The 72,089-nt window shown below is 33.2% G+C and overlaps 4 protein-coding genes and 1 long non-coding RNA gene across 5 annotated transcripts; 2 read left to right on the forward strand and 3 right to left on the reverse strand.

The window, feature by feature from the left end:
• Positions 1 to 4,340: 4,340 nt before the first annotated feature.
• Positions 4,341 to 6,196, forward strand: LOC141695653 (glycosyl hydrolase 5 family protein-like). The gene is made up of 3 exons (XM_074499882.1): positions 4,341 to 4,948; positions 5,029 to 5,626; positions 5,778 to 6,196. Exons 1-3 carry the CDS (start codon positions 4,370 to 4,372, stop codon positions 6,194 to 6,196), a joined length of 1,596 nt encoding a protein of 531 aa, XP_074355983.1. The 5' UTR covers positions 4,341 to 4,369.
• Positions 6,197 to 6,544: 348 nt separating this feature from the next.
• On the reverse strand, positions 6,545 to 7,219 carry LOC141695654 (late embryogenesis abundant protein At1g64065-like). Its single transcript, XM_074499883.1, has one exon. The coding sequence runs from the start codon at positions 7,217 to 7,219 to the stop codon at positions 6,545 to 6,547; it is 675 nt and encodes a 224-aa protein (XP_074355984.1).
• A 503-nt stretch (positions 7,220 to 7,722) lies between these two features.
• Positions 7,723 to 8,397, reverse strand: LOC141695655 (late embryogenesis abundant protein At1g64065-like). The gene has a single exon (XM_074499884.1). It carries the CDS (start codon positions 8,395 to 8,397, stop codon positions 7,723 to 7,725), a length of 675 nt encoding a protein of 224 aa, XP_074355985.1.
• Positions 8,398 to 9,255: 858 nt separating this feature from the next.
• On the reverse strand, positions 9,256 to 14,746 carry LOC141697641 (uncharacterized). The gene is made up of 6 exons (XM_074502129.1): positions 14,416 to 14,746; positions 13,677 to 13,940; positions 13,237 to 13,389; positions 11,609 to 11,946; positions 10,672 to 11,179; positions 9,256 to 10,066 (listed from the first exon to the last, which is right to left on the reverse strand). Exons 1-6 carry the CDS (start codon positions 14,525 to 14,527, stop codon positions 9,549 to 9,551), a joined length of 1,893 nt encoding a protein of 630 aa, XP_074358230.1. The 5' UTR covers positions 14,528 to 14,746; the 3' UTR covers positions 9,256 to 9,548.
• A 2,714-nt stretch (positions 14,747 to 17,460) lies between these two features.
• Positions 17,461 to 19,422, forward strand: LOC141696874 (uncharacterized). Its single transcript, XR_012564522.1, has 3 exons — positions 17,461 to 17,619; positions 17,713 to 17,814; positions 19,185 to 19,422. It is a non-coding gene; the product is annotated as an uncharacterized LOC141696874 (long non-coding RNA).
• The last annotated feature ends 52,667 nt before the right edge of the window (positions 19,423 to 72,089 follow it).

A 72,089-nucleotide genomic window follows, 5' to 3' on the forward strand; every position in this document is an offset into this window, starting at 1 on the left:
AAGAAAAGATAAATTAATTATTTAAATTTTAACAAAAAAAGTTGGACTGGGTTGTTTATTTTTATTAGAACTTGGGCCAACAGATAAAATGGGGGGCGGGAACTGGAAATTGGGAGCGGGTGGTTGAAATTTTACCTAAAAAAAATAGGGAGGCACATTAGGGTTTATTGAAGCGTAACTTTGAGGTTGCCTCTCTCCCTCCTCCTTCTTCCTCTCCCTCGGTGTCTCTCTGTCTCTCGGTATTGAGAATTTCATTTTTCTCTCTTCTTGTTAATATGGTTCCGTGACTTGCTTTCTCACTTTTAACATAATATGTTTAGAGATGGATATTTTCAAGAGGGCTTTTTTGTTCAAGATGTATTTTTGTGGTCTTAGAAGATACAAAATAGGTGTTTTTCTATCTTTGCTGCTTCTAATCAGTTGTACTTGTATTTACTCTCCGCTCTTCGAGACGATTGCAAGTGGGTAGTGTTCTTGATCTCTCATAAACGGTTTTGTTGAGTTCTTCCTATAGATATATATGTTTGTATAAATTGATTCTTGGCTAATGGGGTTTTGATTTTAGTTGTTTTAGTGAAAAATTTTATGTTTTTGTGTTGTTTTATGTTTTGAATTAAATTAAGTCATGCATAGTTATTGTTGATGTTGATTCTGATGGTAATGTGACTGTTTTCAATGGCAGCAGTGGTGCCCCACCAGAGTCATTTCCGGAGCCAATTATCGTGTAAACATTCACTTGGACTCACCAGTCACCACCTATCCCTTCCCGGAAGAAGGGGAATAAGCTATTGTACCTGACCTGAGAGGTGATGCTACAATTGAGGTGGGGGACGATGCATTACAGTAAGTCTCCCTTGTAATGTCTTTCTAGTCTGTATGTTCCCTTAAAAGGCATGTATAAGTATAACTGTACAAGTAGATTCTGTTCATCTTAGATTTTATGTTATTTGATAATTAATAGAATATTGTAAGTTATAGTACTTTCTAATTGAAAATTTTCAGTTTTGTTTGAATGATGATCAATTGTCATTAGGATTTTCTCTTCTTAGCTCCTCGATAGAAACTGGATAGCTTAAATGTTAAATGCGGCTGATTGTAATCCACCAGTTTGGATTTAGGATTGTTATCATGAGCCCTGAATCCCTGATCAAGTCATGCTCATAAATTAGCTTCTCCGCTGAACATGTATAAAGTTAAATATTACTTTGCCAATATATTTAAACTGATCAAGTACTTATGCATATCTATAATTAATGTGGATATGACTGTTTTTATGTAAAATTTGTTGTCAATATATTTAGTAGTAAAAATGGTATGTGTTGTTTAGAAAAAAAAAAGAATGGTGTATGTTTTTGCTGGTAGCTTGGCTGCATCTTTTCGTATACTAGTATATGACAAAACTTCAAAATCTGTCAGGCAGCAGAATTGGAGATTGAAGCTTATCATACTAATATAATTTTATTGTATTTACTTTTCCAACTACTCTGAATAAATATCAGGTGCTAGTTGATACCATACTAATATTATGGGCTCCTTTTTTGTGAAACCTGGTACAGGTATTGCAGGAAAGAGGAGTGAGCACATCACGTCATGGATGAGCTACATTCTTTGTGTTACTTTTCCAGGTAATTGTATGCTCTTTAATAAAAAGCAGTTTCAATGTTAATATAGTTTTTGGAGTCCCGTATGTCTTTCTGCTTGATCTAGATATATATGCTTCGATGTGCTTTACACTTTGAACTTGTAATATTCTTAATGAACCCTCTCCCTGCGGCCGCCTACATGTAGATCCATAGTAAGATGATTAATAGACATTCCATATTGTTGTACGTTCATGTTTCATAAAAATTTATGGCTTCTTCTACACTTTCTGTAACTGTTGTAATTATATATTTTGGTGTTTGAGTCATAGTTTTTAAATTCTGTGATAAATGTGTTGTTTAATGATTTTACTTTTAGGATTTGGCGGTCGTGGTTCTGCTGATACTTATACCTCTTATATCACCAAACTCTTCCAAATGAGGGGTAACAGATTTTATATTGCTTTGTCCATCTCCTTCCCTGATATTCTGGCTGTGTTCATATTGATCACCTTTATTTTCTTTTCCTTGTCCTATACTTTAATTTGTTTAAGCAATTAACGCTAATAAGTATAAATTAAAGTGTTAAGTAAAAAGTAATCATATATTACACATCCAGTACTCTCTAGATTGCACATACTAATTTTAACTGTCGGTGCCATTAATGCCTTATGTTACAGCAGATGTTTTTGATATAATGCATAATCTTCTCCAACCTCTCTAGATTGGTTTCCAAGCAATTGCTGAAGCCCTTGGATTGGCAGGTCTTAAAGCTATTGTTGCTATTGTTATTATGCTTTAGATTAGGTTCTAAATGTTATATGTACATGTGCTTACAAACGACACTAAAAATAGTATAATAAAGCTCCTAGCTCAAATGAGGTGTGTGTCTACCACACTGCCTTATAATTTGTTGGCTTGCTCATGAAATGCGTGAATGGAACACATATACACATTTACAGACATGAGATTAAGAGAACAAGAGGGTTTCTTTGTTTCTCTGTAACAACCATGAGATTATGCTATCATATGCCTATTTCAAATGCAGTCTTAACACTCTGTTGTGTCCACTATGTCTCTTTCTAGATCTGCATGTTTATGTGTGAATTTTGAATAACTTTTTTCACAGAAGCTGTTGCTACAAACATTTTAGAGACCATGAACGTACCCGGACTAACGATAGGACAAGTTGGCAGCCATCTCCAGGTTTCTGAGTGATGTTGTATTGTTATGTGATAGTGTGTGTACTTGGTGTCTCAAGTCTAGTACATTTCTTTACCTAACACAACTTTATAAATATGATTCCATTTCCATGCATTTATAAGATTTGATACTTCTTGAAGATAATTAAATGTTATATCAGTTCTAACAAAAATTAGGATCATCATGCTTTTAAGTAGTTACTATATACATATATATGTATTGTTTCCGATTTGTTAATACTAATTATGTAATTGTAGAAATATAAAAAATTCTTGCAATTTGCTACCATCTTGCATTAAATCTATCTTCTTACTAAGCACGAGAAAAAAATCCAGAGTGGAGAAGCAACCATGTCCAAAACTTGGGTGATCTAACTGGAGAAGGAAACATTGAGAGTATGCTTTCAGTCGAGATGGGATTAAAGGAGCTATTGCCTTGAAGTTCTTCTTATGAAGAGATTGCCTTAAACTATCTCATATCCATTAATTGCAGACTAGACCTACGTGACTACAGTCTACAGTTCGGCTATAAAGTTGAAGTATTATCGTTCTACTTTGTTTTTCTCAGTACTACGATGTTTATATTTTGAAGTGTGTAACTTTAACTTGTTAAAACTTTCGCTTTTATTTTATGGTTGGTAGACAATTGGTGGTATAAGAATGGTAGTATGTTGATGGTGAAGGTAGTGATGTTTATTTGGGATAACTGATCTTATGGTTGGTAGATTGGTTGATTGTGTTGGTTTTAAGACTATGGTCTTATTTATGTGAATGCCAATTTACAAACAGTTCCTTGCATTTTTTTTGTAAAAGCGTTGTAATAGGTCTTTTTAGTGTTGCTAATAATCAGTGTAAAATGTTGCAAAAGACACTAAAAATATTGCAAAAAACATTAAAAAACGTTGCAAAAGGGTTGCATCAATACCCCACATGTGGGGCCCACAATATTATACTGATAGCCCAAACCCTACTGTAACACTTTTCAAGACCTAGCAACTCCATTGGTGTTGCAATAGCATATTTCTGTAACGGATAACCAAGGGTTACAATAGGGTATCACCGGGGTTGCAAAAAACTCTATGACAACGCCTAAAATTGCAACCCCGAAAAAAGAGTCGCTATAGCCTTTTTTTGGCCTTTAGCAACACTTTTTTGGCCTTTAGCAACACTTTTTTGGCCTTTAGTTACGGTTTCTTAGGGTTGCGGAATCCAATCTATGGCATAGTGATATTTAATTAAAAATATATTTATTTTGTATACCTTGTATAGTGTCGTGTACTCCAAAAATAAATATCAAAGTGGCACACTATCTTAGTCATGTATCTCGTGTCGTGTACTCAAAATGTAAATATAAACACTAAATTTTAGTATTGTGTTCGTGTTGTATTTTCGTGTTATGTTAAAAATTACCCAATCTACTTATTACTCCATTACATACCTAAAGATTATGACATATCTAATCTTGTTGATAACATTTACACCCAAAGATAATGACATAGCTAACCTTTTTGAGTTTCTTATAAATATGCCATCTACTACTATTTTACTACTTGGTATTCAGTATTCTATTTACCTAGTTACAAAACCATGCAACCTTGTGTTGTAATTGTTTATTTGGTTGCACTCTTTTTAATTTCCTTTTCAACTCCTACCTATTCACTTCCCCTGTCCACAAGATCAAGATGGATCGTTGATGATATTACCGGGAAGAGAGTGAAACTGGCCGGCCTCAACTGGGCCGGTCATGTGGGCCCCATGTTGCCGGAGGGACTTGATAAAAGACCCTTGAGTGAAATAGCAAGACACATAGCATCGACAGGATTTAACAACGTACGACTCACATATGCTACATACATGTACACTCGTTATGCCAATCTTACGGTACTAGAATCTTTCCAAAATCTAGGCCTCGAATCTTCCATTAGAGGAATTCGGATGAACAATCCAAACCTGTTGGACCTAACTCTTGTCCAAGCTCACAAGACTGTGATTGATGAACTTGCAATGAATGGAGTGATGGTTCTGTTAGACTGTCAAGTTAGTGAACCTATTTGGTGCTGTCATGATGATGATGGCAATGGCTTTTGGGGAGACAAGAATCTTAAACCTCAAGAGTGGCTACAGGCTTTGACTATTGTTGCTACGCTCTACAAACACACTCCAATGGTATGCTAATACAAGTTTGTATTTGGTACTTTTAATTGTGCTAGATTGTTATAGTACAGAACTGATCATTGCAAATGTAGGTAATTGCTATGAGCTTACGAAATGAGTTACGAGGACGACGTGAAAACACTGAAGATTGGTACAACTACGTTCGCAAGGGTGCAAGAACAATTCACAAAATAAACCCTCATATTCTAGTGGTTGTTTCGGGTTTAAGCTATGATTTAGATTTGAGCTTTTTGAAAACCAGGCCTCTTAGAGTAAGACTTGGTAACAAGTTGGTTTATGAGGCACATAGATATGCATTTAGCAGAGGAGGGTCGGATACATGGGTGCACCAACCACTGAACCAAGTCTGTGACAGTATTACACGAGATATCAATAACAAATCCACATTTCTGATTGAGGGTCCGAACCCGGCTCCATTATTTATCACCGAGTTTGGCATAAACATGGAGGGTACTAATCAAGCAGACAACAACTTTTTTACTTGTTTTCTGTTATATTTGGCAAAGAATGATCTGGACTGGAATTTGTGGGGAGTGCAAGGAAGCTATTACATTAGACTGGGAAGAAAAGATGATGAAGAGGAATATGCGCTGTTTAATCACAACATGACCACCATTAGGAATCCTCAATTTCATCAGATGTTGGTATCTATACAAGGCAAGATTCAAGGTAAAAATTATCAACCTAAAAACAAGAAATGGAATGAATTAATTAACAAACAAAAAATGCAAGAAATCAAAAATATGGGTGTGTGTTCAAATACAAACCAACCCAATTGTAATCGTAGTGATTTCTAAAATTTTGTTTTCTTTTAGTGCAGATCCAGCATACTCAGCAGCCGCAAGGCAAGAAATAATGTATCATCCGAAGAGCGGAACTTGTATCAACGTCAACGAGAAATTTGAACTTGAGTCAAGTGGTTGCCATAGCTTTGGTAGATACTGGCGATACGAAAAAAATGTGATTCGATTACTGGGAACTAAATATTGCCTGACATCCACAGGAGAGGGAAGGCCAGTAATCCTCACAAAGGAGTGTTCTAATAAGAGAAGTAGGTGGAAGTCAGTCTCCAGCTATCAGTTGGCTAATTATAGAGATAATTTGTGCCTTCACTATGATCCTGATTACTCGGAGGAGATATTGACCAGCGAGTGCATTTGTTCCGATGACCATGATAAACACTGTTTACAAAATCCCTCAGGTCAGTGGTTTAAACTCATCACATCAAATGCAGAGTAGAAAACTGGTCTAAGACTGTGCCACTAATCTTCCTAATAACTTATACAAGTCGAATTTCTTTCATTGCTATGCGACGAGTCTTAATTATCAGTTGAAATATCAAGTGGACGGATAGATTTGTTTTAGGCAAAGGTGCACTTTACTCAAATGTGATCAACTCATCGCCTGTACTCTTACGTTCATGTAACTATATATTGCGTATGACTGATGTACCATGCGGAACAAAGAAATTGTAACCACAGCACAAGTTTCTTAAAGAGCTTCGGAATACGTACCCTAAAGGCACCCATAGGGATCGCCTATCATCTCAGCTCCAATCTCATACAATGCTTACGCTTTTACAAACTACTATATCTGCAACTTAACAGTGCTATTGCATTTGTAATTTTGAATAGTCTGATTTGCTATCAGAAATTTAAAGTTGCAATCCAATTTCACCGCAATTGTCTTCTTAATTATGCCTATAATATCCACATTCCCTTTGATTCTGGTTTTTGTATTCAACGGTATTGACCCGGCTGTTAAATCTTCCACCAATCCAGAAACACTCAATATTTTTTGCAGCATAAATTCCATTGTCACATTGATGTCAGTTGTTTTCTTGGCCTTGGCATTCCAACGAGGTATTTGACTGTCAGCAACTTGTACTCCTTCATAATATATTCCTGTTGTACCATTCTTGATCTTGAAGGATGCTATATTCGGATTCTTCACTGATACATCCGCTATGGCTGTCAAATTTGTAATTGGTGCAAGATTAAAAGGGTTTGCACCTTGCAGTCCTTTAATTTTCATACTTGTCAAATTTATTTTCGGTTTCTTAACCTTAAAAACCGTAAGAAAGAGTATCACAAGTATGAATCCTATGATGAATATGGCCAAGAAGGTGCAAGCGCAGCACAGCTTGTATCTCTTCTCAAGTCGCTCTTTCTTAATAATTGATCGTGGTGAAACAATTTCGTTGGGAATCACAATACGGTGAGATTCTCGGGGTAGTGAATTTTCTTGAACCTCCTCTGTCATGGCTCAAGAAATTGATGAGAGAATAGTTGAGGAGAATCGAGTAATTCCTGTGCAACCTAAGTATGAACATGTAATATTTATGGTCTGTTTGGACTTTGGGGGTTATATAGTAATGCTTGTAGCACTTAAACATGTGAATACTTTTGTAAACAAGCATGTATGCATACCAGGATTGCAACTTGCAACTATCTAATTTTAGAACAGTGGCGTAGAAATTTCCACAAGACTTGGCTAAAGACTCTGGACACTGTTGTATGTAGTATTTTTCTTAATCTTTGAATATGTTGACGGAGTCTATGCTTAATTTGTGTTATTTTTGGTTTTGTCTAAATTGTGCCTAGACTTATCTAATAACAAGATAATTAAAAACAAAAGTTAATATAATCAGAAATGGAGAAGTTGCAGTAACTGATTACAACATTATACCAAAATCAACTCAAACTAAATGGAATCAGCAACTTGGTAAACAATACCAGTGGTGTCCAATGTACTCCCCTGCATTCCTAAACCTTAACATATTTAGTGCACTTCTGATTTTGAACACTCTGATCTGCTATAATGACTGTAGAACTGCAATCCATTTTAACCCCTACTGTCTTCTTCACTATATCTACAATCTCCACTCTCCCTCTGATGCTGGTCTTCGTAGTTAACGATAATGATCCAGTCGTCAAATCTTCCACCAATCGAGGAACACCCACTAATTTTTCGAGCATAAAATCAATGTTAATTTTCATTTGAAATGTTTTCTTGGCTTTGGCATTCCCCTCGGGTATCTGAGCTTCACCAATTAGTACATTCTCATAGTATATATCTGTCGTAGCATTCTTAAACTTGAAAGATGCTATGTTGGGATTTTTCACAGATACATCTGCTATGATTGTCAAATTTGTGTTTGGCACAAGATTCAAAGGGTTAACGCCTTGTAATCCTCTGATGGTCACATAATTCAAATTAATCTTCGGATCCTTAACCTTAAAAACTGTTAAAAAGAGGACCAATAATATAACTCCTACGATCGCTATCACCGCAGAGGTGCAGCCACAACACTTGGTACATCTCCTCCGAAGACGTCTTTTCTCAATATCATCCGGTGATTGTAGCGTGGCGGTATCGTTAGCAATTGTAATTCGGTGAGAATGTGGGGCTAAGGGACTTTCTTGCTCCTTCTCTACCATTTTCAAAGAAATTGTTTCAAGAGGGGGGTTGATCACAGAAAAGTAGTTTAGAAGAATAGAGTACTGGGAGTGCAAAGTTAAGTAATGAAGAGGAATGCTTTTGCTACAAGAATATATACTACTCATGTAACATTAGAACGTGTTTACTTTTATATTCATAAACGCGTTGCTGTGCATTGACTATGAAATGTTGACCAGGTCGATGTTCAATGTGTGATCATAATTAATTTTGAAGGAGAATTTAGGATATTATGGTAGATGAACCATATATATGTGCACATTAGCATCAAGGTTAGGCATGATAGTTTAGTTCATTTACAAAAGATCTTACTTCAACCAAAAACTATAAAAAAAAATGCACAACAGAAGACTATCACAATCACAAATCACCAAAATTTTACAATAATATACTGTATGAAAATTTGGTGATTTGCGGGGATTTAATTATTCATTCTTGTCCCAATTTAAGTCTGTTTCTTATCTAAGCCAATGAGATTATTATATTGAGACAATGTGATGAGTATTGATTTATACCGATCTCATATAACATGTGGGAAATGTTAATTCCATGCTACCTTCTTTATTTCTCGAATTATTGTTAAAATTTTGTATAAGAATATGATTCAGAAAATTGCCATAGCAGAGGGGAATGTGTAAATGAAAAAACTGCTCGGGATATAATATATACCGTTAATATTAAAAAAACTGATTAGATCTTATGCAAAATATATCTATGGATTAAACTACTGTCGTTGCTTGAACCTTATATCGCTTAATGAAGCATATGACCCCCATACACCAGACATTAGGAACCCTAATTTAGGGTCTGCATTTCACTTTTACAAACAATTTGACAAATTGGTAAAAATGAGATTCAATTGACGAACTGGTAAAATAATCTTCACTAGGCAAAGGTATTCCTCCTGTGTAATTTCATGGCCATGCACTACATAATGTTACAAATGTAAAACCAATATTCTCTATACCCTGATAGAGAAATCCTTTTCCACTTTTCCACTAATTCTGTCCTAGATTCAGCCCATTATATACAATAAAAGCTACCACCCATCAAATAACCCAACAGGAGTTACATTATGTAAATACAACATTTGCAGAGAACAAGGTCTGTTACCCGTTTATATAGATATTTATCAATTCATCTTTCCGCCCTCCCTATTCCATCCAATCCTCATCAACTTCCGTTGTTTTGGCTGACTACTACTAGCTGGTTCCATTGTTCTTGCAACTGGCGGTAACATAAATGGTTTCTTTACAACATTATATGGCTTGATTTCTGAAACAGAGCCCCTGAGAGATTTGTTGGGAGATGATCTATTTGATCGTGGCATAGACCAACTAGGAAGTTGCCCTCTTGCGATGATATTATTATGGACAGTTTCAGTACTTCTATCCTTAATAGACGGTCTTGGCCTCTTAAAGGGAAACTCAACCTCGGGAGTGCTTTCCGGGCAGTCAAATCTTGATTTTGATATAGGTGTTGCATAAATGTTTTCAAATTTTTCACTAGGTTTGCTGTAGGGAGCTCTTGTGGACTTCTGGGAGGGTCTTTTCAGTGATTTTATTACCCCACGGCCATTTTTCTTTGAGGAATGAGCAGCAATATTACATAGTAACTGAGCAGCAGCCAATGCTCTAGGAGAACGCGCAACTGGAAAAAAATATTACAGAAATGAATTTAGCGATCACATAAAAACATAAAGTTTGCAACTAAAAATGAAAATGTGAAAGTCTAACAAATGATACATAGGCCATGCAGATAACTACTTATAAACTAACCAAAGCTGTACGTCTGTAACTAAGCTTACTAAATGATAAACCTAGCGGAAGAAGATGAAGCCAGACTTTTTAGTCATATAAGTTTAACAATTATGGAGGCTCCATACTAAGTCGACTAAACAAGTACAAACATGTTTCACATCCTTGTGACCTTACAGTTCTTTTAACTTTAGTTTTTTTACTTTAGACGGTATTGAGTGTAGAGAATCAGTATTCCTGTCATATAAGATGTCCCGCCAATCCTAGTTTTTCGACTTACAGATAGATAGTAATTGAAGCCAGTAAAAAAAGGTATATAGACTGCAAAGAGGAAAACATATGTGCACAATATGACATTTGAGAAGCACAAAGTGACAGGAGACTGGTATTATTATAAACATAAATAGCCTGCATATCTTGACAAACAAGTCAGGTGTTCATAGTCTGCTATAAAGAAAGAATAATTATACTGAACTTAGCGTCTTACAAAAAGTTTACCTTGAGAAGCCTGAGGATCTGCTGGGCGTGTAACTAAACCCTGTCCAGTAAAGCTAACAGATCCAGGACGATCTTTCTCCTTTGCCGCAGGCAACAAACTTTGACATTCTACGGGCACTATACTATCATCATATTCAAGTGATTCCAGCTCTGACAAGAAACCTGAGGTGGTACCTGGAAAATTGAAAGTGGTTTCTATTTTCGCCCATCTACCTTGGCATGTACTTCTGCTCGTAGATAGTTTCACCGCATCTATGTTAGGTTTACAGTGACCAGAATAGGCATTTGACCAAGAAAATGGTGGCAAACAACCTCGCTGATTTGCAGGCTTGCATGACCGGGTATCAGCACAATTTCTTGGGGTACCCGACTTAGCAGCATCTAGGAGTAAAAACTCTAAATCCTTAGGTGGAGGAAGAGCGAGGCGCTCAAGAATTTTTTCCGGCTCGTACAACGGGAAGTCAAGTATATTAGTAGACGCTTTAAACTGAATTCCAGAATCCTGAACCTATCAAATCAAGTTAGACCAACATTGTTAGTAGTATTTCGAAGTACAATAGTTGAAATACAGACACTGAAATCTAAGTCAAAATTCAATGATATGGTGATATATGCAACACAGCAACAAAACTTACTGAACCCAAGTGAGGTAGGTAGTTTTTCAAAACATTAAAAAGACTAATTATATCTTGTAAAACATGTATATCACCATATTTTTCCAGACCAGTTCTAATCAAACATATCAAAAGAGGAGATTCATTTGTACTTCACATAACTGACAATGCAGAGAACTAACAGTAAAAGATTATAAATATTCACAAAATTGCTGATAGATGTACTAATAAATATAACGATTATGGAAGTATTAATGGTTATCATTAATAGTTTGTTTAGTAGTCTGTTAATGAATCGGTAATTAGAGCCTACTCAAACCAACCTTGTGAGCTGGAGATGCATCTATAATATTCGTGTCTTTATTAGCTCCCTCATTTCTACTTGCTACAAGAGAATCCAATGCCAAATAGGATGGTGCAAGAACTTCTTGATGGTAACTACCATCAACCTCCATAACCTGTGGTTTAATCTTTCGCGTTTGAAGAATTGACCAAGCATCTTTGACAGACTGCATTATTTTTTGAGTTGGATCTTGTGATCTCTCTCCCTTGTCCACTGCCAAATTAGGACAAATATAACTTCCTTCAAGGAGTTCATTTAATGACAGTTCATCGACATTCTTTGTGACATCCTCCATATCTGCTCTCAAGCCATATCCTCCTGAAAGAAGTTTTCATATAAAAATTTTAAAGCGCCATTTCAGTCTGAAAAATATTAGTAATATTTCATAAAATCGTAACAAAAGCTATCTAAGTGAATGAAAAATGTGAAAACCTATTTGTCATCTCCCCAACCGTTTGAAGGCAATGGATAATATGAGTGTATGATAATCATTTTAAGAGACAGTTATTACATGTTTTTACATGTTCAATGCAACATAAGAGGCAGATGCAATAAGTGACTCATTGAGGAAATTCAGCCTTTCACGATTCATTAGTGTAAAGCTTAAGTTATGCTTTCAAGGTGTGCAGAAATTAATTATACAAATCAGCAATCTCACACTCAGCGGTAGTTTGAAAATTCCTTATTCAGCAACTACCAAGAGTGAAACCTGGGAATGGGAATATCCGACACATAATGGAGCCGAAAATGTCAATTAGGGCCAAGAATTTAGAGGTCATTTTCAAATATAAAAAAATACACGCTGTAGCCTAAACAGCACTAAATGTCGCCAGAACAAAATCACAAATTTACGGGCTGTCCATTACTAGTTATTAAGTGTAAGGCCTGGCCCATTGACTAATATAAAGATCACAGACTTATCTATAAACCTAATTGCCACACCATATCAATTACATTCATCATTCTAGAGTTCCCGACACATACACACTCCTTCCCCCTGCCCCTTCAATCTCTCATTTCAATCTGTCACGAAATCTGGTCTCTCCCTACCCATTCCAAACTATCAATTTCATCCTCCATCTAACCATTTTTGCAACTCGTATCCTTTCAGTTTAGCTCTGCCTTTTTAAATTCATGTTCTCTTCTGAATAGGCTTGTTTTATTGGAATTGAAGCACATATATTGACTCATTATGTTCTGTGTGTACATCTACACAGATAAGGTATGTTGTGTATTTGATATATAAACAGATGAGAATAATCTGATTGGTGTGTCTATGCATAGTTTGTAAAAAATTAAATTATTACTTCCCTATGATAGCCAGATCTATAACTTCAAATGTTAATTTCTATCTTTTGTATTCCTATATTGATGTTGATATGGGTGGATTTGTAGATTCCGAATTCGAGTCGGATCACACAAGACTTTGTCAGGTCATGTTCGGAGTGCACATATTTTACCTATTTAATTAATGTTAGGGTTCTGCTGAACCCAATATTGCAAACCGAGTTAGCTGAAATGAACCCGACTTAATACCCAAAATTTTCACCCCTAGTGAAACAACAAAAGAACGAATTTGATGAACTGCCCAAGATATAGGTGTCATACCTAGAATGTTATTCCCTACAGCAGCAGAACTGAAGCTCGCCAATCCACTCTTGACCGAGAAGGAATCATTTCTATTCTTAGGAGCTTTTCCATTTTTCTTATCACCTCGCTTTCCATTTATGTTAGTCTTCTGCCTAGACGTCTGAGTTTTCTCTACAATAGAAAGAAAAATAGAAACATGAGAATGAGATACATTAAAATATTACCATGTTGTAAGAATAACTCAAACCTAATTCCCAGCTACCGATCATCAAACCAAAACAACACCACTAGCTATAATTAGTATCAAGTATTAACTATTAACCAGTGACGACTAGTAAAACATCCCTATGAAACCATAAATATCTCCAAATGATCTGAATCTAAACCTCTTTATATCATGAATGATAGGTCATGATGTAAAATTACTTTTCAGGTATATAAAACAGAAATATTATTACCTAAACCAATGCCCTTGCCATAAAAAAAGCCAACTTCCTTAGCTTTACCCTCTATATCGTTGATCTCCGTTTCATTCATACAAGTTTCCAGTTGCAACAACCTTGATCTCCTTGCCGCTTTCCCGCATGTTCTCCGTAGTTTTTTAGCATCCAGATCCAAATAAGTAAGAGGATTACTTGTACTCATAAAATTAAGTTCCTTGCCAGCTTTGTCAACCGAGTTCTTACAAACGTCACCATTAGGCAATTTATTCCAGGCTGCGTCTGACATTTGAACAATACACATTACATTTTACACACTAAAAATTTTCGATAAAAGTCTAAAGCCCAAAGACATCTCTTGTTCTTTCAAGCTAATAAACAAATCTGACTGTACATACCGCAAACAGAGTAAAGAATAATCAGTAAGTATAATTTTTACAAACAAAACCACACATCATCCACAAAATTTTCAGTCTTCATTTATATGCGAGGCGCGTAGTGAAATTCAAAATAAAAACATACAGAGTCATGTTGTAAACCAATTAAGCCTAAAATCCTTCCCAAATTCACTAAATAGAGAATTAAAATTCACCGTACAATTAGAATATAAAAATCGACTAACTATACAATTTTAAGGCGATATATACAAACACAAACTCAAATTCAATTTTGTCATAAACAATTATACGAATCAATAGGAACAAAATTAAATTAAATCCACAGACCATAAATACACGCATAAAAAATAAATTGGTACCATTTTGACGAGAAAACGAAGCAGAAGAGTCAACTTGAGAGCTTAAATTAACTGAAACGGCACCGGATCGATAGTCCTTAACACCAACTCCCCCACAGCTTTCGGATCCCATTAAAAAGAAACAAGGAATTAAGTCCTCAGAAAATTAAGAGAGAGGTAAATCGAAGCATATAAGGAGTAGAAAAAAGTGATGTGGAGAGAGAAAAGAGAAGAGAATTAAAGGGAGAGAGATGGGAGAGATTGGGCATTTTGCGGCTGAGGGAGAGAGAATAGGGTAGAGGGGGGTGGGCAGTGGAAGATTAGGGGTCAAAATAAAGGAAGTATTTATACTTTTGGGGGAAGAGGCCTAAATTATACTCTCCGGTGGAGTTGCCGTCTATATTTTAGTTTTTTGGGGACTCGCCCTCTACCCCACTTCTTTTTTACTTATCCAAATCTCCTTTATTTTACGTTAATATTTTCCTAATTACAATTTACATTTCTTCTAATTTTATACTATAGAGTATTCATTCGACACTTCTTATTTGTCGAATATTAGGTATTCATTGTTTAAATTTTACTAGTTTAAAACTTCTGCCATGCACGGATTTTGTTAAATATATATTTTCATCTATAAAAATGAATCTTTAAAGAAATTTAATCTTAATAATGTCATATTGTTAATAACAATTATAATTTTCATTTAATTATTTATATATTTTATTAGAATTAAGAAAAAATATAAAATTCTACATTTTAATATTATTATTGTGAGGATTCGAAACTTGGATTATGAATAAAATAGATTTAGTAGAAATTTGAACTTATTAGTGTGTTTATAAATCAGAATATAAATGAATATTGTTGGCCAACAACATGGGTAGTGAAATTCGAACATTAAAATTTTAGTATATTATAAATAATATAAATATTTGTTGTTTCAGGGATTCGAATCTATAAAATTGAGTTGTATATATTCTAAATAATAAAAAAAATATTTAATATTGACGAGATTCGAGAACTGTATATTGTATATAGTTTTAACAATCTTGATTATTTGAAGATTCAACAATCATGAATAACCAAATCAACCAAGAAAAGATAAATCAAATTATACCATGTATTGGTTATTATAATTTAATATAGAGTTATGTGTATGAATTTTATCTATATTATGTTTTGATAATTAATATTCTTTAGCTAAGAAAAAGGTGTCAAATAATTATCTAAAATTTACGTGAAATATTGTGTGAATTTAGAGTCGAATGAATTGTGTGTTAGTCGTTCTAACACTAAATATTTGTAAAATGATTTTAGTAATGAATCTAACAAGAAGGGTATAAATGTTTAAATTGGGGATCAGCTCCTACTTGTCAAAGATATTTCAGCTATTTGAGTTCAATTACAGAGATAATGTAATATAAATATCAATGTTATTATATGAGATTAGGATAGTTAACGTGGAGTATATATAGGAAGACTTCATTAAAATTATATAGGATAGCAGTTAGATTAATTTTGTTGTATGAGTCGGAGTGTCGATATTAAAAGTTAAACTAATATAAACTAATATTATAATTTAGTTAAAAATTAGTTTGAGCCGCTCTCATGTCAAACACAATACTAATAAAAATTTAATATAACTTAAATAAAATTAATTTGAGCCCCCTTCCGTCAAACACAATGATAATGAAAAAATTTAGTTTGTACGGTCTTCTCGTCAAACACAATACTAATTTAAAAATTATTATAATTTAAATAAAATTTATTATAAAATTAATTATCTATACTATATTATAATAGACGAAACATTAAAAGTTTGGTAGTTGGTCGGTTTTAGCCTTACTTAATTATTCTATTTTTAATTATTGGGTCAATCAATTCTAATTCTAATTGATATTAAAGTCAACTTCCTCTATTATTTTACCAAATTTCAATTCTATTTTATATCAAACTCTATATCATTATAATTTATATTAAATTCAACTTATTCTACCAATTTAAATTTTAATTCATATCGAATTATATATTATTCTAATTTGCTACTTCGGGCTAAATTAAATTTAAGAAAACTAAATATAAATATTAAGATTTAGTTGATATAATGTGACTCGGGCTAAGATAAAATAATTATACTATTAATCCTTCTAAAAAATTATATTAATGAACTTGGATAAACAAAATAATATATTTTATTTATTCAGGATAAAAAATACATTATACAATTGATTCAGATTAACACAAAACTAAAATAAAAATACAATTCGACCAACAAAAACAAAATCATATTTTCTAATTATTCAGTCTAAATTAAAATTATCTTATTGATCCATATTTAAAAAAAAATAAACTAAAAATAATTAATTTTATTTGGTCAGTGTATTAAGCATCGAGTAAAAATAAAATAATGTAAATCACTTATCCGAGATAAATCAAATTAATATTAAACTAAGTATAATTCGTATCCTATTGATGTGAACTAAAAAATCAAATTTTAATTAAAACATAAAAATTATTTTTCAAAATACATATATAATTACCAATAAAACTATATCGTTCAATCGGTATTGTCTTTTTCAAATATCTTTTATAGAGTTATAGTTAATCGATTAAGTAATCACCATGCTAAAATAATATTTTTTTAAGGTCCCAACATAATCGAGACATTATATTTTTACCCTCAATAAAATAATAATTTTATTATAATAATATTTACTCCCCTACCAATATAATGCTATCACTTTAAATAAGTTTAAATGTTCTAAAAAGTTATGAACGTATACATTTACTAATATAATTATCATGAAATCATAATATTTAAAGTTTTAAATGAATAAAATTTTGAATGAATTCAAAATATTTTTTAATAAAATTATATAATATTAAAAAAAATCTGGGCGATCTGTGCATAATTACGAAACTTGATGTAAGATTGGCGAGGTGCACTGAAAAACTAATCAATTCGACTGAAAGGCGTCCGCGGTAGTCGGTCACTGCATCACTTCTATATCTATATATATCTATATAAAGGAGGATCATATGCGTCTGACGTGGCACTTCCGCATGTATCTAAATTTTTTTCTTGGCTTTCTGAAACTCCATACATTTCTCTTTTATCTCTTTGTAACTGCAAGCCAATTATTATCAAGAAAATCAACAGCCGATTTTTTTATTCAAGCTCAGACTCTCTGCCTTCTTAATTGGGAGCATGTGTATATAAGGAAGGTCGAGTATTGTTTAATCGAGTTTTTTGCTTATGTTTTGTGTCTTTTTATAATAATTAATATTATTAGGGCTCATTATATTTGATTTTTGCAGGCAATTGATCAATTCTTTTCGATGGCACATCTTGATTCACATTCAGACCGTATTATGGAGAGAAGAACAGAACAGTTGTATCAATAAAAACTTCATGGCTGGGTAAACATTTTTTTTTGAAACACAGACACACATATGTTTATATTGTAAGTTTATATATTTACTATGTACGCTGTGTATGTATAAATTGTAATGGATGTACTAAAGATCAGATTGTTATGATATTAACTTGGTTGTACATGTCTGAATTACAATATTGAGTTATTTGATTGAATGTTTAAGCCCTTTTTGATGTTTATTACTTGAACTGGTTACTTTGTTTGGCTCTTGATTGATTTTGAGTGTTTAGTATTAATAATCATCAGAATATCTTCCATTGCGCTTTAAAAACCTAGGATTTTATGAGGCCATTTTATCATGTTGTCATTATTTGTGTCTCGACAATGAAATCTCGTGATTGTAGATGATTTGTTGTATTTTGAAATATGGGTTTTGATATTGGGGATTATTATGGGTTTTGATTATTAAGTGTTATTAAAAGTTATTGGATTATTATCTGCAAATTTATGAAATTTAGAAACTTAACAATACTGACTCAAAGCATAATCCTATTATGAGCATTATTTGCCCTGAGATCTGTGGAATTTTATTGCTTGAAAAAATCAGTTAAATTATTTTGATTTTTTTATGATTCTTGGTCATTAATTTGGCTCGACTAGAGAAAATTTGTTCGGTCTACTTTTGAAATGGCCTCCCACATTCACCTTTGAATCATCCGACTCTCGTGCATTGAAAAAATCAGTCAAATTATTTTGATTTTTTATGATTCTTGGTCATTAATTTGGCTCGGCTAGAGAAAATTTGTTCGGTCTACTTTTAAAATGGTCTCCCACCTTTACCTTTGAATCATCTGTCTCTCGTGCATTATTGTCATTGACAATTGTATCATCATTTGTTTTGGTTAACTTGACGTGCCTTTTCTGCACTTCAAACCATTTTTGTGTAAATTTCGACTTTTTTCAGCTAATGTTCTTTCTTCCATTGCCACAGAAACTCGCGGATATGCAACTGAGGTCTGATTATGTGTTTTTTTTCTTAGTGCATATTTTTCAATCATCAGCTTTTAAGTTCAAGCTGCTTTCTTTTGAGTCAGTACTAAATTCCCCGCATTCCTAACTAATGATTTTCTATTTTACAAGTAAATAGTCAACATCAATTCTTGACCTTGCAAATTCATTTGAGCTGTATATATGTAAACTCCATGCACTTCTTTCTATATTCTAGGAGCGTCCGTGTTTCTAAGGGGAATTTATCAGTTTTCAATCACTAGAGGTTAACCTTTAAAATGATGAATTTCTTATAGTGCAATGAATAATAGGATAGGAAAATGATATGTTATATATGACTCTATAGTCTATGCAGGAAATATTGTATTCTGTTTCTGACCTTACTTTTAAAATTGTTGGTTTCAGTCTATCCTCTCGTTTTTCCTGATGTAAAAAAGTTATAAAAGAATGTGGAATTACGAGAAGTAATCGAACAACTTGTTGCAAGGCAATGAAAAGTTATATGTCCGAGAGTCAAGAGCAGAGCTTCATAACCAATTTGCAGGCTACAAATCATGCTAAACTGCTTGGAAAAAATGGCAGATAGCTAATCTCTCTCAAAATATATATGCACTTTGTCGGATAAAACTTAAGGACTTCTCCCTCCAAGGTAAGTGCTACATTCGTGCATACTTCTCAACGAGACAAATGTCTACATAACACATATTATGGTCTTAGTCATGACAAAACTGATGATGTTCTTGTTGTTTTCTTATCGTGGTGGTTTGTCATTATCATGTACCAGTTGGATCACAAGGTAATTTACAAAATTCTCTCATGTTCTGACTTGAGCTCTATCATATTTGTATTTTACAACAATTTCTTATGCAAATCCTCAATATCAGACTGTGGTTGCCTCTTCCCAAGCGTATCGTCAGATGTACAGTATGATCAAAATACAGGAAGAAGTTTCATATGTGATCTCAATGACAATGTGGAAGCCTCTTGGCCTACTACTTTGTCCTTACCTGCGTCTTTGTACAACAAAAGTAAGCTTCAGTATAACTCACTACATGGACATTGCCGTAATTCAGGCATTTTACTTTCCAGATACAATATGTCGAAAATGATAATTTTATGAATTAAATGTGATTGCAGCAGCTACACAAATACCAGTTATTCCTAAAGCAACATATGCACAAAGTGGTAGGTGCTTTTTCTTTTCAATAGTCCGAAAGATATTCCTGCGAAGTAACCGGTCTCACTCTAAAATCTCAAGTGCTAGAGGAAGATCGAACTAAATCTTTATATTATATTCTAGTAATTACGTCAAAAAGTTCAAGATTTTTAATTTAAAAAGCTAAGGTTTCACTATAAACATGAGCATAGGTAAATTTTGCGTAAATCTCACCTTCCTTGTATTTAGTTGCGAGCGAGACATACGGAAAATAATGCATCTGATTTGAAAAGGCAATAGACATCAACTGCACATTCACACGCACACACACAAACACAGATTATCCCATTTCGCTTTCAGTTAGAAGCCTACATCTTTTCACATATGCAGGTATCGGCATAAAAGGCATGAAGTACCCGTTTTTTGTGACGTTTTGTTCGTTGCTGCTCCTCAATATAATATCTTGATCATACGGACAACTCATAATGCACATTTTTAAAGAGAGTACAACAGACTGACTTGAATCTTATAATGCACATAAAGAGTTTCACAAAATCTCGTCTATGGCAAAACTTAATGGTTGGTAGTGGCTGAGGTTGATGTACATGTACTACATATATTTTTCTTAATTCTTTGTGTATACACTTTTAGTTTTTTTTTGTGTGAAATATGATAAGAATTTAAGTGTGCCCCGGTGTAGGGGCATCTATTCTACCAGATAGTGATATTACCTCTTGATTTTCAATTTAAAAGTATAATAAATGACTTGGGATTATACCCTTTTTAGTGATATTACCTCTTAATTTTCATTAGGAAGCTTCCTCTAAAAGTATAATGAATGACGAGAATTATATCCTTTTCCTTTCTTTCGGAGTGCGTACTAGATTTCTCAAAAATATTTCCTAATTTTTTTATTAATGCATGCGAAATTTTATATTATTTTTTGGAAAGTTGGTATCTAATGTATGGCACATAAGAAAAGTTTTCGTGAGAAAATATTTGGAAAACTTAGCATTTTTCTTCTTTTTGAGTCATCATTATTAGAACTAAATAAGAAGCTCTTTTCATTTTTTCTCAATATTGTTTCATATAAATTAGGCTCATATAAATTAGGCTCACTCTCCGCTCTTTATGCAGTTTTCTGGGGATGATAAAATAATCCAATCCGACGGATATCCAATCTGATTCGAAACCCGGAATTTTGAATATACCGAATTCAAATTTTAGATTTGAATTTCAACGATACCTAATTTAAATAGTAAACCAGAAATTTTGATCATTATAAAATGAAGTTTACATGTCATGTTTGGTTATATGTGAAGATTATCTTCATTTTTTTAAAATGTACTGTACACATAATACAATACATGTGAGAAATCACTGCTATAGTTAGATTCTAAATTTACTTACCATTGTCAATAAGCCAAGCAAGAAAATTACAGTTATAACTTTAGTCTTGCGGGGCAGAAGAAAAGGACAAGAAAGTACAATTGACAATAATCCGCAAGTCTACAATGCAAGAAAGTACGGCTGTCCTCCTAAATTATACTTAATTAAACACAAATCTGCAAGTCTGCAATGCAAGAAAGCACGGTTGTCCTCCTGAATTATACTTAATTAAACACGCATCCTGGGTGTAGTGGCACAATTTATGCATTATTCTATAAAGCAGCTTATAAATGTTGTAATAGTGAGAAAGTTGTCTTTTGTACTTTGATGAAATGAAAGCATCAAAGTAACCATCCTTATGTTATTGTTAATTGAACCATGTGTTTGGTTAAAGTTGATTTTAAAAAAATAAGCCTAAATTAAAAGTTGTCTTTTTGTTTTAACAAAAAAATTCCGCCTGAAGTACCCTGTGATAATACTAACATTTTTAAAGTTATTATATTTTCGCATAAAGATCTTTGACCGAATATTGGGGAATAAAAGAAATTATGTAATCATATTGGCGCAGGAGGATAAGGGTGGCAGATTAGTTTGGACTTTCGTAGTTTGCATGTGTAGTTTGTAATTTAGTGCACTTTTTTGTAGCTGGTGCTACAATGTCGCATTTAAAGCCATATGACTAGTTACATGATATGGTAGATGGTTTGTGTGATGTTTTAGTTTTTTTGGACAGGTTTGGGGTACTTCAAATATTTAGTTTGGAGAGTGATCTCTAAGGAAAATATGGCGTTTGAGGCATCAAAAGGAGTGCAGTAGGAGAAATAGAAGGGGCTTACGACAATGAACCAATGAACGAAGCTTTTTACAGTATGTCCCATGTGAAGAAGGCCATGGGCTGAGGTATTGTATCATTGTTTATCGCTGCCTCGCTTACCGTACTTATGTTTATGGATCATTGCTTACCTAGGACACACATATTTGTGTACACACACAAGCCGGGGTCTTTTGAGAAAATAGCCTCTTCATTCTTTGGAATGAGGGTAAGGCTGCGTACGATATACCCTCCCCAGACACTGCCCTAGGCGGTATTATTGGGTACGATTGATTGATTGATTTATATATGTGGTATATATTAGTAGGCGTATAAAATAAATTTTAATTATTATAAATTTGCAAAACATAAACCTCTCTTTGTGATAATATTTCTCTGTCCCTCTTTCACGTTCCAAAGTAATAATTTTGTGGTGTCAAAAATATTACTATAGATATTTTTTAATCAAATTTTTTGCTTTAAATTTAAATTATTATTTAACATATATTTTTAGACCGCGCGAATTGTTGAAACATCTATATCAGGCGATGATACTTCCAATATAATTATTTTTAACCAATACCCAACTCAATACAGACTAAACCAGAGGTAAGAAGCTTATTTCTATAGCAGTATGGGTAATTCAATAAAATGAGCTAAAGTAGAGCCAATGCAACAATTTATTGAAAATAAAATGAGCTAAAGTAGAGCCAATGCAACAATTTATTGAAAGTTTCCACATCTCTGTATTTTAACACAATTAAAATCTAAGTTATTATCAACTACAACCTGCAAACGTCAAAAAGTAATAAAGCATAATAAATTAAGATCAATATATAAAATATGTACCACATATAGTTGACACCATATATTTGTTGACTATAGCACATCAGAGGATGATTCTGATAGAAACTCATTAGCATTAATCTCCACAAACAAAAAAGAAAACGATTGCATGTTAAAATAAGTTTTAATTATTATAAGTTTTTTTCATTTCGAATATGTTAGTAGCAATTTTTTTATTTTCCAATTTTGAATAAGTTGAAATAAGTTTTAATTATTATAATTTTTGAATAGAATTTTTATAAAATTCTACTTCTATATAAGTTTGAATATTATTTCTACTTCTACATTAACTTTGATTTTATTTTCTAAAATATATAACCTAAATAAGTAAATTTCATACTCTATATAAACTTGAATTTTATTTCTACTTCTACATGAATTTGGATTTTATTTTATAAAACATAGGTCCTAAATAATAAAGTTCTAATTTTTTAGTGAACTTCAAATTTAAATATAAAATTACGATTTAAGTTATTTGAGAAAAAGTTAAAAATTTGTTTAAATAAATTCTAAATAGGATTGACTTCTAAATATTTATCATCTTTCCTATTAATTCGAAATAATTCGAATGAACAAATTCTAAATTGAATTGATTTCTAAATATTTATTATCTTCCCTATTAATTCGAATAAACAAATTTCAAATAGGATTGACGATTAAAGTTATTTGTGTAAAACTAAAAAATTATTTAAATAAATTCTAAATAGGATTAACTTCTAAATATTTTTAATTTTCCTATTAATTCGAAATGATTCAAATGAACAAATTGTAAATAGGATTGATTTCTAAATATTTATTATCTTCCCTATTAATTCAAAATAATTCAGATAAATATTTTATAAATAAGATTGACTTCTAAATATTTATTATCTTTCATATTAATTCGAATGTATAAAAGAAAATTTAATTTTATTGAATTAAAATTGAGGAGTTCTAGAAAAATAAATAAATAATTTTCAAACAAATAAATTCTAAATAGGACTGACTTCTAAATATTTATTATATTTCCTATTAATTCGAAATCATTCGAATGAACAAATTCTAAATAGGATAATATTTATTATCTTTCCTATTAATTTGAAATTATTCCAATGAACAAATTCTAAATATGATTGATTTCTAAATATTTATTTTCTTCCCTATTAATTCGAAAAAATTTGAATAAACAAATTATAAATAGGATTGACTTCTAAATATTTATTATCTTCCCTATTAATTCGAATGTATAAAAGGAAATTTAATTTTATTGAATTAAAATTGAGGAACTCTAGAAAAATAGATAAATAATTTTCAGATAATTCTGGAGCTTCCGGGGGTTTTCCTTTATATTATTATTATTATTATTATTATTATTATTATTATTATTATTATTATTATTATTATTAAGATTTATAAAATAAACTTAAGGTGATTTTTGAAGAATAATATATTAAAGTAAAAAATATAATACGCCAAATTTGTTGATATTACATCTGAAGTTTATATTTAAATATAGACACCTTCAATTTACTTTTTCTATCTCAAAATAATTTTAACCTTTTCACCGTTAAATTAGTCAAATCTTTACCAAAATTTTAAGTAAATCTCTTCTATATATAATAGGATAACAAGGGAATAAAATTCATGAGATTAAAAAGTCTCATTGAAAAGATTAAACTACCCATGTTTTTAATATTTATATAAAACATGTGGTTTGTGGGAATCGAACTTGAGATATTTCAACCACTACACCATATTGTCACATGTGATTTTTATCATACACGTAATATGTAAGTGTGCTAAATAAATATTTTATTTAACTTTAAAGATAGTTACTTGAATTTCATAAAAAAAATCGATAGTTACTTGAATATTTGTACAATAAATTTTAAAGAAATGATTTCTAGATATAAAGTTAGGCATAGTACATAAATAGATTATTATTTTATTTATTAATCATCTTTTAGTTTGAAAATATATCTCATATATTTTTAACATATTTTTTATTATAAAAAATAACTAAATTTACATATATATTTTTTAAAGAAAATATTGAAAATAAAATCTCTTATATATAAATAATGTATGTTGGTATTACATATTTATATAAGTTCGAATTATAATGAGTCAATTCATTTTAGTTTATTTCGAATTTGAAACCAAAACTTGGCCCATTATTCAAAAAATACTCGAAAAATATCGTCACATTCTACGTTTAGTAAATTTAAATTAAAAACTCTGCGAGAATATCTTACCAATAATTTGAAATTTTTTAATATCTTATGTTAATATAAATTAATGTGTTTGAGGTCTTTATTAGATCAAGTCAACTGATTATTTGTATTCATATTATTAACTTCACTACTAACATTATTGTTTTTGGGATTTGTCCCGATTTTAAAAATATTCAAAATTTGATATGAGATCTCACGAGATTTGTTAAAACTACGATGATATATTAAATCGATTTATTTTTTATTTTTCATTTTTTATTTTTTTAAAATAGTTTTTTTTCAAAAGAATTCTTTTAGATAAGTAATATTCATTGATCAAGATAATATTTTACAAACATTTTGTTTTTTAATATTTTGAATTATTCAAATAAAAGTTATATCTATACTATATTGTAGCATTTGATTCAATGCATTTTATACAATTTAAAGAAAATATATATTGTTCAATAATTTGAAGGAATTATCCAGTTCAACTGATATTTATAAAACTTTATCTAATTGAAAAATATTTAATTTTAGGAGAATAGTATACAATGTTATCAAATTATTATATGAAGAAATATTAGATTCGTAATGAAAGAAATATAAAAGCGGTTTAAAAAACGATATTTTATAATTTTTCTTCGAATTCTTGAAAAAATCATGAATATCAATAATAAGTCTTTACAGTATATAATTTATTTTTATGTTACAACCATGATTGATACTCGGTTGCGTTAAAAATAGATATGGATTAATTGTTAGTGATAATTTGAATATCATATATAAATTATCATAATTTATTTATTACGTAATTTTAATTTTTGAATAATTATAGATGCATGTTATTTAAATAATCAATTGTCTTACTAGATGTTAATAATGATTATACATGTACATAAATCAGATATTTAACATATAAATAATTGAAACCATCGTAATTTACTAAGAAATGTAACATCGATAATTTACATGTTGACACATATACAACTTAATCTTACTTTGATAACAGTAGTGTAAATAAAAAACTAATATTTTTCCATACATACATAAGTTGAATTTCAAAAACTAACATTTTTCATAAAATCAACGTTTCTATTAGTAGTAGTGTAAATTTTACATTATTGTATATTATAATTGCAAGTCATTCTGACTTCAGTTATGCATTTTTTCTTTTTATATTGAGTAAGTTAATTGTAAGTTAGTAGTGAACTCAATAATAATTAGACCAGTACATATAGTTTATTTAAATAAAATTTAAAATTTTTTATATACTCTGTATTCAACATATATGTTAATATTTAGCTTTTTCCTTGTAAACATACTAACGGCATTCTACAGATTAAGTTTAATTATTTAATTTTAAATGTACACTGACTACCGTGTTTATATTGATTTATTAATTACAAATTATACAACACAAATAAGAATATATATTTTTTGCATAATGAGCTATATTAGAAACGTTGTGTAATTTTGTAATGTCTTGTATGAAAATAATACACGTTCATAAACAATCAACTTGTATTTGATATACATTAGATATTGTACAACATTTAAAAATAAGAAAACTACTAAAATTTTATAACTGCATGATGTATAAAAAAATTCTAGAAAATGATTCGTGCCTCGCACGGGTTATTATGCTAATTTTATTTTTGAAGAACAACAGAATAATATTAATATGAGGAAATCCAACCAATACAACTTGGGCCAAGCCCACAAACCCTAACTGCATAACAGCCAACATATCAAGCATAACTAAGGCTCTGTTTGGGAGTGTTATTGAAAACTGCTGTGCTGTGAGAAAAAGTGCGGGTAGAAAAAGTGTTGTCAGAAAAATTAGATGACTGTTTGATAATTTTTTTAATTTATGCATATTTTGAGATGTAATATATCAAAATTATATTTTTGAGAAGGTTTGATGGTGAAACTGATAGCTACTTTTTGCAAAAGCTGAAAACAGCTTTTTTCCAAAAGCATGGGGGACATGCTTTTGCTAACAGTAACTTTTAGACCAAAAGTGCTTTTCCAGAAAGCAGCTTTTAGAATTTACCAAATACCTTTCTGACAGATTTTCAGCAAAAAGCTGTTGTAGATGTCTGCAACAACAATACCAAACGGGGCCTAAATAGGTGATTGAGTCTCAAATTGAAAATTGAGAAACAATATTCTCAGCATAATTAAAAATTAAATAACAATCGAATAAGACTCCTTGATAAACCAATCATCTTCCAGAATAATAACTAAACCAAGTTACTGCTCCATTTCTTCCTCTGCAAACTGGACTACCACACCATTACATGCATTAATCGTTGGTAAACCAACTACCACAAACTGCTGCGCATTAGCTTGGATCTCATTCTGAATTTCCTGGCCTGCATGAGCTACATCATCTTTCAACATACCCTGCACACCAACCAATTGAACTTCATCGTCAAACTCAACAATGATACCAACACCAGCTTCCCTAGGATCAAGAACTTCATCCCTCAACACTGCTGGATTAACTCCTCCTTACCTAACTGCCCTAAAACGAGGCTCAATGCTAACCAGCCCCATATCCAAATGCAAGAGTTCTTGCACTCTACCAAAATCTTCCTTTATAATAACCATTTGCTTCCAATTACGAGCATCATATTCAGCTAGATAGGCAGCCAGATCATTCGCAACCCTATCAACCAACTTAATATCCGCCAATAAATTCTTATAAGCACGACGTTGATTAATCTGCCACAAAACAGAGGCATTTCAGGACGGCTTCCAATAATAGAGGAGTTATACCATTCCCCGTAAGCATCCACATGAGAAGTTTCCAACACGATTTTTTGTAGTCTTTATAAAAAGCTTCCTTCAAACCCATCAAAAGATCATATAATTAATTTTATCTACCATCTTCCAACCCCAAAAAGCCTGCAACCATGTGTAAAATATATTCTTTTCTATTTATGAAACTATACCAATTCCTGAACGGTTCCCATTACGAAGGGGAACCTCCGAAAAGAAAGTAAAAATATTGCACTTGACATAACCCTTCTTAGGCATTAACCACCTACGGTTAACATTTACATTGTCTTCATCCATAATATTGTTGAAAAAACCACCCTCTCAATCTCTTTATATACTAATATCTTAACAAAGTAAAAGCTCCTCGCACTCTAATTTATGCCCGGCTAAATGAATCCCTAGAAGAAGAAAAGTTAACCTAATAACTGATCTTACTCTCCCAATTCTTAGATTTTCAAGAAAATGTATTATTAATAACGCCAACCAAGCAACCCCAAATTAATAATATACCTTGTAACTCACACCCATTATCAAAAGTGTCTCTTCTAATACCCCAGAAAACTAACAACAATTGAATATTATCAGAAGAAAACAATGATATACCCTGTTTAACAATTGAATATTGTTAGAAGAACCAGAAATTTTAACTTGATTTCTAAAAAATATCATCTCTGATTCCAAAGTCTGATCCTTTAACCACCATTCAAAATCTCTGAAAGGAATTAGACCCCAATTTTTAGTATCCCTGCTCAAAAGAATAGGTTTATGATCTGAAAGTTTCCTACACATTGTTTCATAATGCCAATCTCCCATCTCAGACCACTTACTATTAATTAAAAATCTATCTAACTTACTGCACTTGTCATTCCCACCAAATCATGTAAATTTCTCATTAGATAATTCCACATCAAATAAATTAGTATCTTTAATGAAGGCAGCAAAGCCTTTCATATCCTTCCTTCTATAAACACAATTAACTCTTTCACTCTCATCTTTGGTGCTATTAAAGTCTCCTAAAACACATAGTGGCTCATCTCCTGAAATTTGAATTATCTGAACCAGATCATTCCAAAGTGATGTCTTTGCTTGTTGTTAGGAATATGTTGTAGGCTTGATGATAATTTACCCTAAACACCTTAGTAGATTTAATCAAGTGATTTTTGTAGCTCTCAACGAATAATTTTATTAGTCATCCATTGAGAGAGTAGCTTATGTTTAAATTAGTTTTGGTAGCATATTCCTGCATACATTAGAGAACTAGAAGTTGTAGGATATTCTAAGTTATGTTTAGATTAATATGCAAAATAGGTTGCCTAATTTTAAATATTAGATGCCTTGTAATATTGCATAAGTGAAGTAGAGTTAACTTATATGAAGATAATCTCAACGGATGTTCCACAAGGTTTCAACGGATGATCAACTAAACTCTCAACGGATGATCAACCAGACTCACAACGGATGATCCAACAAAGTCTCAACGGATGATCCAACATAGTTCCAACCGATAATCAAATTCAAAAAGCAGTTAATAGTGACTTAATAGTCACATGGGTTGATTTTATGCAAATCGAATGTGGCAGTCTATTAACATGTTTTAGAGAACAAAAAAGCATTTCTATTTCCATGCTAACTTGAAGAAATTCAAAGATGCTGGATGGAGAAATGGAGCAGCATAAAATTAGACCAAGACACTTTTGTCTTATTAGTTTGTTTTTTTATCATGTAACTTGGTGATATATTAAACCAAGTGTAACAAGTTAAAAATTAAGTGAGAACTGAGAAATAGAAAATGCTGTATCTGTTAAGAATTTCTCTGTTCTAAATATTTCATACTTGTAAGTAGCTCTGTGCATTTTGCATCACATAGTTCTCATCAATATATATCTCTGGTGGATAAGTTCAATCCACCAGAAAGTTTGTAATCCTTGTGTTTAATTACTTTGTGTTTGAATACTTTGTTATTTTCATTCTGCACTTTTGCATATTCAACACTAATATATTTGTGAGAAGTTCTTAAAATAAAAAAAAAAACAAGAATTACATTCAACCCCCCTTCTGTAATTCTAGTTGTTAGATTGTTTGGGATTAACAATTGGTATCAGAGGAAGCTCTTGACATATTAAGAGTTTAAAGATAAAAGTAACTAACAACATGAGAAGGAAGGATGTTGGAGTAAAATTTTCATTCTTGGATAAAGACAGTTATCACCATTGGAAGGTGAAAATGTACCTACATCTTCTCACTCAAGATGAAAGTTATGTTGTTTGCATTTGAAAAGGCCCTCATGTTCCTCGAAGAGCTGCTACATATACTGATGGTGCTGTAGAAAATGAGCAAACTGTTCCAAAGCCTTGAGCAGAATGGACAGATGAAGACATTGAGCAAGTACATAAAGATAAAAAGGCTATGTATATTTTGTTCAATGGTCTAGATGGAGATATGTTTGACATGTCATCAATTGCAAAGCTGCTAAGGAAATTTGGGATACAATTCAAATCATATGTGATGGAACAGAACAAGTGAGGGAAAACAAGATGCAACTTTTAATCCAGTAGTATGAGCACTTTCATTGTGAAGACAACGAATCTCTAAGTGACATCTTTAGTAGATTTCAAAAACTACTGAATGCACTGAAGCTGCATGGAAGGGTTTATCAGACAAAAGATTCAAACCTGAAGTTCCTTAGATCTTTACCAAAGGAATGGAAGCCTATGACTGTCTCTCTCAGAAACTCACAAGATTACAAGGAGTTCACCTTGGATAGACTGTATGGGATTATAAAAACTTATAAACTTGAGTTAGAACAAGATGAGAAAATAGAGAAAGGAAGGAAGAAGGGAGGATTTATAGCACTGGTAGCTGAGCAAGAGAGATGGAAAGAGATGAAGGTTGAAGCTGTGGAATCTGTACCAAACTCAGGGTTTGTGAAGACAAAAAAAGGGGCTAGTAGTTGAGCATGAAGATCATCTTAGTCAAGATGAAATGGAAGATATAGATGAATATCTAGCTTTCCTGTCAAGAAGGTTTGCCAAGATCAAATTCAAAAAGAATTTTGGAGCAACCAAGCCAAATAGAAACATGGTGGATAAATCCAAATTTAAGTATTTCAAATATGGCTTGAGTGGTCATTTTACAAGTGAATGCAGAAAGCCTAATTTTGAGAAAAAGAAGTTTGAGCCTATGGATTATAAAAAGAAGTACTTTGAACTACTCAAACAGAAGGAAAGGGCTTTCTTGACTCGGGAAAATGACCGGGCTGCTGATGGGATGGATGAAGATGAAGAAACCAGCTATGTCAACCTAGCCTTGATGGCTAAATTAGAGGAAGCGGAAGTTAGTTCTTCAAGCAATCAGGGAAACAAAAAGAATCTTTGGTATCTGGATAGTGATTACTCAAGGCACATGACTGGAGAAATCACCATGCTCACTGAGTTTAAGGAGAGAGCTGGCCCAATTATTACTTTTGGAAATGACAACAAAGGGTATAATGTGGGATATGGCTTAATTTCAAAAGATAATGTCATCATTGAAGAAGTTTCTTTAGTGGATGGACTCAAACATAATCTTTTGAGTGTCAGCCAACTATGCGACAAGGGCAACTCAGTAACATTCAATACTGAAGCTTGTGTCGTTACAAGAAAGAAGGACAATAAAGTAGTTCTCATTGGAGTGAGAAAAGGAAATCTGTATTTAGCTGATTTTAAGTCATCAAGTTCAAATTCTATTACTTGTCTTTTCAGCAAAGCAAGTCAAGATAAAAATTGGCTATGCACAAAAACCTTCCCACCTGAACTTTAAAACTATAAATGAATTAGTCAAGAAAGATATTGTAAGAGGCATTCCTCAAGTTGAGTTGTCAAAGGATGGTCTGTGTGATGCCTTTCAGAAAGGAAAACAAATCAAGGCATCATTCAAAATGAAGCTTGAATCTATAATTAAAGAACCTCTACAACTGTTGTATATGGATTTATTTGGACCAGTCAATGTGTTGTCAATCTCAAAAGAAAAGATACTGCCTAGTGATTGTTGATGATTTCTCAAAATTCACTTGGACATATTTTCTCAAATCTAAAGATAAGACTAGTGAAATCATTATCAATCATATAAGACAAGTCAACAATCATCCTGATCTCAAAGTTAGAAGAATCAGGAGTGACAATGGAACTGAGTTCAAGAATTCTGTAATGAGGTTGTTTTGTAAAGAAAATGGGATCATGCATGAATTCTTAACAGCAAGAACTCCACAACAAAATGAAGTTGTGCAAAGGAAGAACATGTCCCTTATTAAATGTAACGCCCTAAAATCCGGGGTCAGGAATCTGGGTCGTCATGCCATCCTTCACTCATGTGTAACCTGTATTGATTCAAGAATCCCACAGACCCCAATCTCATGCACACATACACACACTAGTTATAGCCTTAGAAATGATGTACAAAATGTAATCTTCTTTTATTTTACTCAAATATACTTTACAGGATCTCAAATGATTATTCATAACCTCTACATGAAGTTATAATAAATACGACTGATATCTTATACCTATCTGATACTCTTGCCCACCTGAGATAAAGCTGCCAGAGATTCTCCCCATGATTGCAAGCGACTAAGTCCCACGCCGGCATACAGGTTATCTGTTGTGTTGTGTCATTTAAAAGAAAGCAATAGAGAGCTATAATGCCCAGCATAATAATGTACAGTATGAAATGACTGTATGATTAACTCAAGTAAAACGTCATATATGATAGATATGTTTTATTCAAAAATAGTTTTCCTTGGTGATACACACCTTCTTTTGAAAATAATTCTTTAATGAATTATTATCTCGTGAATATCTTAATGGTAAACCCAAGGCTTGGGTTACGGTATTGCATCACAATTCCAATTGGAAGAATAGGACATTCGTTGGAGCCACTGAATACGATGATCAGTCATACTACGGAAATAGTAACCTTTTTTACTAGTAGAAGGACGACACCTTCGTATCCCGGTTATCACCCTAGCCGCATTCGGGCTTTATATGCTTCCCCATTTATCCCGGGTATATTTTGCATACTTCATATGTCCTTCAGTACACATGGTACCTTCTCATACGGAAAGTAAATATGGTAGTCTCCCCAGTCCATGAAGTACTGGATCTCTACCCCTCCCTTGTCCTTTTAAGAATCCTATCATCTACTTGGAATCATCGAACCATATCGAAGTTCCCCCAAGCATTTTGCTTGTTGATAGGCACAACTTTACCTCATATATATATATATATATATATATATATATATATATATATATATATACTTCCGAAAGTTTTCGGAGGAAGTACTAAGGATGTGAGTTGACCGTTGTCAATAGATAAGTAAATAAGGGGGAGTTTCTTTCGAAACTATGTTCAAAATATTTAAAATAAGTCGAGATAATATTCTCCGATGATTTGAAATTATTCGAATGATTTCCCGAAAATCAGAATGTATTTTAGATCAGGTTTTATGATTTTTAAATCATAAATAAATCCTTTAATAAATAATTAATAATTAAATATTAATCGGTAAATAATTAAACCTCGAATAGTTATATTTTAAAAGAGTATTGAAATAATATTCCTCAACTTATTTATGTTTAAATAATTTAAAGTAATGTTTAATAATTGGTCGAGTTTGAAATGAATAATCGTTGGAGAATACTTCTCCTATATTAAATTAATAACCGAAATAATATTCGTTGTTCAAGTAAAATAGGGTTGAGGGAATACGATCTTTGAGAATCGTTTTAATAAAAGTTTGAGGTATTTAATGTTTCGCAAATGGATATCGAGTCCTTGGAATAAAATAAGTACGGACTTTTAATGGTCCAAAACATCTCCGGGATGATTCCCGAGTTTATACTTTATAGAAACTGACCGACTCTCGGTTTTATAGCTTATCTCTACTATAGCGTTTATATTCTTAAATAAAATACCTCCGGAATACTTCCGAGTTTTCATAAAATTATACTGACCGATCCTCAGTCTAAAATATACTTCTCATATATACAACGCTACTCTCTGGCGTTATCGATTGAAATTCGGTAATATTCATATACCAAAATCATTATCATATCGTATGATATTATATAACATAATTCGTAAAATATCGTAAATGTAGCATCATGTATATATCGACATTATTTGAAAACAAACACAACACAACAGTTTCAAAAAGGTAGGGTTTGAAAACTTGTCTGGAGTCCAAGACACGTTTCCCGACTTCCTCTCGTTCCGGGTTTTCTAATCAACAAACATCATAATCTTAATCAGTATTCCTACTCTCATCACCAACTTATATTTCTAATAAGTTCAATACTTCATAACTTTCATCATTCGACCGACTCAAAATAAGTATCACTCCTTGGTCGAAACGGACGGTCAAAGTGGTTTTCTAGATTTGACTTTACTGAGTATTACTATTACGCGACTCACACTCTATCATTTTTAATAAATCGTAAGATTAATATTTTAATACAAAACCACCTCGAGGAGCTTCTTGAGTGCTTGTAATATTTATCCTAAAAGTTCCATTTTGTTAAAATGAATTTAATTAGGTGAAAAGAATTTCAAATGTTCGGTCAACTACGGAGTTTTACTATTCAAACCGTTTTCACTAAAACGTTGATATCTCTCAAACCGTTAACTCAATTGACGCACTATTTTCACGTGCGTGATCTAGAAAAAATTTAGAACACATTATTTGAAAGTAGTTTTCTGTAACAGGGGTGAAAATCCCGAAGTGACAGTTTCCTAACGGGGGGTTGTTTTTGACATTCGTACTCCATGCGACCTCGACTCTGACATTTTTATAAAATTGAAAAATCAACATTTTCACTTGAAATTTTTATGGCAGATAATAAACTCTATTTTTTACTCTCTGTAAAAATTTCATGATTTTTAAATATTTTAAGTCGATCATTTATATTTACAAAGTTCGTAATTTGTAGTAGTTTTGTCGCGTAAATCCCTTTTACTAAAATAGTCATAACTTTTGATCCGTAAATCGGAATCAAGCGATTCAAGCGCCTAAATGATCCTCATAATATTGTATATCATAATTAAGTCTCATTTTTCAGGAAACTACAGTTTATACATTCAGGAACTTCAGCAGAAACTTAAGTTGAGTTTTGTTCATTTTAACGAGGTTATGATTACGATCCGAGTTTCGTTTACGTCTGAAATTATTATACCACCATCAACAACCATAAAGTCATCATCTCAACACTAACTCCTCTCAATAAAATCATGTTCTTGAGGCAACAATCATCAACCTTAAAACTAATTAACTAAACATCAAGATAATATGAAATTAATCATCAAAACCATACTTATATCCAAGATCCTTACTTTTCTTGAAACTTAAAACTTAAACAAAGTTTGGATGAATTTTATACTTTCCTTGAAGATTTTTAATACTTAATAAAGTCCTAATATCCTTGATGAAGCCTTGGTCTAGCTTTAGGAGCCTTAAACTTTCATGAAAAATCAAGAAAACAAGTTAGTGATTTTCGGAGTTACTAATCACCCTCAACTTCAAACATTTTTATAAAATTGAGAACTTCATGGATGGGAATGAAATTAGGTGCGTGACTTACCTATGATATGAGAGAGGTTTGGTAAAAATTTGGTGATTTTTAAATGATTATAACATGAGATATGAATTTTTCTCTCCATAGTGTTCTTGAAAATCAGCATGGTGTTTTGTGTGTGTGAGAGAGAGTTTGTTGCTTCTTGAATGCTTCTCTTGGAATATTGCTTGTATTTGATTGTTTATTCTCTATTATATGTCCTAGGATAGATTTATGTTGGAAAATCTTTGGACAATTCTAGCTAGCATTCCTAGGTTACAAGCTAACCTAGTTGGCCTTTTAGGTTTTAACTCACTATTCTTAGCCTTGGATGATCATTCCTACATCTCTAGCTTACTATTTGAAAAAGTAACCATGGTTACTTTTCTACCATGTTTAGTTAGTGAGATACGTTTGTTCAATCGTTTACGCGTTTGTTCAATCGTTTAAACATTTTCGTAATAATTTTTCGTAAACGGTTCGTGTCGTAAATCCTTCCATATTTATTCTTTATATTTTGAAGTATCATCCGTGGATATAAATCCGTAGGGTTTTAAATTAGTAATTATGTTGTAATTATGGTTCGTAGATACGGTCATTTTTCAAAGTTCGTTTTCTTCGAAAACTAATAGCGTTTACATTTAGTCATTTGGTACGTATAATCAAAATATCAACTCAGAATCTTAAATTAAAAACTCGTATATGGTGTGGTCGCAAATTTTTTTATTAAACCGTAAGGTTACTATTCATAAGGTCTTTTACCGATGTCAAAAATTTGGGTTTTTACAGTCTTCCCCCTTAAAAGGATTCCGTCCTGGAATCAGTTTAGAAACAGCCAGGGATATGCTTCTCACATGACAACCTCGAGTTCTCACATTGGCTTTGCAGTATTTGATCTCTTCATAAAATTTTTACTCCTCCGTTAAATATATTTCAGAGTACTTGTTATTGTAGATCTATGATCTCTACACGTTGTTCCACATACGCTAAGTCTGGCTGCAAGTTTATTAGCTCCTTTTCAATCGTATGTCTGGCTTTGACGGTTAAATTTCCTAACCTCGATTCGTGGTATTCGTTATAAACTTGGAGATCTTTCGACGATGGTGCTAATTTATAAGTCAACTTTCTTAGTCCTTTAATTCTTCAACCGGTTCAATAAATCTTGGGTTAAACATTTCTTTCCCTTTAGAATCTCATCACTCCCTCATCGGGAGGTACTTTCAACAATACTTGGTCTGTTACTACATACTTTCTGTCTTTATAGTTCTAGTCCGCATATCTCTATTGTTCATCCTGGGCTGCCACTAGACGGTTTCTGATAAGTTCTAGGAATTCCTTTGGTCTATTGACTCAACTATGGTCCAGTATCCTCCGCTTACCAATTTCTTCCTAACCTAAGAGAGAATGATTCTTTCTTCCGTACAAAGCTTTGTAGTCGTTCCAATACACGCATGATAACTCGTTATTGTCGATAATTCGATTAACGTCAACTGGTCGCTTCATTTCCCTTAAAAATCTATAATATGGACGATTAACGCATCTTCTAGTGTTTAGAATCATCCTTCAACTTTTTCGTTTCCCCTCCATCGCTCCTACTAGTGCTGGTGTTTCGTTCCTTAACGTTTTCCCATTTTGGTGCATCATCTCTGTCAATTATTTTATGTAAGAAGTCCTTTTTGTATTTCTAAACGTTCGTCACCTGTTATACGTTTAACGTTAGATTTAACATTTCTTCCCGTAGTAACGTAAGGCACGTCGGGTCCTGTTGCCATCTTAAAGGAAGCACCATTTCATACGCAATTGATTGATATGCTTATAGAGTCGTGGAATGCTCAGCTTCCGCTATCGATCATACTTCTTTAATCACTCCTCGTATAATATTTTTAGTACTGCGATACCTTCCGGGTCATATTCATTATTCTCGTTAGCACATTAGATGTATTCGCGTTGATTGGAAACTGCTACTAGTGGCCTTTTTAGGGCATGTACGATCTTTCTTGCCTTCAGTCAGTTCTAACCATAACATTCTTCATTCTTCCACATTGTCCTTCGTGAGGGATATCAACGTCTATTTTTTGTATGCTCGCGTGGTAAGTATATGTATACGAATTTTCTGTCAATGATAGGCGATTCTCCTAACCATTCCAAATAAAAGGCAAGCTGATAGACGTATCTTCAATGGTTCAGATAGTCCTCCCATTCTACTTGTCGATTTGAGAACTCTAAATCATGCCTCTGTTCGTCCCTTCTCATGAAATATCTTGGGTCCTTGCGTGGCGCGATATCACGGGGTCTCACTATCACCAATTATCTCTTCCGCGTTCATAACAATTTCATAGAGCGAAGATCTATTATTTGCATAGTAAAATAAATGGTTTTTTTAACCTATTACTAAAAATCCTAAAATAGCACGATGGCTTACTTGGTTCTTGATAATCCTCCTCCAAAATTTATAATAAACTTTTACTCCCATTTGGGTCATTTACAAGCCGCAATCGTCAAAATTTTAATCCTCACCTTTCCGTTTTCACTTTCAACCATGTCGAGTACTTACTTGCCTAATCAATGACATCCCTTTCATATTTGGTCATGAGCAATATCCTTTTACGTTTTTAGGCATCTTTAAGTCTTATTGTTAAGTAATAAAGGGTTCTCTTCATGCGATCCTTCTCATCAGTTGTTCTGAGAGTTGACATCCTCAATATATCTTTTCCAACTTAAAGTGTCGGCCACCGCATTGGCCTTTTCTTAATGATAATAGATTTCTCAATCACGGTCCTTGATCAATTTGACCAAAACTTCTACGCCGTGTCCAGCGTAAAAAAAATCCTAATTTTCCTCATATGTTAAACTCCTTGTCCCTTTTAGTGCGAACCTTATCGCAATTATTCTAGATCATTATTAGGACGCCTTATGTCACGATCCTTAAGCTGCGTAGATGTATCATTATATTTCATACAAAATCCCGTTTTTATCGCCGAGTATTTCTAACAAGAGGTTATTACTAATCTTACCTTCACTTTTTGAAAATCTTATTCCTCAAATTTATACGTGATTGGCCTTTCCCGAATTCATTAGTTCTTATCCCGATAGTGTTTCACATAAGCGTACCTCACTAATCACGTTGTATCTCTATTATCGTTCTTCTATAACCATGTTAAAGATCCTTATGATAATAACTAAACATGGTATTCCCTTTTTAAAACAACTTACTCATCACGATGCTCCGATTGCACCATCATAGCACTGAGCTTTCACTCTCATATTACAACAATCGGTTCTCAACTATATCTCTCTTTGTTCAGAAGGCAATTAGCCTTGGAAGAATGATTTTCACAATATCGATGTAATTTAGAAAATCTTAACAAGATTTCAAAATCTAACATCTGAACAAATAATGAGCTCTGAATAAAAGAGTCGCAACACTCAAAGAGTTTATAACTTGGAAGGAAGAATACAACAAAGATTATCCTTCCATGTCCTTAGAATTTTATATTGTGATATTTTAGAGAATATCCATTGAAAGCAATGATTGCTGAATAATAACATCATACGAATGATACTTGTAAGATTTTCTCATTGAAAGAATACCTTTATTTTCGAATAATGAAGGAAATTTGAAATAACATTCTCAACCAAAGGTTAACCATTGAGGTTTCAAAATGATGTTATTTTGAAGGAAGGAATTTTACTCAATGATTAACAAATAAGGAAGTATATCGTTCTTCAATCACTTTATGATTTTAATTGGATATTCTTTATATAGACAAAAGAATAGAATATTTTATGAACTAAATATTTCATAAAACTGAATATGAATTTCTGTTTGAGTGGGCGACCTAGTTAGGTCTCAATTAAATCATTCTTTGAAAATTTTATCAACAATTAAATTTTGCATATATAATGCACTATGGAATAATAAAAATTTGATTGGAAGTGGAACTAGCAAAATAATAACTAGTCCATATCAAGAAATATTATCAATCGGCTAAGAAAATGGCCAGCTCAATTGGTTTGGCCCATAGCAACTAGCTAGGACGATTAGCTAGGCTTTCGTCGTATTAATTAAACTTTCGACTAGTTAGGATAATTAACTAGTCATTCATGAGAACATATGCAACTAGGCATGTTTCAGTTTGTTTCAAAAAAATCTCAATGTCGTAACCACTGGAGAAATTTTTGGCTACCCGGATGACGATTTTGAAATAAAGAGTTTTCAAATTTGGGCCGAGAAAGACAATTATAACTCTGAATCGAGTGGTCTTGGCATCGGAACAATCGATAGCCTCTTATCAAATATTTCTTGCCAAATAAATGGGTACACTCAAAGGTGTCCTCGTTCACATACTTTATTAGATTCTCAAATAGAATTGAATTCGGAATACCAATATCAAATTGATACCCTTACTATGATTTCAAAGTTCAATATACAATTTCATCCCGATTAGAAGAGAAGGATTCCCGAGGAATATATGAATATTAGATCATCCATGTTTTTAACAGTTTGTTAGATATTTACAATCTTGACTGAGAAGAGTAAGTAAGAAAGAAGAATCAAGTGAAGATACTCATTATGAATATTCATCGATGAATTGAGGGAAAATTTATATATATATATAAAAAATCTCTTGGATAATTGAAATGAAGTATAAATAGCTCTGAGTTGAACAAGAAGATCATAATCTATGAATGAAAGTTCATGGATTAACTAAAAGAATTGAACAAGTCCTGCTACGGAGAAAGACTATTCAAGATGGTCACATCGGAAGTTCAAAGTAGGGAACGAAAAGGATTGCCTGATATGACTTATCAAGGCAATACGAATGATCAACAGTTTGGAGGGAGTAGCATGACAATGAGTAGGTGCCAAAATATTTCACTTATTATCCTAACTCTCATTATTATCCATCTGAGCATGATACTACCTCTTCGTCTTTGTAATTCCTTATTTCAGCTAATGTCTTTTTCAAATCATTTTTAAAATCGCTTACTAACTTGACTTTCACGTATATCTGTCATTCAGGTGTTTTACCTCAAAGACCTTACTCAGAAATATTCCAAAAGCATCTATAGGGGCCGATATGGGCCTGCTACACTAATCCGTTACTAATTATAAGTGGCCAGTTTCTCCCTGAGAACAGATCAAAGAGATCTCTTAGGGATCTCAATGCAGTCCATAAGTTCGGTGGCATGTGTGTGTAAGTGAACATACATTACCGAATATATTAGAGGTCTATGAGTATATATACGTAGTCTATGACATCATTTCTACCAAAGAATTCCAGTCTAGACTCACCGGTCTATCCTTTTAAAAGGTTCTAAGATCAAACCATCACTCATTGTAATCTTACGCCATTCAACTGTACACATGCCATCAATTTTCGATGCTCAAGATCTCTGAGCTAAACCATCATAACCTTACAAGTTAAGTGCACTAATAATATCACGTAGTGTACTCGCCTTATAATAATATTCTTATATTACATTCAAATATTCCTTAATAGAATTAAAATCCTTAAGGGTATATTGGACTCTATCTCTGGTGAATTCGTGATTAATATGACATTCACATCCTCATTGGTAAAACGACACCTTCAACTAGTTTGGGTTAATAACCTCAACTGTATATTAATAATTAGACTTTATGGTTCTCACATGTGATGCCCCTTCATGGGCAACCTATAAAGAACCACGAGTAACAAGGCTCGTGTTATCAAAATTTACATATGGTGTTGGTAATATCGTCTTTACCCCAAATGCCCCGGAGACTTAGCTCCGAGTTCTACATCCACAACCTTGCAAAATCATATATGATTATAATTTTTCTTCTCATCATTCTGATAATCTCTAATGGTTCAATTAGTCACACTTTAATACCTCAAATATACATTTAACCTAACCTACACATTGAGGCTACATCCGGTAGTCCAATGATAAACTCTATATGAGCTCTTACAAAATCTCACATCTAGACAGATTCCTAACACTCTCGTCTCTAAGTACTATAACTTATTGCTCTGAAACTATTTATGTAACGCCCCCAAATCCGGGGTCAGGAATCTGGGTCGTCACGCCATCTTTCATACATGTATAACCTGTATTGATTCAATAATCTAACAGACCCCAATCTCATGCACACACACACAAGTTATAGCCTTAGAAACGATGTACAAAATGTAATATTCTTTTATTACACTCAAATGTACTTTACAGGATCTCAAACGATTATTCATAACCTCTACATGAAGTTACAATAATTACGACTGATATCTTATACCTATCTGATACTCTTGCCCACCTGAGACAAAGCTGCCAGGGATTCTCCCCATGACTGCAAGCGACTAAGTCCCACACCGGCATATTGGTTATTTGTTGTGTTGTGTCATTTAAAAGAAAGTAAGAGTGAGCTATAATGCCCAGCATAATAATGTACAGTATGAAATGACTGTATGATTAACTCAAGTAAAACATCATATATGATAAATATATTTTATTCAAAAATAGTTTTCCTTGGTGATACACACCTTCTTTTGAAAACAATTCTTTAATGGATTATTATCCTGCGAATACCTTAATGGTAAACCCAGCACCTAGGCTTGGGGTACGATATTGTATCACAATTCCACTAGGAAGAATAGGACATTCGTTGGAGCCACCGCATACGATGATCTGTCGTACTACGGAAATAATAACCTTTTCTACTAGTAGAAGGACGACACCTTCGTATCCCGGTTATCACCCTAGCCGCATTCAGGCTTTATATGCTTCCCCATTCAGCCCGAGTATATTTTGCATACTTCGTATGTCCTTCAGTACACATGGTACCTTCTCATACAAAAAAAATATGGTAGTCTCCCCAGTCCACAAAGTACTGGATCTCTACCCCTCCCTTGTCCTTTTAAGAATCCTATCATCTACTTGGAATCATCGAACCATATCGAAGTTCCCCCAAGCGTTTTGCTTGTTGATAGGCACAACTTTACCTCATATACATATATGTACTTCCGAAAGTTTTCGGAGGAAGTACTAAGGATGTGAGTTGACCGTTGTCAACAAATAAGTAAATAAGGGGGAGTTTCTTTCGAAACTATGTTCCAAATATTTAAAATAAGTCGAGATAATATTCTCCGACGATTTGAAATTATTCGGATGATTTCCCGAAAATCAAAAAGTATTTTAGATCAGGTTTTATGATTTTTAAATCATAAATAAATCCTTTAATAAATAATTAATAATTAAATATTAATCGGTAAATAATTAAACCTCGAATAGTTATATTTTAAAAGAGTATTGAAATAATATTCCTCAACTTATTTATGTTTAAATAATTTAAAGTAATCTTTAATAATTGGTCGAGTTTGAAATGAATAATCGTTGGAGAATACTTCTCCAATAATAAATTAATAACCAAAATAATATTCATTGTTCAAGTAAAACAGGGTTGAGGGAATACGATCTTTGGGAATCTTTTTAATAAAAGTTTGAGGTATTTAACATTTCGCAAATGGACATCGAGTCCCTTGGAATGAAATAAGTACAGACTTTTAATGGTCCAAAACATCTCCGGGATGATTCCTGAGTTTATACTTTATAGAAACTGACCGAGTCTTGGTCTTATAGCTTATATATCACGCTCTACTATAGCGTTTGTATTCTTAAATAAAAAACCCCCGGAATACTTCAGAGTTTTCATAAAATTATATTGACCGATCCTCGGTCTAAAATATACTCCTCATATATACAACGCTACTCTCTAGTGCTATCGATTGAAATTCAGTAATATTCATATACCAAAATCATTATCATATCGTATGATATTATATAACATAATTCGTAAAACATCGTAAATATAACATTATGTATATATCGACATTATTTGAAAACAAACACAATACAACAGTTTCAAAAAGGTAGGGTTTGAAAACTTGCCTGGAGTCCAAGACACGTTTCCCGACTTCCTCTCGTTTCGGGTTTTCTAATCAACAAACATCATAATCTTAATCAGTATTCCTACTCTCATCACCAACTTATATTTCTAATAAGTCCAATACTTCATAACTTTCATAATTCGACCGACTCGAAATAAGTATTACTCCTTGGTCGAAACGGACGGTCAAAGTGGTTTTCTAGATTCGACTATACTGAGTATTACTATTACGCGACTCGCACTCTATCATTTGTAATAAATCGTAAGATTAATATTTTAATACAAAACCACCTCAAAGAGCTTCTTGAGTGCTTTTAATATTTATCCTAAAATTTTAATTTTGATAAAATGAATTTAATTAGGTGAAAAGAATTTCAAAAGTTCAGTCAACTACGGAGTTTTACAATTCAAATTGCTTTCACTAAAACGTTGATATCTCTCAAACCGTTAACTCAATTGACGTACCGTTTTCGCGTGCGTGATCTAGAAAAAATTTAGAACATATTATTTAAAAATAGTTTTCTAGTAACAGGGGTGAAAATCCCGAAGTGACAGTTTCCTAACAGGGGGTTATTTTTGACATTCGTACTCCACGCAATCTCGGCTCCGACATTTTTATAAAATTGAAAAATCAATATTTTTACTTGAAATTTTTATGGAAGCTAATAAACTCTATTTCTTACTCTCTGTAAACATTTAATGATTTTAAATTATTTTTAAGTCGATTATTTATATTTACAAAGTTCGTAATTTGTAGCAGTTTTGTCGCGTAAATCCCTTTTACTAAAATAGTCATAACGTTTGATCCGTAAATCGGAATCAAGCGATTCAAGGGCCTAAAAGATCCTCATAACATTGTATATCATAATTAAGTCTCACTTTTTAGGAAACTACAGTTTATACATTCGGGAACTTCTGCAGAAACTTAAGTTGAGTTTTGTTCATTTTAACGAGGTTACGATTACGATCCGAGTTTCGTTTACGTCTTAAATCATTATAACACCATCAACAACCATAAAATAATCATCTCAACACTAACTCCTATCAAGAACATCATGTTATTGAGACAACAATCATGAACCTTAAAACTAATTAACTAAACATCAAGATAATATGAAATTAATCATCAAAACCATACTTATATCCAAGATCCTTACTTTTCTTAAAACTTAAAACTTAAACAAAGTTTGGATGAATTTTTATACCTTCCTTGAAGCTTGTTAATACTTAATAAAGTCCTAAGATCCTTGATGAAGCCTTGGTCTAGCTTTAGGAGCCTTAAACTTTCATGAAAAATCAAGAAAACAAGTTAGTGATTTTCGGAGTGACTGTTCACCCTCAACTTCAAACATTTTTATAAAATTAAGAACTTCATAGATGGGCATGAAATTTGGTGCGTGACTTACCCATGATATGAGAGAGTTTTGGTAAAAATTTGGTGATTTTTGAATGAGTATAACATGAGATATGAATTTTCTCTCCATGGTGTTCTTGAAAATCAGCATGGTGTTTTGTCTGAGAGAGAGAGAGTTTGTTGCTTCTTCAATGCTTCTCTTGGAGATTGCTTGTGTTTGATTTTTTATTCTCTAGTATATGTCCTAGGATATATTTATGTTGGAAAATCTTTGGACAATTCTAGCTAGCATTCCTAGGTTACAAGCTAACCTTGTTGGCCTTTTAGGTTTTAGCTCACAATTCTTAGCCTTGGATGTTCAATCCTACATCTCTAGCTTACTATTTGATAAAGTAACCATGGTTACTTTTCTACCATGGTTAGTTAGTGCGATACGTTTATTTATTCATTTACGCGTTTGTTAATCGTTTAAACATTTTCGTATTAATTTCTCGTAAACGGTTCGCGGCGTAAATCCTTTCGTATTTATTCTTTATGTTTTGAAGTATCGTCCTTGGATATAAATCCGTAGGGTTTTAAACTAGTAATTATGTTATGATTCCCGTAATCCTTGATGGTTCGTAGATATAGTCATTTTTCAAAGTTCGTTTTCTTCGAAAACTAATAGCATTTACATACACTCATTTGGTACGTATAATCACAATATCAACTCGGAATCTTAAATTAAAAACTCGTATATGGTGTGGTCGCAAAAGTTTTTATTAAACCGCAAGGTTACTATTCATAAGGTCTTTTACCGATGTCAAAAAATTGGGTTTTTACATTGAAGCTGCAAGGACAATGCTAGAAAAATCAAAGTTACCAACTTACTTTTGGGCTGAAGCTGTAAATACTGCATGCTACACTCAGAATATTTATTTGGTCAATCAAGCAAAATGCATGACTCCCTATCAATTATTCAAGAACAGGAAGCCAACACTAAACTTTCTTCATGTCTTTGGCTGTAAATGCTATATTATAAGGAATCAAACTGAGCAACATGGAAAGTTTGATGGCAACGCAGATGAAGGTATTTTTGTTGGGTATGCAGCTGGAAAAGTTTACAGAGTCTACAATCTCAGAACCAACATTGTTATGGAATCTGTACATGTTGTGTTTGATGATAAAAAGATTGAAGGACTGCAAGATGAAGGTTTCCATGAAAGCCTCAAATTTGACAATGTTGAGATGATTTGTAATGATAGTGAAGATGAAAGTGATCAAGAAATAATCTCTAAGGATAATGAAGAAAATTCAGCAACAAATGAAGCACATAATTCAACATCCATTGAAAGACTAAGTGCATAACCAGTTAAGAGGCAAACTGCATCATCCGTCAAAAGGCAAAGATCAACATCCGTTGAGCCATCAATAGAAGTTGAAAGTCAATACAGATCACACTCGGAAAGGACCCCAACTTCAAGTCAAAGATCCACAAACTCGGGGGGAGTTTCTTCTAATCAAAACTCAATCACACATCAAGACAACTATGAGGCCTCTTCATCTAGAACTAATCTACCACAACATATAAAATGGACTAGAGATCACCCATTTGATCTAATTATTGGTGATGCATCTTCTAGAGTGTAAACAAGGAAAGCAACTCAAGAAGAATGTCTATACAACAGCTTTCTATCTCAGAAAGAACCTAAAAAGGTAGAAGAAGTTTTGTTGGATCTTGATTGGGTTTTAGCTATGCAGGAGGAGCTAAACCAATTTGAAAGGAATAAAGTTTGGAAGCTGGTACCCAAACCTAAAGGCAAAAATCCTATTGACACCAAGTGGGTATTCAGAAATAAGATGGATGAAAATGGCATAGTGGTCAGGAATAAAGCTAGATTGGTTGCTAAGGGCTATTGTTAACAAGAATGAGTAAATTTTGATGAGACATTTGCTCCTGTTGCAAGACTTGAAGCCATCAGAATCTTTCTAGCCTATGGAGCCCATGCCAATTTCAAGGTCTATCGAATGGATGTTAAAAATACATTTTTGAATGGAGATTTGGAGGAAGTCTATGTTAGCCAGCCTCCTGGTTTTGAAGACCCCAATTTTCCTGATTATGTATACTATCTTTTGAAAGCACTGTATGGTTTGAAGGAAGCACCTAGAGCCTGGTATGATACTTTGTCCAAGTTCCTTTTAGAAAATCACTTCACAAGAGGTACTGTTGATAAAACTCTTTTTTTAGAAATGTTAATGGCTCTAGCATACTTGCTCAGATTTATGTAGATGATATTATATTTGGCTCTACAGATGAGAAACTTTGTAAAAGGTTTTCTAAATTGATGCAAAGTAAATATGAAATGAGCATGATGGGAGAAGTAACTTACTTTATTGGTTTACAAGTTAAGCAAGTTAGTGATGGAATATTCATTAGTCAAACCAAATACATTTATGATCTTTTAAATAATTTTAACTTAATGGATTGCACATATGCAAAAACTCCCATGGCCACTGCCACCAAACTTAAATTGAACAATATTGAAAAGTTTGTGGACATTTCAAGCTATAAAGGCATGGTTGGCTCACTTTTATATTTAACAGTTAGTAGGCCAGATATAATGTTTTCTACTTGTCTTTGTGCTAGATTTCAAGCTGATCCTAGAGAATCTCATTTAGTAGCTATAGAGAGAACTTTCAGATATCTCAAGGGAACACCAAATCTTGGCAATTGGTATCCTAGAGATTCTGGTTTTGATCTATTTGGTTATTCAGATACAGATTCTGCAGGTTGTAAAATTGATAGAAAATGTATAACATTTATCTGTCAATTTCTAGGAAACAAGCTAGTGTCCTGGTTTAGTAAGAAACAAAATTCAGTCTCTACTTCTACAGATGAGACTGAATATATTGCTGCTAGTAGTTGTTGTGCACATATTTTATGGATGAAAAATCAGTTATTGGATACTGGTCTACAAGTGGACAAGCTTCCAATTTTCCGTGACAACACAAATGCCATTGCCATAACTGAAAATCCTGTGCCGCATTCAAGGACAAAGCACACTGACATCAAGTACCATTTCATTAGTGAACATGCCATGAATGGTACTGTAGAACTTTATTTTATTCTAAGTGAGAAGCAACTTGCAGACATCTTTATCAAGCCACTTGATGAATCCACCTTTACTAGGTTGGTAAGTGAGTTAGGTATGCTTAATTATTCCTAAATTATTTTGATGTCTAAGTAATTTGAAATGCAGCTAGAATCAAATTCAATTTTTCCCTAAGGATGAAATTTCGGCTAAGTCAAAATTGACATCTCGACGGATGTTCATTAACCGTCGAAAATGAATATCTGTTGAATTTTGTCATCTGTTGTAAAATCAAATATTATTGTGGGTACTTTTTATCTCGACGGACATTTGTTTAATCTTCATCTGTCGAATTGCTTTCATCACATCCATTAATTTTATTCCTTATCCGTCGAATTTACTTACAGCCTGTAAGTATATTTCGATGGATAACTTTTAGAATTTCTATAGTTTATTATCTTTAAACGACTACTTTGGGCAAATTTCATCGGGTACTTTATTGTACTTTTTAATCTTTATTTGTTTTATTTTTTAGAAATTATAAAACCTTCTTTCATTTTCTATTTCACTTTTTATCTTTCTCAAAGCAATTTCTACTCTCCCTCTTCGTCTCCAAACCAAAACCCCTCTATTCTGTAACTGTTTTCATTCACGACAATGGCACCTGTAGTCAAGATAATGTCTCAATCCGGGTTCGTGTATGAAAAGAATAACTTTGTAGCACTGGTGAACATGGGTATTGCTACTTCTGAGGCCTATCACAAAATGATGGACTTCATTCAAGGCTGCAAACTGAGCAATATAATATTGGCATCACCAGTAATCTACTGTGAGGTTGTGGAGGAGATATGGACTACAGCAATGTACAAATCCAAGGATAAAACCATTGCCTTCACTCTCAAAGGTAATGAGCATATTATTAATTGTGATGCAATTCAAGCATGTTTATAATTACCTAAAAATAATACGCTAGTTCCACACACAGACACAGATGTCAGGTCCATGCTTTTGTCTATGGGCTATGCTCTTAACCCTGCCAAGTTAGGTGAGGTTAGGCATATGGGCCTTAGAAAAGAATGGAGATTTCTCTATGATTCTTTCATTAAGGCATTTTCTGGTAAGATAAGCAATTTTGATGCAGTTACATACTCACTTGTTAACATGCTATATATGCTACTTTAGTGAGTCTGTCATGTATGAGTTAATTTTCAAATTAGGAGATATTAAGAAGAGAAATAAGAACATCTATTATGCTAGATTCTTTATGATGATTGTTAATCATGTTTCTAAGGATCTATCTATTGATAACCCAACAAACAAGCTTGATTGTTGGGTCCAAGAGAAGAGAGTTATTGCTGATTTAAACAATGCAAATCACCACAGTGAGGTTCCCATCATCTATTTGCCAATCATGGAGGAACCTCAGGTAAATAAGGTAAACACTTCTGTCTCTACTACTTTTCAACTATCAGTTTCTTTGCAAACTTCTGTGATAATGACATATGTGACAATGACCAAATAGATGCCTACCCAAGTCACACATCCAATAATTACCAAATCCAAGTCTAAGAAACCCCACTCTGGTTCCTCTCAAAAGGAACTAGTTAGAAAATCTACTAAATCCAAAGAGGGGAGTGTAAAGCGAAGTGAGCTAGGTGAAGGACAGGGTGAAAATCAAAGAAACCCTAAGAATAAGAAGAGTGAGGTAAGTGAACCCCAAACAAGCCACACTGCAGTCTCCCAACAGACTGTAATGCTTAATAAGGATTCAAGCTCATTGCTAGTTGCATCCTTCCAAAAGGATGTGACTATTGAAACAAGCTCTCAACCAAGAGCATAGGCCAAAAGGGTTAGGGACATAAACCAACCTCAAACTTACACTAGAAAAAAGAAATCTAAAATAACTGGGGATACACAGGGTTCACACACAGTGCCAACTGCAGTTAAAGACTCAGTTAATGCACCATCTCAAAGTCAGATTGATGTGACTCCAATAAAGTGGAGTCACAACCAAAATCTCTTATAATTGAAATACCTCAAACATAAAATTCTCCCACAAACTCACTGGATGTGGACATGATACACACATCAATTCCTGATTCTCCACCTTTAACTCTCATAGAGAAGCCAAAATATCAAGCAAGTGAGCATCATCTTTTGGATGATTTATGGGCTCACTTGTCATTTCTTTCTGATTCTACTGAGAAATCTGTGCATAATCTCAAATCAATCACCACAGATTCTACAGTAGTTTCAACTCCAAACTCTATCATTTCCACTTTCTCGATGAATATTCTTCATCCGTCGACTAGTGATTGTCTCTCGACGGATGTGCTTAGCAATAATTATCCATTGAATTTCTCAACTGCTATCTCGACGGATGTCTCTCATCCGTTGAATGTCACTGCACCACTTAAAATTTCCATAATTGTTACCAGTACATATGACTTAGTAGTAGTTCAATCTCTACTAGGATTGAGGGAAGGGAGTCAACTGAGTGAGAGGCTGAGTTGCTCTCAGGAAAAAGGAGAGGAAATGATTGAAAAAATGCATGCTATTTTTTCCAACATGGCAAGAGTGAGTGGGAGGAGTCCCACCTTAGATGGTGAAGGTGGGGGTGTGAGGGTGGGAATCCAATGGGAGCCCCTGATGCAACAAAAGAGAGATCATGAGAAAAATATAGGTACAAATGAAGAATGTGAAGAGCCCATTGTTAGTGAGTTAAGGGATGTCAATGAGGCTGAAAAGAAGCAGTTATTTCAGCAAGAATATGAAGCTGTTTTAGACTCTATTTCTTTTGAGGCTGAGGTTTTTACTCATCCTGTTCCAGCTTATCAAATTCTAGCTGTACAGGGCAATGAGGCTGCTGAGAGGGTATTAAACTTGGTGCATACAACAGCTTCCATGCTAAGGGCCAAAGATGCAATCAACTCACTTCCTTCCACAACTGGTGAGGATTTTGAGTATAATTCTGTAGCCTCTGGTGATTCTTTTGGTGGTTTCTTTGAGAGGATGATGAAGAAATAGGCATGAACATAGGGGGAGAGACTGAAACTCCAGATTAGATGTTCTTAAAAGATTGCAATCTTCATCATTTCAAGTCTACCTTGTTCAAGCTAGTTCATGAAACTCAAACTGCCATTCAAGCCACCAACAACACCAGCACCAAGAAACTTCTGCAAGCCCATCCGGAGTCTCTATAATTGCATAAAATTTAGGCTCTTTAACATCATCAAACTGTAGTTGTCCAGAAATATGATTTGGCTCAAATCAAGAAGGATCTCTACAAGAAACTGGATGCTACACTTCATGATACTACAATGACCAGTCTCAATCAAAATCTCAGGAAAGAGTATGACTTGAATAACAAAGTTGAGAATCTGGGTTCAAGACTGTCTAAAGTTGAAGACTCAGTTGCTCAAATACTCACCAACCAGCAAACTCAAACTCAATTGCTACAACAATTGATGACTGCTCAAACTTCCAACCCTGCACAACTTGATGATAACAAAAGGGGGGAGAAAGATGCACTTACTCAAGTTAGTAAGGGGAGAAGGATATGCAAATTCAAGTCAGCAAAGTAATTGTTCTAGCCATTACTTTCTCAAAACCACCAGTTCTAGCATTGATTTGATCAATATTGCAACAGCTGAGCTCAGGATGGATGAACAAATGAAGCAAATTGATGAAAGGATTGAAAGGGTTTTTGGTCCAATTGCAAAGCAAGATAAATCTATGAAACACTTCACACAATTGAGATAAATGCCTATCAGTGAAATGTGCTTCAGTAATATGGAGAGAGATCAAACCTCTGCTAGAAGACAGCCAAAGGCCAATATGATCTTGAAGCCCAAGAAACATACATAAAAAATTCTACCAAGAATCTTTTGGACCTAGTCTATGCAACTCCTCAGTCTGATGAAAAGAAGCTGCTTGGAAACTCCATTGTAAACATCAAAGGTCCCAAAGACTCGGTTTTAAAGAAAAGGGTAGCAAAAGTCTATAGGCATGGAAAAGAAATTTGTGTGATGGTTGGATATCCACAATTTACAGAAGCCAAGAGAGAAGAAAAGATGAGACTTAAGAATCAGAAAAAGCAGGCTGCCTTAGAAACTAAGAAAAAGGTTGAAAAGGTAGCTACCAAATCAGAAGCTGAGAAGCCTGCTACTATCATTGAAACTGAGAAACTGGAGGAACCAAAGCATACTACTGGAAAAATAATGAGAAAGGAAATAGCCAAAAGGAAGCTGGATTTTGGAGAAGAAGAAGAGAAAGAAGATGAACCTGAGCCTACCCAGTCTACTACTTCAAATCAACCAACCTTGCCCACAATGGAGCAAGCTGAATTCAAGGTCAATACTGAGATGAATTTTCATGGTGAACCAATAATTCCTAAGGATAAACCAATAGACCGGAAAAGCCTACCAATTCCTGATCTTAATCTCCCAATTCCAACCTCCTCCAAGAAAAGAAAGAACATTCCAAGCAAGCCAGTCAAATCTGTCCCATCCAAACTCAAAAATCTACCCAAACCCAAACCTACTATCAACAAAGGAGAACAACTATTCATTTGTGACATTAAGGAGTTCTCAGACATCAATCTTTACTTGGATGAGCCAGATGAAGTTAGGGCTATTGATTCTTATAAAAGACTTCCAGAAAGATTGGTGTTCAAATACAAGGGTGGTAGGGAAATCACCTGGCCTCTTCATAGAATTCTCAATGAAGGCTTCTCTGTCTTAGTAAAGATTTTCTCCTCAATCAAGTGTTAGGACGAAAACACGCGTTAATATTCACGCAAGTATACGCGTTTACAAGTAATATAGAATTAATTCTAGTTCGTTCCCACAGAGACTGGTTTAGGTTAATTTCAATTAATGTACTTATGCAACGATGGTATGGTTATTATTCAATGCTAAGATGATAACAAGTTGAGATCATTTATAACTAAGATTATTAATTAATATGCAATTAACTAAGAGATTAAAAGGTTGATTTACTTATATAACACAAACATGAGATTCTAACTTCATTACTAATTCATTCAATAGCCTTTTGTTCTTATCCTTAGCATGCAGTGGTGATGACAACTAATCATATAACACGAAACTAGTAAACGCCAACTGTCGTTGTACGAATACCCTACTACCAGACATCCACAAAAGAGATATAAGCTGAATAGACACCAATTATGTTGAGACCCTATATGTCTATAGAATTTGATAATAGAAAGATTTAATGCGCAAGTTATCTATCGTGATTACATAGGGCAAGTAAGATAGTTAAAATTACCTATGAATCATGCATATCTATTACATGAACCTATGCTAGCATGGCAAGTTCTAAACCCCTATATTCACTTTCGCTTCAATAGAGATTAACACGCTATCTTATAAGTTCGCGATGCTCATAAAACGGATAAGCACAACCAATACTAGGATATCATACAATCACCACACACTAAGGTATCAAAACATATTAACCATTGAAATCCATAAGTAAATCCGCTAGAACCCCACGATAAAGATTAGCCCATAACCAAACTCATCATCACCGTGGGTTCCGATGAAAGCATGGTATAATAAACTAAGTCTTTATAAAACTGAATAATGATCAAAGTACCTTAAACAAGAGTATAGGTTTAACAAACAAGAAAACTACCATCCAAGATTACAACTTAAAACAAAGAATCACAAGTATAAACTAGATCTTCTTTGTTAGGTCCAAATGTACATACAGAGGGGGGAGTGAATGTATGTTCTTCATTTTCTAAAATTAATTGTGGCGAAAAATAAACCCCAAAAGCGAAATAAACAAACACTAAGAGATTCACGGAATAAATCTTATTATTAAGAAATTAAACCATAAAGGTTTGCTTACAACTCCGAATATAAATAATTCGAAGCAAGAAATATAGAGAGAACCAAAATAATAGCTATAAATCTAGGGTTCTATCTATCACTCTAAGAATTTAAAGCTTCTATCAAAAGATATTAAATACATCAAGAGAGCTTTAAATAATGAGTGTTACAAGTTTGTAAGGCTTTAATTGCTGTGAAACAATTTGCGCAACACTTCTCTACTTAATTTCAATAAATAAAATCAACCAACTCTCTAAGAAATAAATTCTTTAGAGCTTCGCTTGAATATTGTAAAGAAGTGTTTTTCAATCTGCAGCAATTCTTGATTATATAGGAGGTATAATTTGTGGAAAGATAGAGGATAACACGTGGATAATTTTCATCCAGCAGTTTAAATTTACAGCTTGCAGGAATAATATGTATGGCGACTACAGTGAGGTACAAGGAGAAGTGATTTTCCTTAGAATATTTTTGCAAACATCAAGCTCTCTGTGGTGACCAAGGAGAGGATCTGTGGCGACTTACGGTATGAGCCGACTTTGCCTTAGATTTATATCTGTCTATGGCGACTACATGTAGTAGTAGAAGGAAATTATTTGCATTTGATTTTCTTTCTCTCGACAGGTACAAAGCAGCACAGGAGGAGAAGTTCGTGCGCTTTACACGGCAAAGACACATGAGGGAGTCGCCATACGTGATGCTCACATGCGAGTGGATCAATTGAGAAGGACGCCTGCCATTTTTTTCTTTGTTCTTGCTTTTGTATAAATAAGAGCAGCAAATATTGCATTCTTTTAAGGCAGACAGGAAGGTCTTGATTGATACACACTGTATTCATTTGTTTCACTTGTACGCGGCCCCACCATGTGGTTGTCTTTGCATCAAACAACAACAATAACAAGGAGTTGGTTGTTTCTTTCTTTTTCTTGCAACAAACAATTGTTTCTTTTTCTTTTAATGAACAATCAGCCGAGTAACTCATGACCATTTCCTTCATTGTAAATTGTTCCTGTTCTGATTTCTTTTGTACAAAACCGAGACTGCATGCATGCAAGTAAAAAGAAAACTGGCTGTCTAATTTAGAAAAAAATAAACATTTGCTATTAAATTAAATAAATAAATAAATGATATTTCATTTATTTATTTAATTAAAAAAAATCAAATATTAGATATTTTTCCAAAATTAGATATTGATATTAAATTAAATAAATAAATAATTTGAGTTTCATTTATTCATTTAATAAAAATCAATTTTTAATTTATTTATTTTAAAATCAATTGAGATATAAAATTAAATAAATAAATGAATTAATTTCCATTTATTCATTTAATAAGAAATCAGTTATTGATTAAAAAATAAATCCTGTAAATCCTCGGGCTGTACTCCTCTGTATCTGTAGGCCTTCTAACCTCCGGGATTTTGTACCTTAAAAGATTTCAGTCTTCGCGAGTACAAAAACCACTTAACAGTATTCCTAAAAATAATACCCCGTTTCCTTTCACGGATCACTGACGTCTCATGCAAGGATCTGGTTCACAGACGATTAGTTCTGCTCTCAGGCCTTCATATTATACCCGTATAAACCACTGTTAAGATTTCTACCAAGTAGAACCAACTTCACGGGGAATCCTTGAGGTCTTCACACTGATCTTAATAACCGCTTCGAATCACTCCAACCTTATTCCTCCGATGCATGAACATATTAATGAACTTCATAAGGATCACTGTTGACGTCTTCTTTACTACAGCTAACAAAACCTTTTGTGTATATACCCAATAAACAATCTGTACTGATTCCAGTGGAACATAGATTATTTCAAAGTCCTTTTTCTATGTTCAGTTATCCCAACCGGTATTGTCGAGTTATACGTACAGCTTCAATCTTGCTCAACAATCTCCCCATATTTTACTGTTAGACCTGACGGTCAAATAATAATGGGTAAGCAACAGTTTGGAGGATAACTCAACTAATCTTATCCAAAAATATTCAATCAGCTTTCAACTTTCATTCCCGAACTTGGAAATAATACTATCTTATATCTACCTTATCTTCTATACACATTCAGCTTCAGCAGAGAATAAATTTTTCTCTCCCTTATGCAAAGTTGTAGATAGATACGTCTTCCAAATACTGTCTTCAATCATCTTCAGATCTTCGCATAAAGCACATAGACAAAATTTTGGAACTTATAACTGAAGCCCAATAATTTCTCCCCCTAAGATGAAGAATCCCTTCCTTAGTACAATAAAGTTAGAAATCCCTCTTCTTAGTTACAGAAAGACTATCAGTCCATAATCTCTATATAATCTCTCCCCCTTAGTTGAGTAATCCTTCAAAATGTATTCAGATGAGAATCTTAGGATCAACCAACCAAGTGAAGAGACTATTTGGTTTCCAATTCTTCACAGTGCAAGTGTGTGATTTCTGTTTAGTGATCTCATATTTGTGTTTCACTCCACTCTACACTCAAGTGTTTGTCACTCAGTCTCACAGTGTGTCACTCACCCAAAGCTCCAAACATCCAAGTGTACCTACAAGGAAATCCTTTTCATAGAAAAGTTGCCTTCCACCTTCAAGGATGGAAACTCTCAGTCAAGAGATTCAGAAATATTCCTTCTGAGAGGGAAAATTAGGATTCTTTTAAGTGGCAGAATTCCTGATATCCCTCAACTTCCATGAAGAAGTATACCTTATAAACTCGTCAGTTGATATCTGAGTCCTCATTTACAAGCTGCAATTTTGACCAAGTCAAAATCATTTTCAGATTTGAATTATGGGAAGATAATCAATGATCAATGATATGCCATTAGGGATCAAAGATTTCTTCTAAAGTCTGTGAGGACTTATCAAAGTAACCAATCATGATCATATGTTCTCATTTAAAATTAGAGATAAAGAGTAGAACATGATCCATGATTTCAACCTATTGCCATCGACCTTGATATGGTTTGACAATGATTGTTGCGTCAATACCTTCCTTGTGTGTGTGAATCTCACTTGTGCGTTGGAAACATTTTGATCAAGGGGTAATGACTCTTATAAAAATGCCCTGGCTGAAAGGAAAATTTTCAATAGATAACATTCTGTTGGGAGAATGCACCTAGTAACTGTTTATATGCCTTTTTAAGCTCTATATCCTTTTGAGAGAATACAGATGGGCTTATAGATTTCTCATGTTATAGATACTCCACTACTTTGTGAGAGACAGAGCTGTAGGGTTAACCTTTCCTTCCTTATGTGGTGCTACTTGGCACTATCTCCCTCATTCTCAACACAACTCCAATATCAAATGGTAATTTTGTCTAATCACTGAGTTGATATCTCAAGAAAAACAAGTGAATCAGATCAAAATATGAGGAATATATCAGAGTAAGGTAATGGAATACTATTTGAGAAGTGTTTGGTTCTAAGGACTTGGGTTAGAACCTATGAGGTTTGATAGGCTCTTAGTTAGTTCCTAAAACCACTGAGGGTGTTAGATCACAAACATCCGAAGTACAATATCAGAGAATTTAGTGATCAATAACAGAGTAGTCTCAGAACAAGAGATCTTTTACCTTTACTTACCACCATATGGATTCATGAAGGATGTCTCAGATGATCATGCTTTCTGATTATTTTGACAATGCTACTCAAACAAATTTCATCAACTCAAAACAGTTCAAAATTAGTCCAATACAGATCAATACTATAGAGGAAAGAGATGAACATTATTTTAAGCTTATAAGATATGCATAAGGTAATCAGAGTATAAGAAATATATCAGGATCAAATATCCAGAACAAAACATAAGCATAACAAGATCATCAGAGTTACACACAGAGTCAACAAATAAGTCATAAAATCAATCATATCACAACTATTATTAGTTATGCTGCATATTTATTCTAGCACAAAGCAGACATAGTTATTCTAGTATAAATAGAGAATCAGAGTGACCAAGGAATCTTTTGTCAGAGTTACCTAGGGTCTGAAACTCAACAATCATACAGAATTACTCAGAAAATATGATACAATCATACAAAATATAATCAGAGTAATCAATCTTGTTGCACAGAATCTTAAGCAGGATCTAAGCCTATAAATCAGAGTTATGATAAGATCAAAAATGAGATTACAGGGTCTTAGATCAGAGTGCAAACAATATTGAGATGTGTGTGTGTGCTAAAATAAATATCAATAACAAGAAAGTTTGCATCAGAGAAAACATATAGCATGTAAACATCCAAACAACTCATATATTGCATCAAAAACTCTAGCTTACTTAACATTATCATATAACATGTAAAGCATGGTAATCAGTTAGCTTCAAAACAAGTTTACAAACATGGATATATATAATGAACATAGATATGTAAACTTACTTTCCCCTTAAAGCATCATCATTGGGGTAGTAAAGTTTACCCGCACCAAATTACATTTGTTGATTTCCAATTAATTGGACAAATTCAACATACCAAGTTCACTAACCAACTTATTGAAGGTAACTTCATCAAGTGGCTTCGTGAAAATGTCTGCAATTTGTTAGGAATATGTTGTGAACTTGATGATAAGTTAAACAAAACACCTTAGTAGATTTAACTTAGTGAGATTTTGTAGCTCTCGACGGATGATATAATATAGTCCCGATGGATGAACTTTATAGTCCCGACGGATGACAATTTGACATCCATCGAGAGTGTAGCTTATGCAATAATAAGATTGTAGCATATTTCTGCAAGCAACAATGTGTAGATTCTGTAGGAGTATATAAGTCATGTTGACTACAAGTGGATATACAGAATAGGGTGACTAATTATAAATATAAGATGTCTTGTAATTCTGTATAAATGAAATGGAGTTAAGTGACAGAAAAGGCTCTCGACGGATAGTTCACAAAGGCTCCCGATGTATGATCTAATTCAAATAGCTATTGACAGTGACAACACAATCACATGCGTTAGGTGTTTGCAAATGGAATGTGAGCCTAATTACAGGTGTTAGAGAATAAATAAGCTTTACCATTTCCATGCAATTGTGAAGACAGTCAAAGATATTGGAAAGAGTAATGGAGTAGCATGATGATTTTAGACTAGATAAATTTTGTTTTATTGTCTTATCTTATTGTCATGTAACTTGGTGATATATAAACCGAGTGTAGCAAGTAGAACAATTAACTAAGCAAGCTTATTTTCAGAGAAACATATCAAGCTGTATTCTGTAAGCATTTCTTTAAAGTTTTGTTTGTTCAAACTTATAAAGCAGCTGTGAGCTATTCAAATCTTCACAGGGTTCTCAATTGATATATATATATATATCTCTGGTGGATACTTTCAAATCCACCAGAAAGTTTTAAAAGCTTGTGTTTTTATTACTTAGTGTTTTGATTTCTATCACTCTTTTATTGTGCACCATTGCTAATCAAACACTATTATATTTATCAAGTTAGAACATTCTTTAAATTTGAAAAAGTAGCCATAATTATATTCAACCCCCTTCTGTAATTCTTGTTGTATTGTTAGGGAGTAACATAATTTGGTCCGTTGTGGGAACATAATGAAGTTCCACAATACCATTCGTTATATGCTCTCGAATGAAATGATACCTTATATCAATATGTTTGGTCCTTGAATGTTGAACAAGATTGTTTGAGATTGCTATGGCACTTGTGTTATCACAGTAGATACGAATATTCTTTAAATCAAGTCCATAGTCTCGAAGTTGGTTTCTTATCCAAAGAAGTTAAGAACAGTAGTTACCAGCAGCAATGTATTCATCTTCAGCAGTAGATGTAGAGTATAAACAGCAGTTTGAGCCTGTTGATTATAAACATAAATACTTTGAGTTGCTCAAACAAAAGGAAAGGGCTTTCATCATATAGGAGAATGATTGGGATGCAGATGGATTGGATGAAGATGAAGAAACAAGTTATGTCAATCTAGCCCTCATGGCCAAATCTGATGAAACAGAAACAAGTTCTTCAAGAAATCAGGTAATCACCACTAACCTAGCACATTTATCTAAAGCTGAGTGTAATGATAAAATAAATGACATGTCCACTTAATTATATCACCTGCATGTTACTCTTAAGTCCCTCACTAAAAAAAATGCTAAAATTAAAGACAACAATTTGTTTTTAAGTGAGAGAAATAATGTGCTAGAGTATCAGTTTATTGAATTTGAGAAATTGATAATTGAGTGTAAGATTGCTAAGGATGAATTAACTGAGTCCTTGAAGAAAGAAATTTTTTTAAAGAAGCAGCTTGAATGAGAACAGGAAGTGATCAAGGCATGGAAATCATCCAGAGATGTTCATGCTCAAATCACTAAAGTTCAAGGTATTGAGTCCTTTTGTGATGCAGCCTAGAAGAAGAGTAAAGAGAAGCTTGAGTCCAATTTGGTTGAAGGATTGTTGACAGATATGGACTCGATGGATGATGAAAATCATCCGTCGGATGATCATCCGTCGGATAATCAAGAGGATTATCCGTCGAGAGACAATGAGCCACATCCGTCAGTTGTGAGTAAACCAGTTAGCAAAGCTAAGCTAAGCTAACTAAGTTAAATGAGAAATATGGATCAGTTTCTAAAAACTTTATTTTAGGAGAATCGAGTCAAGTTAGAAAAGAAAAGAAAGTTAATGTCGGGCATCTGTCTATCAAGCAATTAAATGACAGATTAGAAAAGATTGAGTTAAAACAGAAGTTAAAAAGAAAAACAATAGAAATGGGAAAGTAGGAATTAACAAACATAACAACTACACACCTGATAAATATGTACCAATTTTTTTTTATTAAGTGTGGTAGTGTCAATCATCTGTCTGTTAATTGCAAACTTGCTATGCCTACTTCCATGTCTGCACCATCCTCTTTTCCCAACATGACTCCCATGCCTACCATGCCTATGAATGCTATGTCTACTCAGAATATGAATGCACAATTTGCTAATATGCCTTTACACCTAATCCTTATTAAGCTACATTTAGTATGCCTCAAATGCCATTTAGCATGCCTTACTGGAATAACATGTTTGCAAATAGCATGCCTTTTCATGTAAACCAAAATGTGCATTATAATTCTGTTTTAATGACTGGTTTCAAAGGTCCAACTCAAATGACTAAGGATGAATCAGAAACTCCCAAGTATTACTTTTGGAGATGACAGTGTAACGTCTGAGAAATATTATGTAATTATTTTAATCAATAAATAATTATTATGTGATTTTATGTGAATTTTGGTGGATTATTTGATGATTGATATGAATATTTGAATGTTTATTTCTGATAAAAATTTAGATATTTTAATATTTAATCCTCTAGAATAAAATATAGATTGCTTTGGTATTTTCTGGTAATTTTTGGAGTGTTATGTGATTTTACAAGAATTTATATAATCAATAATGATTATTTTTACGTGATTATAAAATTACTTTTTAGAATCAGAAATCGTCCCACTTCAACCGTTTATGCGTTTTTACAACCCGAAACTCTTCCGAAACTCATTCCTAACCTAATCTGATAATTCTGAACACTTTTCACGTTTTGACTTTTTCGATCCGGGGTACGGTTTGACATGTACGAGTTCCGGCGTGAAATTTTCGATACGCAAATCATTTTATAGATCGATAAAAATCCGTACTCCCAAAAGGCGAGATATAATTACCTTATTTTCGTATAAAGTATTTTATAGGAAGCTCTGTTTTGATAATTATCCAAATTTGGTATTAAAATCGTATCGTCTTTTTAGCTACTTAGCGGCTAAGTAACCTATTTTCGGATCCGATCTGTAAATATAATTATCGAATTATTAAATAAATAAAATACTTGATGAGTCTGTCAGCTGTTCCTTGCTTTATTACAAATTGTGTGTGATATGTTGGGTACAAAGATTAATTGTATAGTTAATTATTGAGTTGTACGAATTATTTTGCTTTTAAAATAATTTTATTGAATATTTATTCTTATAAATGCTAAAATTATCTCTAAAATTATTTTTGTTATTTTATAATCTTAATTATTATTTTTGGGAGTTTATAAAATTTAGAAATCAATATTTTACTGATTATTTATCTTTAAATGATTTTCCGATTTTATTAAATTGTAAAATCAGTATTTAATTCCAGAATGCTTCAAAAATTATGAAAATTTTATTTTATTAAGTTTGGAATATTTCAAGAATTTTAAAATTATTTCAGAAATTTTTCTCGCTTTTATTTAACCGCACGTGTATTTGTTAAAATCGTAAAATAAAGGTCGGATGCGCGTTTAAAAAAATGATTTTAAATTTTTAAAATTTTTAAGATAATTAGTTTTAATTATCTCAAGAATTTTTAAATATGTTCGGGTAAATTTTCGGGTTATTCTATTCATAAATTATTTGTTGAAACCGATAATTGTAACGCTAATTGGGGTAATAACGAAAAAACAAACAACAAACAAAATAAACCTACCCCCTTTATTTTCAGTCGGCATCCCCTTTCCTCCTCTCTTCATCGACCTCAGTCTCTCTCTCGTTTTATCTCTTACGCGTTTCTTTCTGACTGTGTGTGTGTGTATTCCTTGCGTGGTATGTTTTGTTTGTTGCTGCCGCCTCTCGCCGGACTCCGGCGAGATTGTGGTGGTCCCGTGGGCGTTGCAGCTCGTATGCGCGTGTGTCTGTACCTGTTGCCACCCCTCGCCGTTTCCGGTGAGGACGGTGGCGCGTGGCTATCACTGCTGCGTCTTTTTGTTTCCGGTTGCTTGTGTTTTCGGTACACGCGCGTGCGTGTATCGTTTTTACTGGCTGATTTCTTTATGGTTTCCTGATTTTCTGATGAATTGAAAACTGTGGAATTTGAGTGATTATTTTGGGATGGTTTATTCGATTAATTATATCGATTCGAAGTATATATATTTATAATATTTATCCGAATTATTTGGTATAATGTTTCGAATAAATTTCCATAATAATTCAAATTTTATTTTAAAGGCTAATACAATTAATCGGTAAATTCGTGTTGGATGTTCGTTATAAACGGAAACCCGCAAATTTTACCGCCGTCGACAATGAGCTTCGGCGAGTCGACGGTGGGCGGTGATAATTTTTATCTGAGTCCTATGAATAAAAACATAAAAATATGAATAAAAATAATTAATAACTGAATTTTATCGGTGATTGGGATTGGTGTATAGATTGTGAATTGGATGATTGTGTTGTATTTGTTGATTGTGATTGACGTCGAATTGATTCGACGGGTAGGCCGATAAACAAAGGAAACGCTGCCCGATTTTCGGAAATTGATTCCGAAAATACGGGAGTGTAACCCGCACTTATCGGAGACATCGAATAATCATATATATCATTATATTATATGAACTTAAGTGCGATTGAGATAAAATAATTTATAAATAATCGATTACCTATTTTTCAAAATGATGAGTATACGTATTTTCCGAAAATAAATACCGAACCGAGTTTGAAGATGTGAACCCTAATTGCTATGTGTATTTTAATAATACATATAAATATAAGTTGGATTATGAAACTGCGTGGGTAGAAGTGATAATGGTTTTAAGTTGAGCGTAAGCGATTATCTAAATTAGGGTATTTTAACCCTGTAGGTCCTAGTCGGAAGACCCGAGATTTGACGTTGGACTAAGAATGATCTAGTGATTAGACGTCAAGATTAACAAAGTTCCAATCGAAGGGCCTGAGTGTTGGGATCGTATCCAGAATGAGATAGTAGTTTGACGATGAAGCCGAACCTTCAAGCTGAACGAAAGTCAACTAGTAATAGCGATTAAAGCTTATTGAGGCAAGTATTCCTGACTTTCTTTTAAAATACTGCAATTATTTCTTCGTTCATATTCTAAGTTCATAATAGTTAAATATTTTACATTTCGCTGCAATTACTCTGATTATGCATGTTCTTTTCATTATTGTTCCTATAATTCGATTTCTCTCTTGAGCAAATACCCATTATTTCGGGTTATTTGCGAACCCTGAATTGGGATGTTTTGAATTCAAAATGATTTGACATCAAAACACTCTACGGGCTGGATGTTTAGTGTAAGGGCCAGTGATGAGCTGGATCCTATGGGCCGGGGATGGACCGGACCCTTGGGCGATAATGCCTAGGTACCTGAATGGATCTATACGATTGGGTATAGATCTACATTATATCCTGACTGATCAGCAGGGTATAAGTGTGAACTAGTGTCCAGTCTAATTTGTTGTTGATCACCATTAACGGCATTTTCTCTCGAAAATTTTATGATTCCAAAAATCGGACAAAACCCTGATTCAGGAGATGAATCTGGAAATTGCTTGTCACTTTTGGATTTATAACTAAAGGCTGGTAACAGCCAAGGTTTAGTCGCTCAACTCCCTCGAATAAATAAAACTGTTTAAAAATGTTTAGAGATTTTATCCGGGAATTTTCCTTTGTTATTAATATTTAGAACTCAAAATTGTATACTTGCTGGGCATTTTTGGCTCACTCTTGCTTTGTAAACTCTTATTTCTTTCAGAAACAGAAAAAGATAAAAGTGAATAGCTTTTGTTAGACAACAGAAGTTAGAGAGGCCTCCGCTGCGAACTGACGAAAATGTGAGAAAATAAGACACAGACATTAGCATAGTTATGAAATGTTAGATTCTTGTTTCATACCATAACCTGTAAACGATCCGAATTCAAGGGGTTAATTGAATATTCTTTTATTTTATGTAAAGATTGTTTTGTGATACCAAATCTTGACCCCAGATTTGGGTTGTTACAAGTTGCATCAGAGCTACAGGTTATTGGTCACTGAAATAAGAATAGGTGAGGGTAAGATAGGAGTGATAGGCCATATGAGATAGGAAATACCCTAGGCATATTCATTTTAAGTTCGAATTGAGTGCGAGTGAGGGTTAGCAGGTCTGATACGAAATTGGTAAGCCAGGATGGTTGAGAGAAGTGTAAGGTGAATATCACAACGTTATAGGTATACTGAGTTCTTCGATCCTATAGTAATGAGGAATCGACAGATCGACGGAGACTGGATATGTTACCCTACTTTTCATGTGGTTTTGAAGAAAATGCAATTGATTCTTGTGAGAACTTGTGAAAGAGAGGCTATGTGAGTTTTGGTACGATTTAACTTAGAAGTAGGTAGTAGAACGAGCTCCACGCTGAAGGCAACTAGTTGATGGATGCTGATAAAGAACCAACGTTGCACGTTTCGAAGGCACCACCATTGCGAGAAGATTCTTATCACTTATTAGGAGCTTCGCGAGGAATGATATCTACCTTACTAGGTGTAGGTATGACAAGAAAGAAGATGCGATCCTATCTATAGACAGAACATTGAATCGCATGCGTGGTTGCAAGCATAACGTTAAGGACGATGACAAGAATGTCAAAGATAGTACTCGATGTCGGCGTTTAGGTAGAATTGCGAATAAAATGACATACAGCGATAATGAAGTTTCGTCGACTAATAAGTGCGAGCAGAATCCAAGGAAAAGTGGAAGAGGTACCAAAGTGGAGAGACCCTTATATGGGCATTCCTTTAATTAGATATCTCATTAATGAATCATAAGAATAGCAAATGACTTATATAGTAATGACGACCAAATATTTGATTCTTAAAATTTTAAAATGAGATTTTCGAAAAAGATTTCCTTAATAAACTTTCAGAGGATCTTTTACATAAAATGAGTTTTACAATTTGGTTATTGAGTTACTACTTAAGTTCTTGCTTTTATAAACAGAAAATGACATAAAAGGATAATGGATTTAGACTCAGTATTGTTAGTTCGGATGACCAAGTGGACCTACTAGCAGGAAGAAAGTTTAACGTTTTCCGTGAAAGTTGAACGTAAACTTTGTTTAATAATATTAATAATTGAATCAACATGTTAAAACATTATTTACCTAATCCGTGAAATTATTAAAGTTTAACGAGATTCGTGATTCGAATGAACGGAGGATGGTTGAAGAAAAGGAAAGAATCTTCCAGATGATTGGAGAAGAATCGTGTTTCTATCAATGAAATTGAGGCGTTGCGTGATCGATGGTTAATTTACACGACATAGATGAACTCGGAAGCAGTAATTATAAATTTTGTGAGAACGTGATTATAATCAAATCATTAAAACAATTATCGTGGAGGTAATTCCAAACGATATTCCGAAGTCGTAATGTGACCGAAGCTGTGAATCTTCCATTCGAATACTTCTTGAAGGCATACGTAAATGAAGCGTGGGCGGTGACCAACGGTGACCTACAATGTTATTCTTTTACAAATACGATAGTATATATTCTTCTTGATTCTTGAATACATATGAGCTTCTTCTGTTGATAAATCATATGAGGCAAAAATGGAAGAAAATTTCTTGTATTTCTTCTGAATTGTTTCTTTTCTCAAATTATTAATTCTTGATTGAGACAAACAGTGTTGTGGTATGATGCTTTGTCGAAATAACAAAGAGTTGGGTGGGACGCCACCTAATCATGTGTTGTATGCCATATAGTATGAAAGACTGGCCATCTTGAGTACGAATATGGTTGTCTCATTCACATCTAAATCTTCACTCATTTTTCTTCCTTCAATTTACTGATTTACAGTTTCTCCCAATCATTTATTGCATTGTTATTCCTTATTCAGTTTTTCAATCAAAATCATATTCACAAACTCTCCTCTTGCGTAGAGTCTGTTCTTTGACGATTATAAAAGAAATGGAATAGTCCCGTGTGACAGGTAGAATTACGTGTCGAAGGAGGATATGATTGCAAGTTGATAAAGGGTGGACATCTGCAAGAAAGGAAGAACAAATTCACCGATATCCTGGTCATTACAAAGACATCAAATCAAACGGGTGTTCTCATTACGAGAATCTCATCAGTATGGTTGATAATGTTAACGTGATGCACTTCAAATCAGAGGAATTTGACATGAAATGAATGGTTAGAGAACCGTAATAAATGAATTAATTACAAAATAAGGAAGTAAAGTTGTGTGCGTCACATAAAGCAAACGAGTATCAGAACAACAATCAAAGATCAAGTAAATTATGAACATTAATTCAGACAGGAAATTAATATGTGAAGCATCCCTTCTTCGCGGGAAGATATTTGTTGTGAAGATTCAAGATAGAAGGAATCTTAATTGCAACCAAGTTTCAAACATGTTCTTCAAGAAACTGTGAGGTTCTCCAATTTGGGGTAAATAAGTTATGGTGAATTTGATATCCAATACTGGACCAGAGACGAAAGTTGATGCGGAACCATAAGTGAAGATGAAGAAATGGTGACTCGACTGTGAAACCTTTTAAGAAATAATGATATAACGACTAAGTTTCCACCAGATTGTGACAATAATAATGAAGACCATGCGCGGTTATTAAAAGATAAACCGGTTAATAATGGTCAGAAATAAATTAAAAGAATCATGAAATAAAATCTTTAAAAAATTACAAGATAAATTTTAAGTTCACTAATAATCATTTGGTAATATTCTGAAAGAACTGAGAAGTGTATGGTTATATTAATCATTGTTGGTGTAAGACCCAATTCCAATCAAAAAGATATATGTGATGCCAGTTAGATGCTGATCAAAATGATAATTGTGGTGAATTGATGATTTTGGTGGATGGAAGTGGGTGAATATGATTGTGGATGATTTGGTCAATGGTGTAGGGGAAATGCTGCCCAAATTTTCAGAAATTACCCTATATTTAAGAATTAAAAAGTATATTAACATTCTCATCAGTACTCCAAATGATTGCGATCTCGGTTCTTGAGAAAGTTGTTATGACCAAACCGACTTTATATAATTGGTCTTTGATTCAAGTTAGTTAGTCAGCACTTGGTTTAAGTGATCAGTTAAAGGAGTTAATTGATCAACTTTACCAACTAATGGTTAGTTAAATGGAGATGTCCAATTAGATTGAGTCAAGCTCTAACATGATTTTCAGATCCGAAATCAAAGCGATTAGTAATTTGGAGGAAGTAATGGCATTAACATAAATTAAAAGTTTAGTACAATTAGCGAGATGTTACTGCAAATATGTGCGAGTTTTTATCCAGAAGAATACGCCCTTTTCGATAAATAAGAGGAACAAAAAGTTATTGGTACATGTGAATGAGAAGAATATTTCCAAGAACTGAAGGTGTAAGACAAAACAAAGAGATGTTATCATTCGTAATGACGTTCCAAGAAGGACTTGAATGTACACTTCTTTTGAATGGTGATTGAATGGAAGTTGCTGTAAAATAACGGAAAGTTCGCAAATTCAAGCACCTAATGTAAGACGGAGATTGATGAAGTCCGCATGTGAACTCAGGAAAAGATATGTTGGTCAATGTGGAAAAGTAAAATAGGCGATCCGTGATGAGTTAAGTAAGGATAAGAGAATAGCTACCGATAAAATTCGATAATTCTGTTAGTAAGAATTTAAATACTATAAATAAAAGCCTTTATTCCAGTGTGAACTCCAGAAATGACCTATCTAATAATGAACAGATTAATATTACTAAGAAAAAGAAATTCATTATGTTTAAAAGAGATAATGAATAATGAGAATGGAGAAATAATGAAGAAAAGAAGTGGAATCAAAAGGATGATAAAGAAATTTTATAAAATAATCCAGGATATATGCAAGTTGTGAACGTAAGTTGTGTAAGAACTGATAGGAGAAGGAAGTGTAACGCCGATAATTGAAGATAAGAATTCGTTCCAAGAATACGCGTAAACCATGAAGATTAAACAAAAGTATTAATGGCAAACTGTTGGAAAAGAGCGTTACAATGAATCTCATATCGGAATTCTTTAGAGATAAAATGAAGTCCCGAAGGTTCTAACGAATGATTTACCAAGGTTACCTCGGGGAATGAGGTAAGAATTTCTCATCGGTTACAACATAAAGTCGAGCTGGTGTCAAAAGCCCTGTATCGTATAACTCAATAGGGATGAAATAATGAGTGAAGGAAACTTCAGAAATGTGGAATGAAAGAATAATGAAATAAAGAGTGTTTGTGATGTGCACAAAAGTGATCATGAAAAAAAAAGAGAATGGAGGTATGAAGTTACGCTTGATTTATCAGAAATTGTAAGTCTGAAGATTAAATGAACATAATGTACCAGGAGTATTGGGATAGTGTAATTGTATTTATTGATAACATCCTCTCTAATTCAAGGACTAAGGAAGACCAAGTTGAACGCCTGAAGATATGCATGTGAAGGGTTGGAAAGTAGCAACTGCATTCTCAGCTTCGAAGGTATGAATTCTAGTGATAATTGATTATGAGCTCCAGTTGTTTGGTTAACTGCCAAACATGAAAGGTCCATTTAAGGACAGATGTCTTGAGTAGAAAGGAAAAAGTGAATATCATTAGGATTACCAGGGAATGAGTAAAGGAATTGGAAAAGTTAGAACTTGAAGAACAGGTTTGATCCGGCTTCTGGATTATATTGATGCTTACTTTATTGTTAGATATCAAAGGTGGTATTAATATAGATGATTGATGTTGACTTTAGTATGGAATATTGTGAGCATCAAAGTTCATATTAATATCTAATTTGATATGAAAACAAAATGAGTATTAGTACCAAGAGACCGGGTTTTGAATAAAGTTATAATTCATCACGTTCCAAATTAATGTATTTCCTTTCGGATAGTAAAGGATTCTCGCTCGATGAAAATACTTGATAGTGATTGAGAAGAAACTGAATTAAACTACCAAGTGGTGAGTTAAAATGCAATTGCCGAGATTTTCCTTTAAATTTTAGCTTTTGAATAGAATTAGAACGTTTCGAAGCGTCAGACGCCATGAGCTCAATATATTAGATGCAGACAGATGGAAAATACAAAAGATCGATTAAAGATTCTCGAATACGATTGAAAATGATCATAGGCCAGACTACCCGAACAGAAGCAGACATGAAAAGTAAAGTAGAAAAGTTAGTGAAAATAGAAAGTTCATGAACACGAACTATTAGAATTAGAAAGAAAAAAAGGTTAGTGTAAACTAAGTTAGTCCTTTGAAATAATGAAGTAAATAGAATGATTGTGAATGTGTTGGTCTAGTTGTCACAGGTATAACGAGTTCATAAGACGTTCATAGGTGTGACCAGGAAGAGAGATTTAGCTCCATATGTATGAAATAGAGATGTGATTCAGGTTACGTGAGTACCTGATAAATTTGATGACGGTAGGGGACCGTTGAATAGTGATTAAAGTGATGAGTTTCGAGAAATTTTAAGTAAGATATATCATGGTCTGTTCCTTAGCATGATTCTGAGGACAGAATCATTTTAAGGGGGAATGATGTAACGTCTGAGAAATATTATGTAATTATTTTTATCAATAAATAATTATTATGTGATTTTATGTGAATTTTGGTGAATTATTTGATGATTGATATGAATATTTGAATGTTTATTTCTGATAAAAATTTAGATATTTTAATATTTAATCCTCTAGAATAAAATATAGATTGCTTTGGTATTTTCTGGTAATTTTTGGAGTGTTATGTGATTTTACAAGAATTTATATAATCAATAATGATTATTTTTATGTGATTATAAACTTACTTTTTAGAATCAGAAATCGTCCCTGTTGCCTGTTGCCGCCGCCCCTCGCCGTTTCTGTGAGGACGGTGGCGCGTGGCTAACACTGCTGCGTCTTTTTGTTTTCGGTTGCTTGTGTTTTCGGTACACGCGCGTGCGTGTATTGTTTTTACTGGTTGATTTCTTTATGGTTTCCTGATTTTATGATGAATTGAAAATGGTGGGATTTGATTGATTATTTTGGGATGGTTTATTCGATTAATTGTACTGATTCAAAGTAAATATTTACAGTATTTATCTGAATTATTTGGTATAATATTTCGAATAAATTTCCATAATTATTCAAATTTTATTTTAAAGGTTACAACAATTAATCGGTGAATTTGTGTTGGATGTTCGTTATAAACGGGAACTCGCAAATTTTACCGCCGTCGACGATGAGCTTCGACGAGTCGACGGTGGACGGTGATGATTTTTATCTGAGTCCTACGAACAAAAACATAAAAATATGAATAAAAATAATTAATAACTGAATTGTATCGGTGATTGGGATTGGTGTATAGATTGTGAATTGGATGATTGCTTTGTGTTTGTTGATTGTGATTGACGTCGAATTGATTCGACGGGTAGGCCGATAAACAAAGGAAATGCTGCCCAATTTTCGGAAATTGATTCCGAAAATACGGGAGTGTAACCCGCACTTATCGGAGACGTCGAATAATCATATATATAATTATATTATATGAACTTAAGTGTGATTGAGACAAAATAATTTATAAATAATCGATTACATGTTTTTCAAAACGACGAGTATACGTATTTTCTGAAAATAAATACCGAACCGAGTTTGAAGATGTGAACCCTAATTGCTATGTGTATTTTGATAATACATATAAATATAAGTTGGATTATGAAATCGTGTGGGTAGAACTGATAGTGGTTTTAAGTTGAGCTTAAACGATTATCTAAATTAGGGTATTTTAACTCTGTACGTCCTAGTCGGAAGACCCGAGATTTGACATTGGACTAGGAATGATCTAGTGATTAAATGTCAAGATTAACGAAGTTCCAATCGAAGGGCCTGAGTGTTGGGATCATATCCAGAATGAGATAGTAGTTTGACGATAAAGCCGAACCAAAGTCAATTAGTAATAGCAATTAAAGCTTATTGAGGCAAGTATTCCTGACTTTCTTTTAAAATACTGCAATTATTTCTTCATTCCTATTCTAAGTTCAAAATAGTTAAATGTTTTACATTTCGCTGCAATTACTCTGATTATGCATGTTCTTTTCATTATTGTTCCTATAATTCGATTGTTCTCTTGAGCAAATACCCATTCTTTCGGGTTATTTGCAAACCCTGAATTGGGATGTTTTGAATTCAAAATGATTTGACATCAAAACACTCTACGGGCTGGATGTTTACTGTAAGGGCCAGTGATGAGCTGCATCCTATGGACCGGGGATGGACCGGACCCTTGGGCGATAATGCCTAGGTACCTGAATGGATCTATACGATTGGGTATAGATCTACACTCTATCATGACTGATCAGCAGGGTATAAGTGTGAACTAGTGTCCAGTCTAATTTGTTGTTGATCGCCATTAATGGCATTCTCTCTCGAAAACTTTATGATTCCAAAAACCGGACAAAACCCTGATTCAGGAGATGAATCTGGGAATCGCTTGTCACTTTTGGATTTATAACTAAAGGCTGGTAACAACCAAGGTTTAGTCGCTCAACTCCCTCGAATAAATAAAACTATTTAAAATTGTTTAGAGATTTTGTCCGGGAATTTTCCTTTGTTATTAATATTTGGA

The sequence above is a fragment of the Apium graveolens genome, chromosome 11 (assembly GCF_009905375.1).
Source record: "Apium graveolens cultivar Ventura chromosome 11, ASM990537v1, whole genome shotgun sequence".
NCBI lineage: Eukaryota > Viridiplantae > Streptophyta > Magnoliopsida > Apiales > Apiaceae > Apium > Apium graveolens.

Bases quoted from the DNA above. Each gene is read 5' to 3' on its own strand.
- LOC141697641 (XM_074502129.1), bottom strand. From the start codon at position 14,527: ATGGGATCCGAAAGCTGTGGGGGAGTTGGTGTTAAGGACTATCGATCC. The intron at 11,180-11,608 runs GTTGGTTTGAGT...TTGATTTGATAG, and splicing joins ATGCATCTCCAGCTCACAAG to GTTCAGGATTCTGGAATTCA. The intron at 10,067-10,671 runs GTAAACTTTTTG...ATTTTTTTCCAG, and splicing joins AGATCCTCAGGCTTCTCAAG to TTGCGCGTTCTCCTAGAGCA.
- LOC141695653 (XM_074499882.1), top strand. From the start codon at position 4,370: ATGCAACCTTGTGTTGTAATTGTTTATTTGGTTGCACTCTTTTTAATT. The intron at 4,949-5,028 runs GTATGCTAATAC...TTGCAAATGTAG, and splicing joins TCTACAAACACACTCCAATG to GTAATTGCTATGAGCTTACG. The intron at 5,627-5,777 runs GTAAAAATTATC...CTTTTAGTGCAG, and splicing joins TATACAAGGCAAGATTCAAG to ATCCAGCATACTCAGCAGCC.
- LOC141695654 (XM_074499883.1), bottom strand. From the start codon at position 7,219: ATGACAGAGGAGGTTCAAGAAAATTCACTACCCCGAGAATCTCACCGT.
- LOC141695655 (XM_074499884.1), bottom strand. From the start codon at position 8,397: ATGGTAGAGAAGGAGCAAGAAAGTCCCTTAGCCCCACATTCTCACCGA.